The sequence below is a fragment of the Vipera berus genome, assembly GCF_964194415.1.
Source record: "Vipera berus genome assembly, chromosome: 7".
NCBI lineage: Eukaryota > Metazoa > Chordata > Lepidosauria > Squamata > Viperidae > Vipera > Vipera berus.
The window spans coordinates 13,369,285-13,441,373 of NC_138209.1; the positions used below are offsets into that span (position 1 = coordinate 13,369,285).

The following is a 72,089-nucleotide window of genomic DNA, read 5'->3' on the forward strand; positions in this document are numbered from 1 at the left end:
GCTCTCTTTGGATGTGTTCTGTACCAGCCTGCTACCGGCCCTGCAGAAAAGGCAGGGACAACCCCTTTACAAACGGCAAGAGGCTGGAATAAAGCCTGCCAAATTTATTAACATAAAACAGACACCAACCATGAAACAGGAGCTATGAAACAGGAACTATTCAAGCGGTTGCCTTCAGCAAACCAGCCCTCCCACACATTCCCCTTATATAGAGTTCAGGGCGTGGCTTCTCTCTGCCTCCTTCCAAGGAGCCCCATTGCCTTCCTCTGTTTACTCCTAATTGACTGCCTCCTGCGTCGGGCGTCCTTGAACAGGACCAGCTGTGGGTCATCTTCATCCACGCTGTCAGGCTCACACAGCTGGGTCTCCGTGGTGACCAAGTGGGAGGGGCCTGGCTGAGGGCTCTCATCAGCAAGATCTTCAACCCCCTCAGCAAGGTCTTCAACACCCCCCTCCTCCTCTGTGTCGTCCGACCCAACTGCCGACCCCACAGGCTGACCCTGAGTCACAACAGGATGGAAGGGGCATGAGGAGGAAAAAGGAAATAGGAAAACAGCTTCAAACAAAGAAACCTTTAGGAATGCAGATTTTCTGATCTAGTAAGGAAGACTTGGCCAATCTACTTATAAGCGAAATGCCTTCAGCCCCATAGCTGATGGGTTAAAAATTTACATTCCCCCACCCAGCTCCAAGGACAAGACAGGACTTCCCAACCACAATGGAGTCAGGCAACAGTAGTTATTCATTTTCTTTTTAAATTACATATTGTGGTTCTGCTGATGCCATGTAATCTATGCAAAGCTTTCATTGATGGTGAGAGACAAGTGTTTCTTAAAAAAAGGATGAGGAAACAATTACCTTTGATCTTTTTTCCTGTTGGATCTTACCTATCACTTGCAAGGCTGGTGTGTTGTGCAATTAGCTCACGTGGTGTGGCAAGATTTTTTATTTTTTTTATTTTATTTATTTTTATTACATTTATATCCCGCCCTTCTCCGAAGACTCAGGGCGGCTTACAAGCTTAGCAGTAGCCTTCATTCTATGTATATGCCTGCTTGTTAGGGCTTTCACACACACCCCAAGCGGCATTATTACAAAGTCAGCTTATTGCCCCCAACAATCTGGGTCCTCATTTTACCTACCTCAGAAGGATGGAAGGCTGAGTCAACCTTGAGCCTGGTGGGATGCGAACCTGCACTAATTGCAGGCAGCTGGTGTTACTTAAGGAGGCATCAGCCCACTGCTCCACCAAGGCTCTAGATGGTGGGTTTGTTGTCACTGTGAGTTGTGGTGGGGGTGGCGGGGGCACGAAGGGAGGCTCAGCCAATCTCAATGTATACATGGTTACACTTTGACAATAAAGGTTCATTCAAAATCAGTTTGTAAGAGACCACTCATAAATGTTTGCTACTGGGTTGGATTCAGGTTAGATACCAAGACTCCAAAATGTACGGCTACTCTTTTAATTTCTTTTTACATTCCCCTTTCTTTTCCTCTCCTTCTGGTAACTTGGCTTTCTCTGTGTCCTCCTCTTCATACAATAGGATATTATTTTTGTCAGAGAGTTTTTGATATAAAGTTGTTAACTTTTGACCTAAACCACCGTTGTTGTTAAAAGAGAGCCATGTCATTCAGGAATCTGGTAACAGTTTTCCAGATAAAAACACTTTATTAAGAGCTCAGTCATGTTTATGCCTTTTAATAAAATGCATTAGTTTGGAAACGGAGCAGACTCCTTATGGTTTTGCAGATAGGCATTCACGAGGACACCAAATCCTGAAGATGTCATAGAGAATTAAAGGTAGACACCAGATTTCTGGATTATTTTTTGCCAGAAGTTTCATGTAGGTGTTGAAAACCTCTGGAAATAAAAGTTAGCTCTAAGGGGCAGCCTATGATACATTTTGAGGAGTAACTCAAAGCATCTAAAATATACCCAAGGAATAGATATTGTTGGAAGAAAAATCAGGTTCAGTTCCAAGCCAGAAGACAGATGCTGGAAATAAAAGTGGAGGCCAGCTGCTTAGGAAAGGTTTATTGATGAGCAGAACCAACAACAGCATGCAGTTCTGGGACAGCTGACAAATGGAGTTGACAGTGGGTGGGTTTTTATAAACTCTTTGGGCTTCCTGCCCAATGTACTTTGACCTGTGCTTGAGTGTGCCCCTTTGGTATTCTAATTATTGTTGCGTAACTCCCATTGTGGCTGGGAGGTCATGCCCTGTCCTGGGAGTTGGGTGGGGAACATAGATTTTAGGAGTCTTTGTTTTTCTAATCTCATCAGTTCCAACCTTCTATGAGATCTGTGGCTGAAGGTGTCTTGGTTATGAATAGGATGGTCCAGTCTTTCTGAATGGATTACAAAATCTCCATTCCTAAAGATTAGGCTCTACTGTTTCCCTGGTAGTGGAGAGAAATGAATGATTTGATCCTAGGAAAGCCTCCTTTGGGAGGGGGTGCTGACTTCCTACAATATAAAACTATTGTGTACCTCTTATTTCCAAATCTCTCTGGCAATTCAAGAGATATTATGGCCAATGGTAAAGTTGATAAGAAGGCCCCTCTCTCCTCCAAATCAACAGACACATATTCCTCTTAACCCCAGAGAAATATCATCCATCAGGTCAACCAAGGCACTCTCAAGACTGGCCCACCTTGAAAACTATGAAGTTGATCAAGGCAATCGGTTTCCTCCAGGACTGCCTGTCACTGAGAGGCTTCCACTTTTTCGCATTAGCCCAGGCATCCTGGCTGAGGAATTCTGGGAGTTGAAGTCCACAAGTCATGGTTTTCTCCGGAGCTCTGGGAGATGAAGCATTGGAGACGGGGTCTAGAGAGCTGTTGGAGATGAAGCCGGTCTGAACCTGACCGATTGCGGCTAAGAGCCTTTACAAGGTCTTATCTCGCTGCGATGAGGACAGTGAAGTCTAATTACTTCACTGCCCTCATCGCGTCTGCAGATAATCACCCAGCCACCCTGTTTTGGGTTGCTCGCTCCCTCCTTCATTGGGAGGAGAGGGAGGAGCCCTTGCAGGGGCAGGCCGAGGAGTTTAGTCATCATCTTGTGGATAAAATTGCTCAGATTCAGGCCGGCTTGGACTCTGACTGGACAGAGTCTGATGGGGAGGAATTGAGTGGTCTTGAGAGGGTTATCTGGACTGAGTTCGATCCTATGACCCCCGATGAGGTGGACAGGATCATGAGGAGGCTGAGCTCTTCCACCTGTTTATTGGACCCGTGCCCCTCCTGGCTGGTTTATGCAGCCTGGGAGGAGACACGAGGCTGGTTCCAGGCAGTAATAACTGCTTCTTTGAGGGAGGGTGTTTTCCCTGCCGCCTTGAAAAAGGCGGTGGTGAGGCCCCTCCTCAAGAAGCCTGCCCTAGACCCGGCAATTTTGAATAACTATCATCCTGTCTCCAACCTTCGCTTTTTGGTGAAGGTTGTCGAGAGTGTGGTGGCGCATCAGCTCCCTCTGTTCCTGGAGGAAACGGACTATCTCAACCTGTACCAATCGGGTTTCAGGCTCGGGCATAGCACGGAGATGGCATTGGTCACGCTGGTGAATGATCTCTGGTGGGCTCGGGACAGGGGTTGTTCCTGTCCTAGTCCTATTAGCGGCTTTTGATACCATCGACCATGGTATCCTACTGCAGCGCCTCAGGGGGTTGGGAGTGGGGGGCACTGTTTTACAGTGGTTCTCCTCCTACCTCCTGGGCTGCTCGCAGTCGGTGTTGACAGGAGGACAGAGGTCCACCCCGAGATCTCTCGTTTGTGGAGTCCCTCAGGGGTTAGTCCTCTCTCCCCTCCTGTTCAACATCTATATGAAGCCGCTGGGTGAGCTCATTCGTGGTTTCGAGGTGGGGTATCACCAGTACGCTAATGATACCAAACTTTTTCTTTCCACCCCGAACCAACCCAGTGATGCCCTCGCAGTAATGTCCCGTTGCCTGGAGGCGGTCCGGGTTTGGATGGGGAGAAACAGGCTTCGTCTCAATCCTGCCAAGACTGAGTGGCTGTTCATACCGGCATCTCAGACTGACCAGCTTTTTCCATCATTAACAATAGGGGATGAGGTGTTACCCCCCCCCCCCCCGTTGATAGGGCTCGCAACTTGGGCATCCTCCTGGATTCACAGCTCAGTTTTGAAGATCATATAGGAGCCGTTACCAGGGGGGCTTTTGCCCAGATTTGCCTGGTGCGCCAGTTGTGGCCCTATCTGGACCAAGATGCCCAACGCACAGTCACTCATGCGCTTGTGACCTCCTGGTTACATGGAGCTTCCCTTGAGGACCACTTGGAGGCTTCAACTGGTGCAGAATTCAGCCGCGCGAGTTGTGATGGGAGCTTCCCGATACTCCCATGTAACACCTCTTGTCCGCGAGCTGCATTGGCTTCCGGTTGCCCTCCGGGTGAGATTCAAGGTGATGGTAATGACCTATAAAACCCTAAATGGCTTGGGTCCGGACTATCTAAGGGAACACCTGCTGCCGGCATCATCTTCCCATCGTCCTGTGCGCTCCCACAGGGAGGGCCTTCTCAGGGTACCGCCGGTTAATGAATGCCAGCGGGTTATTCCCAGGGGAAGGGCGTTCTCTGTGGTTGTGCCTGCCCTATGGAACCAACTACCCACAGAACTTAGGACTGTCCCCGACCTTCGCTCATTTTTCCGGGACCTAAATACCTGGCTCTTTGAGCTGTTTGGCCCAGACTGTGGGGTTTTTAATTTAATTGGGTTTTAGATTTACTTTTGGGGCTTGAATTTAATTTAATTGTTTTAATTGATTTTAATTTTTTGTATTTCATGGTTTTAACTGCCCTGTAAACCGCCCTGAGTCTTACAGGAATAGGGCGGTATACAAATTCAATAAAATAAATAAATAAATAAAATAAATAAATAAATAAAAGGGCCAGGTTTGAAGGCCCCTACATTAGCCAATTGCAGTTGGTTGGTTATAATTCCTCATCTCTGAGGAATCTCCATTAATAAGGAATTAATAGATTTGCTTCCCCTCCCAAGATAAATAATGGACTTCTGCTCTGCTCTCTTCTACCTTGTTGCAAGCTCGGAAAGAATTTAGGAAAATGAACAGAGGAGACAAATGCTGGGAGTGAAATGCCTGCCACAAACACCGGTTAGTGACCAAGGGAACCGGAAAGACAAGGACTCCTAATATTCCTAAAATACTCCTCTGTTTGGCCACACCCTATTTGTCAAGGCTGTTTAACTGGCTAACCAAAGATAGGAGAATCACACATTTCAGATAAATATATGTAACATAAGGATGTAAAAACAAAAGTCTTGAAATCTTTTAAGAGTAAATTCCCAAGAGGTTAATTAAGGCAGTTACTTTCAAACATCTCCTGAGCTGTGTAGCCTCTTCCCTCATAAATTAAAGTCCTCCTCTACTTCCTCACACTAATTCATCTCATTCCCAGGTACCAAAGGGTTTGTCTACCTTGAAGCTGAGATAAGATTTCATCAGCTAGGAGGGAAAATACTGTCTTTATATTGCTAGATATGAACAAATTGAGATTGTTTGATTCATCAGTTGGGAAGAAGACAGAAGCCTAGAACCAGAGGATTGGGCTCGTCAAATCATAATGGCTGTGTCAAATCTTAAGCAGGGAGAGGGCTGAAGAAGTGAGGGCGACCTCAGGGTGGGACCATACATAGTGCTAAACTAGAACATGATTTGTTTACTTTTGGTTTCAAGTTTTATAAAACAACTGGGATTTGATTCAATAAGCCACTCTTACTACAACCTTACTGTGAAAATAATTATCCAGGGATGTACACGATTCTTTGAGTGGGGAAAGATATGAGTTATTCATGCCAGAACCTGCTGAGTATTGACTATTTACAAATGGTTGGCTTTTTGGTGTTCTCTGAACTTGGTTGTTTTTCTGAACATGCCTCATTGCCAGGCTGAGTAATAAAACTCGTGCACTTGGAACTAAACTTGCTACTAGCGGCGAGTCTGCAATATTTATTTAATTCATTTATCAAATTTAGAGATTGTTCATCTCATTCTCAGATCGACTCTACATATCTATAGGTGTAATTATGTTCCTTAATGATGGGAACAAATTGTGATCTCGACTAATCGTATTAATTATATTACTAATTTCCAGGTGGAGAGTGCAAAAGTTGGGTTGAAACTAAACATTAAGAAAACCAAGATCATGGCATCCGGCCCTCTCAATTCCTGGCAAATAGATGGGGAAGAAATGGAGGTAGTGACAGATTTTAGTTTCCTGGGCTCCAAGATCACCGCAGACGGGGACTGCAGCCAAGAAATTAAAAGACGCTTGCTCCTGGGAAGGAAAGCCATGGCAAATCTAGACAGCACATTAAAAAGCAGAGACATCACCCTGCCAACAAAAGTGCGTATAGTCAAGGCTATGGTCTTCCCAGTTGCAATGTATGGCTGTGAAAGTTGGACCATAAGAAAGGCTGAGCGCCAAAGAATTGAGGCCTTTGAACTATGGTGCTGGAGAAGACTCCTGCAAGTCCCTTGGACTGCAAGGCAATCAAACCAGTCAGTCCTAGAGAGATCAACCCTGACTGCTCTTTAGAAGGCCAGATCCTGAAGTTGAAACTCTACTTTGGCCACCTAATGTGAAGGAAGGACTCACTGGAGAAGAGCCTAATGCTGGGAAACGTTGAGGGCAAGAGAAGAAGGGGACGACAGAGAATGAGGTAGCTGGATGGAATCACTGAAGCAGTAGGTGTGAGCCTAAATGGATTCCAGAAGATGGTAGAGGACAGGAAGGCCTGGAGGAACATTGTCCATGGGGTCACGATGGGTCGGACACGACTTCACAACTAACAACAACAATTTCCATGTGAACCTTTAAAGGCTATCCCAAGTAAAGTGTATTGCAGTAGTCAGTGCTGGTGGTGATAAATGGATGAATTACAGCTGCTCAATCCTCCTGTACTAGGTAAGGCCACAATTGGTGCACCAGCCAAAGCTAGGCAAAGAACCCACCAGCTACAGCCTCCATCTTCTGTTTAAGAAGCTACATGTCCAGAAGGACTCCCAAATCACCAACTTGCTCCTGGATGTATAGTACCTGTCCATCTAGGGGTCATAATGGCACCAAAGGAGAACCTCAGCATATAAACAGCAACTCAGTCTTACTTGGATTCAATTTGCACTGTCCTCTCCCACCTAGACCCTCAAGGCCTCAACATTAGTATAAAAGGACATATTTTCATGATGATGGCACAGCTATCTGGTATTCAGGCCAATATTTGTATGTCTTGCTTCCATATTGTTTCCTGCCTGCCTTTCCAATTTAGCTTTTCTTCAGAGAGTGTTTTCTATTCCTAACAATTCAACATGTTGCTCCCAACCTGAAAGTCACTTCTTCTCAGATACTGGGCCAGTTAATTTCCTTAAACACTCATGAGATCAAATAAGTAAAACAAAAACAAAGCCAGATCACACAGAATGTGGAGATCGATTTTGTCTAAGAAAGTACTTTGAAATCAGTGGGTTTGAAGTTACGTTTATGTCTTCTTTATATGTTAGGAAGAAATAAACTCATCAGAGTGTTATACTAGTACTTGAAAAAGTTATTTTAATATAGATTTGTGAAGAATAGTGGTTGGAATTCCTTTTTGCAGGTTACGTAAGAAGTACAAAACAATATTAGAAATGTGATTTCAATAACCTAAATTTTTATTTATTTATCTATCTATCTACCTATCTATCTATCTATCTATCTATCTATTTATTTATTCGGTTTATATACCGCCCTACTCCCAAAGGACTCAGGGCGGTTTACAAGGCAAAATTTAAAAACAATCCAATATAAAATTAAAATAACATTAAATTAAGTCTAGCCGCAAAAATTAAATCACAATTTAAAAACATTAAACCCCTCAGTCCAGACCAGATAGCTCAAAGAGCCAGGTTTTTAGGTTCCGGCGAAATGAACGAAGGTCGGGGGCAGTCCGGAGTTCCATTGGCAGTTGACTCCACAGGGCAGGCGCGCCCACAGAGAATGCCCTCCCCCTGTGGATCGCCCATCGGCAATCCTTGACCGGCGGTACCCTGAGGAGGCCCTCCCTGTGGGAGCGCACAGATTTGATGCTTTGAGTCATTCTTGTTTCTTCACATCAAAACTGATATCCAAAATCTTTTCGAAAGCCACCAAAGCACGTTCAGGAAGAATTCTGGTGGGGGGAAAAATAGAGGAACATTAAACAAAAATCTCAAAACCTGCTTCAATGCAAAACCTTGATTTCATTGCTTATTTTTTGATATGCCACAAGATGTATTTTAATTCTAATTGTCAGTGCAGAAATTCAGCCCTTAAGCACCCTGCATACATACATTTCCATCCAAGTGTATATTGTAATGGAGAATGGAATAAGAATCTTGTTTTGATTGCAGAGGATCCCATCCATGAGCCTCCTTGCAACTCCCTCAGGTGTCAGAATAGGCAATATTCTGGAATTGTAATTGTTGACGTTATTAATAGTGAGCTATTAATTCACTGAAACTCAAATACTTTCGCTACCTAAAGAGAAGGAAGGACTCAGTGGAGAAGAGCCTAATGCTGGGAAAGGTTGAGGGGAAGAGAAGAAGGGGACGACAGAGAATGAGGTGGCTGGATGGAGTCACTGAAGCAGTAGGCGTGAGCTTAAATGGACTCCAGAAGATGGTAGAGGACAGGAAGGCCTGGAGGAATGTTGTCCATGGGGTCGCGATGGGTCAGACACGACTTCGCAGCTAACAACAACAGCAACAATTAATTCACTTCATTTTAAAAGAAGTGACTGCTGGGTCTTGTGGACTACAGTTATCAGTGACACTGATTCTATCTGCTCGATGACAAACCCATGGCCTTAAAGGTGCATGAACGCCAGTTCCTCTTTTGTAGCTGCCATAATAACTTATTTTTGTTTGTAGAAATATTTTTGGCCTTGGAAGCATTTATACAAAAGAGGGGGTGGTGGTGGAAATTGGGGCTGGGGTGTGTGTGTGAAGGAGAATGGTAGTCCAGAGTCTGGTTCAGAAATCTGCCTACATAGTGCAGAAAAATCAAGTTGGAAGATGGAAAGAAGAATCTTCTGGGCATGGTGGGGGGAAAGTTCAGGGTTTGACCCAGCTACTCTTTCCCATGGCAGCCATTTTGGGAGAGACTCCAAAATATGCCCTCCAGATTCTGTTGGTTTCAAATGGTTAGCAATGTGCATATAAACTAGTGTTTCTCAACCTTGGCAATTTTAAGATAGCTGGATCTCAACTCCCAGAATTCCACAGCCGACATGTTGAAGTTGAAGTCCATATGTCTTAAAGGTGCCAAGGTTGTGAAACTGTTCTATGCTATCTAGACCCACCTTGCCTCTTACCTTGACTGTGGGTTTTTCAGAAACCCCGTGTTTATAAAAAATGGACACAAGCAGGTCGTCTTGATCCCATCTTTCCCCAAAGCAGATAATTCTTTGGTCAAGCCTTTGTGAAACCCTAAAGCGGCAAACTTGCTTGAGCTAAACAGGAGAGGAGAATTAAGGGAGAAAAGAATTTTATTTCTTCCATTAAAAAGAGTTGAAACCAATTAAAAACAGTTAACAACAAAAAGACAGGAAAGAATGCAATCAAACCTATACAGGCCCTTCATGAGCTCCACTTTCCCATAGGATTCCTAGGCCCAAAATGTTGAGGCTTTTCCAGATGAGCAACGGAATTGGGGCCAACCTCACCTCAGGGGAAAGGAGATTCCAAAAAGTGGGTCCCCCACCAATGGTGGCTTCAGGGACCAGCAACGTGCTTCCCTTCCTGCTGGCCCTGATGGTATGGGGGGATGTCATTGGGGTAAGGCAGTCCCTCAAATAACCTGGCCCCATGCAAGGTGGAGCTTTAATGTCCATGGAAGTCTGATATGCAGGGTGTGAATGTATCATCATTCAGTCCTGTAAGCCCCTCAAGAGGCTTATAAACAAGCTTACAAAGGGAAGCAACGTACTATTGACTAGAATTTTATGCAACTCTGGTCTGATAGTTTTCTCTTCTCACAAGCCTTTCTCCTCTCCTCTCAACTTCAGTGATAAAAGAAAATATATGTAGCTTTAGGTTGAACCGTGGAGTCCTTGGTGCTCTCCAAGCTTGGCTATTTTCCTGAAGATGTTTCCTTACCCAGCTAAGTAATATCTTCAGTGCTAGAAGGATGTGGGGTTTAATCTCTGCTTATAATCTACTTTGTTTATAGGTTTATTGTTTACAGGTTTATTTATGTTTTGTAGTTTTATACTTTATAATTCTGTTTATAAGCAATTGTATACAGGTAGTCCTCAACTTACAACCATTACTGAGCTTGGAATTAGTCTTAACTGTGCTGGTTGTTAAATGGGTCATCATGTGATCACATCTGATTTTACAACCTTTTTGTAGCAGTCCTTAAGCAAACACAGAAGACATTAAACAAATCCATTGTTTGCAATAGGTTTTTTTTATAAAACAGGAAATAAATGCTGGGTTTTGGCTGGGTTTTGACTCAGCCTTCCATCCTTCCGAGGTAGGTAAAATGAGGACCCAGATTGTTGGGGGCAATAAGCTGACTTTGTAATAATGCCGCTTGGGGGGGGGGGGCGAAAGCCCTAATAATAAGCAGGCATATACATAGAATGAAGGCTATTGCTAAGCACATTGATTTGTGCTTTAGATTGTAAGCCGCCCCGAGTCTTCGGAGAAGGGCGGGATATAAATGGGATTTTAAAAAAAATGTTGTAAATCACAACATCAAATAACAACAAGATGTCAATATGTGAAAATATGAGCCAATTGCTGAACATCCAAAATGCAACCTCATTACTGCGAAGGGGAGCATCGGGATTTCAAATCTGGGTCATAAGTAGCCTGGGGGAGGTCCCTTCACAGTTCAAACAGTTGCTAAGCAATCAGTTGCAAGCTGAAGACTACCTGCATAAACAGAGAGCAAATTCCACTTCTAGCACTGAAGATGTTACCTAGCTTTCATTATAGAACAGGAACAGAACAGAACAGAACAGAACACAACAGAGTAGAATAGAACAGAATAGAATAGAAAATATGGAATGGAATGGAACAGAATAGAACAGAACAGAACAGAACAGAACAGAACAGAACAGAACAGAATAGAATAGAATAGAATAGAATAGGACCTTGGAGGTCTTCTAGTCCAACCACCTGCTCAGACAGGAAACCCTATACTGTTTCAGACAAATGATTGCCTGGATAATAAAACCTGCAAGAAAACAACCAAGCTCAGAGGGCACCAAGGAGTCTCCAGCCTTCAGTTTCTAAATATGAATGACTCCTAACATTAACAGAAAAAGGCTAGTGAACTATTGTTATGGACACTAAAATGGTCCATAAAGATTATATAGCCAGATGTTACTCATTGTTTTTATTTCCTCCTTTGAAACTGGATGTGGATTTATTTATTTATTTAGCGTATGGCTGGTCACACACAGAATTAAAAGCACTTCATATTTACAAGTTAGAACAGTTAAAACATTTTTTTTTTAAAAAAAGAAGCAATTATAAAACCTAAGAGGAAAACAGAAATAACATTTCAGAGTTTAATGTCGAGTTTGGAGATCCAGTCAGTAGCTGCCGTTGTTACGCAGAGGAAGTCCTTAAAATCTCCTGGGTATCTTCTATTAGTGCATTCCCTCACTATATGTTGGATAGTCTGTCGGGGAGCCCCGCAATCACATTGTGCTGAAGGTGTCTTTCCCCATTTATACAGAGAATTGGCACACACCCCATGAGTCGTTCTAATTCTATTGTATGTCACCCATATGTGTCGGAGTAGATTAAATCCTGGAGGTATACTATTAGGATTAATATGCTCAGAAATATCTTGGGAGGTGTAGCTACTCCATGCTTCCATCCACTTTTGTATAGTGCTCTGAAAGTTACTCGCGTCCGTGGCAAACCTTAAGCCACACGTGCCTCCTGGGTGGTGCTAAATGAGTAACAGACGGACTGGTAGCCAGACATCCATGAGGATCTCCTGGCTTCACACACAACTCCACAGTCCTTTTAAGGACTAAAAAATAGCAGAAATAACAGAAATAACTGGATGGGGAAGCTGATTAAGAAAGAAGCAAAAGTGTGTGTGTGTGGGCGGGGGGGGAAAAAGTAGTCTGGTGCAAACTGAATCGGCTAAAAAATAAAGTTGGAGTTTGGGCAGGTTTCTCACGATGTTGGTTGTAAATTTAAATTGAGAATGATAGATTTTGGGTCTCTGTTGAAATAGTCACCCCATGCATTTGTACATAAACTAAATATTTCAATGAGTCTCCTGAGATTATTTTCAAAAGAAAAGCAAATGCTAGACATTCTCACCAAGTGGGAAAACTAAAATAGGTTCAACAGACATTCTTAATCAAATCCTAATTCAGACATGTCAAACACAAGGCCCACCGGCCGGATGCAGCCTGACATGTGGTTTCATCCGGCCTGGGGGACCTGATCTGAAAAGAGTGAAGGACTGGCCTGCCACACCTCGGCCTGGCACAGGCCGACTGGATGCTAATCTACAACCTGGTTGTGTCCATCAAAGCCAGAATGCACTCAGCCTTAAATCCACGGGGCAGCCCCACTCCATTCCTTGGGTGCGCACGCAAGTAGAGTCTGGCTTCCCTGCTGGCTGACTTCAGCCAGGATGCCAGCACTGGCCATCTCCTGTGCGCACACCCGGGGGGGGGGGAGGACAGAGGCAGTGGAGCAGCTCCTTGCTGGTTGCAGTGGATCTTAGGCTGTGTGTGTTCTGGCTTTGATGTACACAACCAGGTTGTAAATCAGCACCACCTCCTCCCCCCACCAGCACCTCCAGCCTTGCAGCCACGAGGCATCCCTTTCAACGGGACTGCCCCCACCCACCCACATGGTATAGGAATGGCCAGCAGCAGCATATTAGTGCTGGCAATCTCTCCTGCTCTCATCACCCCTTCCTGAGTGTGGAGGGAAGGAAAGAGCTGAGAAGGCAAAAGAAGGAACAGAGGGAGGAAGGAAGGGAGAGTGGGAGGGAGGGAAAAAGGGAGGGTGGAAGGAAGGAACAGGGAGGAACGAATGGAGAGTGGGAGGGAAGAAGGAAGGAACAGAGGAAGGAAGGGAAGAAGGAAGGAATAGAGGGAGGAAGGAATGGAGGGTGGGAAGGACCATGTCCTGGCACTCGCCCTGGTCCCATCCTCCTCTGCTGGAGACCCTCAGATCTGCCCCAGTCCTACCCAGGAATCCCTGAAGCAAGTGATGTCGAGCTGGCCACACCCACCCAGTACGCCATGCACACCCCAGCCACACTCACCCAGTAGGCCACACCCATCCCAGCCACCCCCCCCACCCCCCGAGGGCAACCACAATGCTGATGTGGCCCTCAATGAAATTGAGTTTGACACCCCTGTCCTAATTGATTCTAAAAAATTCCCTACACTGAAATAAACTTTGGGAAGAGCAGGGTGGGCTGTACAGATAGTCCTCAACCTAAGACCACAAGCTTATCTCTACTATCTTTTGATTTCAATAGAAAAAAAACCCTCTCATACATACCAATAAGGCACCAGAAAAGGAACTGGCACAAGCCCACCAGCTGATGCAACAGTGACAATATGACCATGGTTATTTTTCATCATAGCTGGCAGGAAAGCTTTTATTGTCTGCAATTAAGATTCCACATGTGACCAAAAAGAAAAAAGAAAAAATACAACACCCCACATTACCAGATGCTTACGTTTCTGTATTTTTCATTCAGAAACACACACCTTCTTAAATTGAATAATTCAAATGCAAGTTATTTATAATGAAATAATTTCTCCCTCTTCAATAATCACTGGAAGCACTGGTGAACGTAATAGTGTTACTGCATATTTTTCATATGCAGTAATAGGACTGACTAGCACTGACGATATTACCTAGTTTGGGCAATGAAACATCTGCGAGAAAACAACCAAGCTCAGAGAGCATCAAGAACCCCTCATTTCAACCCTGAGCTGCAAATATTCTCCTTTATTAATAATAGGAAATATTTAGCCTCAGTCACATGCTATTTCTTTAAGAATAATTTATCTGGGATGAGGTTTAGTTATATTAGGTCTTCTCCAGTCCAAGTTCAGACTCGGTTTTTTGCACAGATCCTATCTTGCCAACAGCAGTAAAGCCACCATAATAATCTCAAGGTTAGAATAGTAGACTGGGATCTTTGAGACAGCCCTCAATAAGAGACCGGATACAGCAAAGTCTGGTAATACAGATGATGAACAGGCCTTCAAGAGGTATTATAGGGCAGCGATGCTGAAATAGCGGCCCTGATTAAAGCTGCATTCAGGTCTAAATATAAGGTGCCCATTAGGGCAGGAGTGGGCAATTAATGTATTCAAGGGGCCACATGAGAAACTGGGGCTGTTGTGGAGGGCTGAACCAACATGGTTGTGAAGGTACATAGGCATGCAGGCACACACACAGGTAGATTGGAAAAAAAAGCAATTGCCTTCAATATAAAAACAATGCAGTTGTATTGCGTGCATGGCGTACAGTTATTTATATTTGATTTCTAATTTCTGATTGACCTCATGCTGGATGGACAGGGACAGACAAAGGGTTGTATGTGGCCCAGGGGCTGTAAAATGCCCAAGTCTGTGTATAAAGCTTTACATGACTTGAGCCCAAATTATTTGCAGGACTTGTTATGCCTACACGTGCTCCCTCATATGCTTAGATCTTTAAGGAGTCCATTTGTTAATCCCATTATGGACATGCATAACACTACGGGACTTTCATGGAGGAAATTACTGTTAAAAAGGCCTGTTTGTTATAGCAGGATGCAACTAAAGGCAGTTTTTACTGAGACTTTAGAGAATTTTAAAAAAAAAATTCTTGAGAGTTCTGGGAGATAGATTTACCGTAATATTTTTTTATTATATTTGCAAAATATATGTGCAGAATCACTTATGGGAGTGAGCAGTATATACAGTTTTAAAACAAGTAAGTACTGTTACTATTTAGGCTACCATATCTTAATGTAATATTCATAATATAAACGTTCTGATATGCAGGCGTTTTGCATGGGTTGGTTTTGTTTTTTTTTTGAAATGAAGAAATTTGTACCATATGTCTTTCTTAAATTTCTTAAAATTTTTCTAGTTAACCTCACTTTTCTATCATGGCCAAACTAGGAAAACAGTGGTTAATATATCTGAGGAAATGAAAACCAGGAGATTAAAGAACAGTCTCAACTTGGCTTTATATCTTTCTTGCTCCAAAATTGTTAATTGTAGCTTTCGACTTCAGATAAAAATCAAATACTTCCTTATGCTTTTCCTTATTGCTTTGCAAAACAACTATATGCGAATGCTCAGATTTCAATTGTACACTAGCTGATATAGACAGCCCACTCTTAATTAGCTGCAAAGTTCAAGTCAAATAAGGAATTTTCATTTGTCCAAATCTAGGGTTGAACGAAATCCAGGAGATGGAAAGTAATTTTAGAGCTCTTATTGGATTGCATGCGTTGGAAGTTGGCAAAGGCTACTCTCAATCTGACATTATGGAATCTTCTTGAGTCGTTTCTTCCTTTGTGCTTCCTGTTTTCCTTTCCAGGCCATTTATCATACTGGCATATCTCAGTTTTATTGTACAGTTTTCTGCTGTCGTATTTTTGAAGCAGTTAGCAGAAACCAGTGAGTTGCATTCTAACCTTCCCCAATGACATTTTTAGTTAGGATCGTGCTTTAAGGTCCTGTAAACTCAATTAAGCTTAAGCGCTGTATCCCCAATATTAATTGAATAGTTAAAAAATAAATTCTTAGTGATACCTACCCAGTAATGAGCTACACTGTTGATTTCATACATTTTTTGTATATGCGTGTCCTGGGTGGAAAGCAGGTCTCCTGCTACTGCCATACCAGCATTATTAATTAAAATAGTAACATCTCCAACATCTTTTTTAACCTTTAAAGTTAAGAAACAGAAATTATTAAACTTTGCACTGGTTAAACTTAGTTTTCTTCCTATGTTGCTGTATAGATCTTTGTACAGACTGAAAGGCACAGTAAAGACTGAACATTTTAAAAGAAAAATGCACATTTACAAATTCTAGATCAGGCTTGGCGTTCTACAGATGTGCTGTTTTTCAGTCGTTAGCACTAGAATTTTGGGACATATTGGGATAGTCATGTAAGGCTGATTTATAAGGCAAGTGACATAATCAACCCATGTATACATACAATGATTCTATGAAGAGGCTATTTCGGTAAAACTGAAGTGCTTTGTTTTTGTTTTAAAATTATGTTGGCCGCTGCCCAGAGTTGAACGGTAAGGTACACTTCAAATTAACAAGCAAGTATTCACTGGATAGAGGGACGCGGTGGCTCAGTGGGTTAGGACGCTGAGCTTGTAGATCAGAAGGTCGGCAGTTTGGCGGGTCGAATCCCGAGTGCCGCATAACAGTGACCGCCTGTTACTTGACCCAGCTTCTGCCAACCTAGCAGTTTGAAAGCAAGTAAAAATGCAAGTAGAAAAATAGGGACCACTACGGTGGGAAGGTAACAGCGTTCTGTGTGCCTTTGGCGTCTAGTCATGCCAGCAACATGACCACGGAGACGTCCTCGGAGAAGCGCTGGCTCTTCGGCGTTGAAACAGAGATGAGCACCGGCCCCTAGAATCGGAAACGACTAGTACGCATGTGCGGGGGAACCTTTACCTTTTTATTCACTGGATCTCACTGACAAAAATGTGACCCTGAAAAACAAACACTGGAGCATTTCTAGGTGAGTTGGGGGGCAAACAAGATAGACAAACTAGAATTCCTCAAGTTTGGTGCGCAATGAGATGGGTGAAAGAAGCTGGGGCTCTGGCTTCTCAGCCCGATTTTGTTCTACCCGGCGACTCCAAAGGGTCGGAAAGTTGCCCTGGAGGGGCAACGAAGAAAGAGGGATGTTTCAGGAGTCCGGATCACATGGCAATCGGTCTGGGCAGACTGAAGAAACCCTCTGAAAGGACGCAGGAAAGGCTGTTGGGTTCGCCCAGACAGCCCAAGTCGTCACCAGCTGAAAAAAAAGCAAGGCACCATGGTGCTCCGCTAAACAGGTGACTGTCAACAGCGTGCTGAAAGTGGGTGAGCCAGTTTTTTTCCCCTTTTCCTTTTGGAAGTACAATTAAAAATGTTGACCCCCTGATTGGGAAGAGCAAAAAAAAAAAAAAAGGGAAGAACCCCCCAGAAGGACTAAAGGAGAAGGTTAAAGGCGGCAAGCAACTACAAGGGGGAAGGCTTTTTAAGGAATACAAAAGAGCTTTTAAAACTGAACTCAGATTCAAAGAAAGACTATTTGATTTACAAGAGGTGGAAAAATCTTTTTTAGCTATAATTCTAAGACTAAATAAGTACAAACAACTTTAAAAGAAAAACTTTGTAGCAACTTTTTAAAACCAGACATTGATTAAACAGCCTAGTGGTGAAAGAAGACACTATAGCAGTGATGGCGAACCTTTTAGTGCCCAAGAACCGCCCTGCTTCTCACCCTGCCCCCCACCCACAGGGCCACCCGTCACCTCCACGGCCTGCCACAGCAGATCACCCAGGCAGCCCAGCAGCGCCATGGTGGCCATGCCCTCTGCCCACACCCCATAGCGGAGCGCGAGGTCGGAGTCTTATCCCCGCTGCCCGGCTCCTATGTCCTTGGGTGCGCTGCTCTGTGTGGGCCACACCAGGGGCGACTCTCCTGCGAGGGGGCTGCTGGTGAGGAGGGGGCCGTGGGGGGAGGCAGGGCTGGGGCGACGGCAGGAGTGCCCACAGAGAGGGCTCTGAGTGCCACCTCTGGCACGTGTGCTAGAGGTTCGCCACCACTGCACTATAGTAATATTAAACAGTAAAATAATCTTACAGTATGTGACCTTGAACAACACCTGTTATAAACAAAGTGCCTTTGTGTGAGTTTTTAAGTGAGAAGACTCTTCAGAGCTAGACTTGTTGACTCTGGATATAATTAAAACAGAAATTATTTGAAGACAGCGAATGTTTTACATCTGAGACCCAGCTGGAGGAGTTGGATTTGGCCTAAAGAGGTTGGATATTTTTTTTCCTGGCTGGATTTTAAACTAAGATAGCTGGCCCTTTCCCCCCTTTTTTTTCTTGTTGCCTGCTATATTCTGTTTACTCTCCCTGAGATATTGGATTTAGCCTAAAGGAGTTGGCTCCCTCTACATTTTGGATTTTAGCCTAAGATAGCTGGCTGGAAGAATGAGTACATCAAACCTTACCAGAGTTATGAAAAAGAACTCCTCTGTACCCTCTGTCGGAACACCTAGTCCAACAACTCAGACATCTATTAAAACAAGATTGCTGCCTGAGAAAATAAGCACAGCACAATTAGAACAGAAAGAGAAATCTGAGCAAGAGTGAAGGAATGGCCAGAGAACAGAGGATTACGAGATCTACTAGACCAGGGGTGTCAAACTCAATTTCATTGAGGGCCACATCAGCATTGTGGTTGCCCTCAGGGGGCTGGGTGGGTGTGGCCTGGGTGGGCGTGGCCTACTGGGTGGGCATGGCCAGCTCTACATTGTTCGCATCAAGGGTGCCTATGGGGGCCTGGGCAGGAGTGGGACAGATCTGAGGGTCTCTGGCAGGAGGAGGGTCTCTGGGCCAGGGCCAAGGCAGTGGGGGCCATTCCCTCACTGTTTCCAGGATGGCTTCGCGGGCCGCATGAAACCACTTCATGGGCCGGATCTGGCCCCCGGGCCTTGTGTTTGACATGTCTGTACTAGACCTAAATATAAATAACTGAAACGGAGAAAGAAAATGGGATTTTTTCAGAGAAAATAAACGGATTAAGCTCCCCATGAAAAAGAAGGGAAATTTTTAGGAAACTAGAGAAACTACAGAAATTAAATATAGATATAATTTGCTTGCAAGAGACACATATAAAAAAAACATTATAAGCTGTTGGAATACTCCAAAATTGGGAAACTTTATTATGCATCAGCACAACAAAAGAAAAGAGGTGTTGCGGTATATATTAAAGAGACAATAGACTCTAAAATGATTTGTTCAGATGAAGAAGGAAGAATTGTGATGGTAGAAATATACATACATCAAAAACAAATATTGTTAGTAATAATATATGCACCAAACAACAATCAGGAAGAATTTTATCCAAATCTTCATAGAAAAAAAAAACAGAATTGGAGTACCAAAACATTTGTTTAATAGGAGACTTTAATGCGATTGTGGATGGGACAATAGACTATAAAAGCAGTAAAACAGGAAAAACTGGAAAAAGAAAACTACCTAAGGCTTTTTTTAATATGACAGAAGAGATTGGAATGCAAGATGTTTGGAGGGAAATTAATCCAGAAAAATTACAATATACATTTTATTCAAATAGTCATACAGTAAGTTCTGGTCTAGAATCGATATGATTTGGATGACAGGAAATTGAGATAGAACCAGGTACATGGGCAGACCACAACCCTTTAAAAGTGAAGTGGAGAGGAATACAAAAAAAAATTAAGATGGACTCTGAATGAATCTATATTAAAAGAAAGAAAATTTATAGAACTAGCAACAAAAGAAATGGAGCTTTTCTTTAAAGAAAATAAAAAAAGAAGATACAACACTACAAAATGTATGGGACACACAGCTAAAGATTATTTTAGAGTTATAGCTATAACTTACATGGCAAAGAAAAATAAACAGAAAAGAAAGCAGTATGTACTATTAAAAGAGAAAATTGGAAAATTAGAATCAGAACTGCAAATGAATCCGCAAAAGAAGACCTTGAAAAGAGAAATGGAAATAATAAAACATAAATTAAATTTGTTGGACTCAGAAAAAGTGGCACAGCAAATAAAAAGAGCAAAATAAAACTTTTTTGAAAATGCAAATAAACCAGGAAGATGGTTAGCTTATAAACTTAAAAAAACAGAAGAAGAAAATGATAAACAAATTAGTAGATGAAAAAGGTGGTCTACAATTTACAAAAGAAGAAATAAAAAAGATAATTAAAGAATACTACAAGAAACTTTCTGATATAGAAAAAATTCCAAGAGAGAGAATGATTCAATATTTGGAAGGAAATAACCTTCCAAAAATTCCAGAAGCTTATAAGACTATGTTAGAGGAAAAAATAACAATGAGGGAAATAACGGAGGCCATAAGAAGACAAAAAAATGAAAAAACACTGGGGCCAGATGGACTACCAGCGAAGTTACGTATATAAAACCCTACAAGACACACTAAGACAGTGAACCATTAAAATACGTTTGTAATGAACTCTTGTTGGAGGCTAAACTTCCAAATACGTGGATAGAAGCAAACATCACTTTAATACCAAAAGAAGATGCAGATTTGACACAAAGAACTACAGACCGATATCGTTACTGAATGTGGATTATAAAATCTTTACTTCAATAATGGCAGAGAGACTGAAACGATACTTAAATGAATTTATACATTCAGATCAAAATGGTTTTTTACCAAAGAGACAAATTAAAAACAATTTAAGAGTGATAATGGATGTATTAGGATACTATGAATTCCATCCAGGAAAACAAGTGGATGCCCAAAAGGCATTTGATAATGTTTCCTGGCAATTTATGATTCAACAATCACAAATCTGAGGGAACACCTGCTGCCGGCATCAAGTTCCCTTCGTCCTGTGCGCTCCCACAGGGAGGGCCTTCTCAGGGTGCCGCCGGCAAAGGATTGCCGGCGGGCAACACCCAGGGGGAGGGCCTTCTCTGTGAAGAGATGGACAGATTGACTATGAGACTGAAAGAAAAAGAAGAAACGGACTATTATCAAACTTGGGATTTATTTTACCATTGGCTGGAGGAAAGAAGAAAGGATTAGGAATTAAATACCGTATGTATTAGCGTGTAAACTCAGACAGCACGGTGGTTGAAAAATTATGATTGTATGTATGGGAAAAAAATGAATAAAAAACTTATATTAAAAAAGATAAACAAACTAACAAATAAATAAATGTTCCATTTCTTTCTTCAAGAAGCAACGGGTGAGATAACTAGGGGAAAATTTAGCTGCAAAAATATCTACATGATGCGGACTCATCCCACGGCTGACAAGAATATAGAGGTAGTCCTTAACTTACAAGGGCAATTGGAAGTGGAATTTCCATCGCTAAGCCATATGGTTGTAAAGTGCAACCCCATTGCTTAATGAGGGCAGTCTCTGCAGTGCTGGTTGCCTTCGTGATCTGAATCCCATAGTTGTTAAGTGAGGGAACTTTCTTCCTGCCTGCTTCCCACAGCCAAAGTTAGTTGGGAAAACAGCAGGAAGTTGCAACTCCCAGGCCTGCAGACAGTTAAGAAGCTGTTTCCGGGTGACAGAGGGATTGAAGGGGTTCACAGGGGTCCAGAGCAAGAGCTGAGGAAGGTGTGCAAGAGGCACAGGATGGGTTGGGGAAGGTTTATGAAGGTATGTGGGAGTGCACAGTGGCCAGCATTGTGAGTGCAGAGGGCCTGGAGGAGGGTGCATACGTAGGTGCATACCCCAGCAAATAGTGATCTTGCCTGCCAGCTTGCCCACTGACTTTCTGGAGAAGCTGGCGGGGAAGGTTGGAAATGGCAATCACAGGATCATGGGGTGCTTGGCAAGTGGCTATAAGTGCAAACGCCACATGTGTTATAAGCGCATAATGATCCCACGATCAAGGAGTTGCCGGGAGATCAGGAACTCCAAGGACCAGCTGTAACCACCATTTGTTCAGTGCCACAATTTGAAATAGTCACAATAATCATAGCTCATATTTATAATTATTTATATTTATATTCATATTTATTTATAAATAAAAATATTTATTATATTTTTCGTAATATCAATATTTCTGTTTTTTTACCAACTTTTGGAGATTGTTAGTCCTGCTTGAAATTTTAAGAACAGCCTCACAAAAGGATTAAGGGCCTTCAAGCTCCCAATTTCCCCTTAACTTTGTTCTTGTTTGGGACAAAGGGGCGTACTTTGAAAGGCAGTCCTTGGTAGCATCTGTGCATTCGTTTGTCTATGGAGATTCTCAGTCATCCAGGTCATGGTTGTCCCAAAGGTGCTTTTTCAAAAGGGGTTTTTTATATTAATATATGTCAGTATATGAATTGTTACACATCAACAATTAGTAATTATTTGTTCCACAATAACTATATCATACTGAATAGGGAGATATAGTTTCTAAGCTCATTAGAATGTGATAATCTTTTTTTTAAAGCTGGTTTTCCAAAACTTTATAAAAAAACAGGGAAACAACACACTCATTTACTGTACAGAATTCTCACTTTCTCAGCCGTGCTGTAGATTTCCTCTCTCAAACTGCAGTCCACCAAATAAGGATATGCTTCGACTCCCAGCTTTCTGCATTCTTCAGCTGTTTCCTCTATGCCAGGCTACGAACAGTAGAAAGGATAAATATCGTTTACTTCTGCCAACAAAATATTACTGGGGAAAAGGTTACTACAATGTGAGCACGATCATAGTCCCAGAATTTAAAGTTCATGTCTATCCAAACCAATATAGATATTCTGAACGGTCATGGATTGGCTTCTCTAAAAGGATGCTTCCTTCTACGTGGACTGGACTGTTAACTGAATCAATGGTAGAGCCATCTCCATTTTACTCTGTCCCGTGAGTAGTCGGAACTAGTTGGCCACTATGCATGTTCAGTTTTCACCAGGGGATTCATTGTGTCTTGCAAATAGAGACTGTAAGATACAAGGATGATTTAGGATCATGCAGTCTTAGTATAAAGGTAAAGGTCCCCCCGCACATGTGTGCTAGTCCTTTCCGACTATTAGAACTTCATGTGATCTTGAGTCTATCTAGGTTGTCTTATGTCAGAGCACAAAGAATTATGACCACATGTTAAATTGCAGGTAAGCTAATTTATTGGTCTGGCCCATACATAAGAATGTAGTTAACTAAAGATCAGCACTAAATTGGCACTAGATAAGAGTTAACAGAATTCAAGAGGGGTTGGATTTAGACCCTCTGTGGGAAGATAATGACTTCAGGCTGATTCCTCATTATTCTTATTCTTATTAATTATTATTATTATTTATTTATTTATTATTATTATTAGTTTTCTAATATTACAACTACATAATCAAAAAGCAACGTGGCGACTGAGTTGCAATAATGCAATTACATACAAATATGATTGGTATAAATCTCAACCTAATACAGTAAATATTTCCACTCTTCCTTTTAATATACAGTCTCATATTTGAATTAACACAATTTTTATTTTAATAATCACATAAAAGCAACTTTCTTACATTTTATCAATAGTTTTTAGTTTACATATATCTTATTTATGTTAACACTCATTTTTTTAGACAATCGATAACCTAATAACTTTTTCCCAATTTTGATTTACCATTAACATTTAGATTTAATATTTAATATTGTTCATTTCCAAATTATAAATGACCCGAATTCCCTTTATCACAATTCCTCACGGAATCTGATGTTCAGGATACACGTCTTATCTATTTACGTTCTTGCCATTTACATCGACAAATTAATAATACAATATAATATTTTTATTTTCTAATGATTTCCAAATATCTTAAATTAGTAACCAAATTTTTTATTTCAATATTTAATACTTCCTCTCTCCTCCTCTTCATATCTATCTTGTATTTAAGCTAGTAATTTTTGTTCTTAATGCTACATAAAAACACATTTATTACATTCTTCAATTTTCTTTAGCTTATTTCCAAATATCTTAAATGACCAAAATTTCTTGTATTTCAATGTTTAATACTTCCTCTCTCCTCCTTTCTATCTATTATCTTATATTTAAGCTAATAATTTTTATTCTTAATGCTACATAAAAACACATTTATTACACTCTTCAATTTTCTTTAGCTTATATACTGTATATATCTTAATCACCTTTACATGACCACTATTAACCCAATATTCAAATTTAATTATCAATACTTATACTTCTAAATTTTAAATGGCTAAAATTTCCTTTATCTCAGTTCATATTCAAAGTACACATCTTATCTAAGTCTATTCCATTTTAATTCTCATAAGTAGACCAAAATCCCATTCTTCTTAAGTCTTATTTTAGCTTTTTTCTTTGCCAAATCGTCTACCATATCTATGCTTTTGAGTATGTCACTGCTTTAGTCACAGATATCTGGACACACCCGATTCGACCGATCACTGTGATGGAAGACAACGAATCTGTGGTTTATATATCTGAGAATCGCTTTACAGTTTCCAGGTCTAGACACATTGACATCCATTACCAAAATATAAGACAGGTAGTTAAACAAGGTTTTGTTAAATTGTAGTACGTGCCTACACATGATCAGATTGCTGATATGCTGAACAAACCACTTCCTACAGCTCAGCACGAGTATCTGCGTAACAAGATGTGCCTTATCTGAGATTTGCGTCGCTGATAAAAGAAGGGGATGTCACTGCGTTTTTTTTTAGTTTGCCAGCTTTGTTCATTTCTGTCTGTACATTTTCCCCTGCTCTCTGCACCTGTGTTACTATCTTATCATGTAACCATAGTGAATGTCACATGTACAGCCATGTTATGGTTTTACTCTGTTTTGTCCTACTAAGTGCGCATGTCTAGAAAAAGTTTTCTTTTACTTTGTATTCTGTCTGATAAGAGATGTAGTCAGCTAGGAGCTTTTCTTTTGCTTTCCAAGTAAAGTTTTATATACAGTAGAATATGCCTCGGTTTTCTTTATTTTTTACCACGGTTCATCGCCCTCTGATAGGGGAGTAATAATTCTTCCCTGACAGAGTCATCAAACAGATCTCCTTGTATTGTTATATTTTTTATTTGACGTTGAAGATAACATCCAGTCGCCATTTGAGAGGTCTAGCCGTTCTAGGTCATCTCTTTGTTTTTCCATCTCGATGTTGTTGTCTTGCACTGTTTGTCGTCTTTTCCATCTGTTCTTCTTGAACCTCAGGTTCCTTCTGGTTTATATAGAAAATATTTTCTTTTCCCCATATTATCTGTTTCTTTTCTGGATTTTCCTATATTGTGTATAGGAAAGTCTTCTGTCGTAGCATTTAATTGTTCCACCTTTTCTGTTGCGTTCTGTATAGGTAATTCTTTAGTTGTAATTAAAATTTGAGTTTGCAAGTCCAGGCTGCCTTCTTGTTTTTTTTAATAGCCTCTTATTTCTTCACCAGCTATAATGAGAGTTTGGAGAAATTCTTTCAACATGTAAATAATTTGCTCCTGATCTTCCTCCATCAGAAAAGTCTTTCCTGATTTTCTTCCATGAAAGTATGCTAGACTGGACTAGAAGTTTTACAGTCAGGGATTTCAAAAAGAAAGTTTTTCCCCACTGGTTTAGGAGCAGAGCTGGGCTTCTAATGTTCCAAGGTTGCAGATGTCTTATCTATTTTCTGGGCTGTCAGCCAAGTCTCTTTTAGACAATAACAAATTGAAATATCAAGTTTAGTCACAAGATGTCGCTCCTACCATTAGAAGCTGTCCTCTGAGCTCCAAAGTTATTTTAATCTTTTCAGTTTTGCTTTTGTTTTATAAAGAAAAACCCAGATCTTCAGTGAAAATAAAAAGAGAATAAAGAACAGAAAATCTTTTAGTCCACAAATTTTAGGAAATAAAATTCTGATTGGGATCCAATTAATTTTTTCCCAACGTTTTAAAACTCCCCTGAGTAGTAGTCGGTCAGCACATTTTCTAGAGGGAGGGCTGAAATCCCCCTTCCCTCTACACAGGGGGGAAAGTACTTAAGCAGCTTATGCAGGTACAAAAGAGAATTAGGATTTAAGAGAGGTAGATCTCACCCAGTCTCTTCTGTGCTGCTTTGAAATTGCCTGATGGAAAGTGTGGCTGTCTGCAGCCTAGTGACGAGTCATATTAACATGGCCGGTCTTTCGTTCGCTGGTTTGGAGGGTTGTGCCAGCTCTAACGAGAGAGCTACTGCTCTCCCGCGAAGGTCCCTCCTTGCTGGTTGCCCCTACAGGGTGACTTTTGGCCCTTTTCAGGGCCCCCCAGAGATGCGAAACTGGACGAGGAAGACTGAGCTTGTCTTCCAGGCGTCCATGGCGGCTGCATAGCAAACCGGAAGCCCAGGCTGATTCCTCTTTTGACTCAGCCTCTATCTGCTCTCCTCCTATGTCTTATTTCTATTGTGTAAATAGGGATGTCTACAGGAGAAAGAGTAAACAATATTAAGATGACTTTGATTGCACAGTTACAGACATGATCTTGCTACACCTATATGTAAACCACATTTTCCATCTTGTATTTCACGTTTTATACAATTTCAGAGCTACAAAAAACAAACAAACAAACAAGCAACTGACCACAAAATTTGCCTTTAAATGATTTATACAAACAAATGTAATCTTGCGAATAACAATATATATGCACAAACATTCTGTGGTTGTATGAAAAAACTTTCTTTGCTCATTTATTTGGAACTTATTTGCCAAAAGATGCCATTAAAATAATAAAGTTAGCATCTGTATGTAGACAATCATCTTAAAAAAGCTAAACAGGCTTGCAGGGTGGGTGGCTGGGTGCTGCAGCGGTTGGTTGTAAGGATGAATTGGGTATGTGTGTGCTGCAGCACACCTCCCCCCTCCCCCCACTTCTCTCCCTTCCCTAATTTTAAAATGGGGTTATATGTAGCTTTTGAGGAGTCTGTTGTAACTTTGAACACTCGTTAAATGACCAGTCATATCTTAAGGACTATGTATACCTTTTTTAGTGAGAGATTTTATCTCCCGTGTATACATTTACTTGCAGCATTTTCATTGCTGCCTATAGCAGTAGTAACCTAATAACAGAGTTGGAAGGAGCTCAAACAGGAGATCCTATACCATTTTAGACAGAGTAAACTGTCCTGAATACTAGATAAACATAAATATTTATCTCCAGTGGCTGCTTAAGGATGAGCAGGCAGAGATCATGGCACAGGTGGCCAGATTCTGTGCAGCAGCATTGGGGATTCGCCAGAAACATAAATAATCATTGTAGATCTTTTAATAATCTTTTATAATTGATTTTATTACGTGTTTTATCCAGTTTTAGAGTATACTCATGGTATTTTTATTGTCAGGTCAGTATGATTCAGTTTTCTGAAGATAGCTTGTTTTTTATATATTGCCTGTAAAACTAGCCAGACCTTGGTCGCTCATTGATTGCATCATGGATTGTGACGTATTGCTATGTCCTCTTGTGATGGTTCTGTTAAGTTTTGTTTTATTTGCATGTTTATATACTACTTATTAGATAGACATGTTTTATGCTGTTTATTTAAAGCTTTAAATAAAATGCTATTTCTGCAAATTACACATGCTTATTTCTACAAGCTCCTTACCTATTTTTCAAACATAACAGAAAGCATACTGTACTGCCATTGGAACTTGTCCCACAGATATCTTTAATCTTATTTCCAGGAATCTTTGTCAGCCTTTTGTTTGTTTTCCTTTCTGTCCTCTCCCCCTCTCTATCTTGTTAATTTGCTAATTCCAAAGTAAAATAATTGCCGTACCTTGCTTATGTCCCAGAGAACCAATCGGCTTCCATGTTTGGCGAATTCAAAGGCTGTTAATTTTCCGATGCCACTTGCAGCTCCAGTGATAAGGACAATTTCACCTGCCACAGATTTCCTCTTCACAGGAATAAAACATTTCACCAAAGCTTCAATATAGCAATAGGTTGCAAAAACTGAAAACCAGAGGAAATGAAATATGGGATGCATTCTTCCTTTCTTCTACAAATGTCAATTGACAGACTGTCAGGAGGACTTTAAAATAAGTCTTGCAAAACACCCCACCCTATGCAAATCCACTTACAAAATGAAGCAGAAGAAAAGACACACCTGCTCTTTAAAGATTATCACAATCAGCATGTTGTGCTTCCAAACAATCCTTTTTCTTTTCAGCAGTTCTGACATTCAGAGAATTTTACGATAGGATACATGGTAATATTTTTTTTCCATTCCTTCTTCCATTAAAAATACAGAATCGCTGCAGAATAATTTTTAATTAGAAGGAGTAGATGCTGTTGAGTAAAGCTGAACAGTAATATATTTAGGATTAATAATAGAAGCTGCTTTTTCACCCAGGGAATTGTAATAGAAGGAGAAAGGTGTTCTATATGTCCGTCACCCTGAGTTATTTCTAAAAATAATAAAGCTGGGATATAAAAATAAATAAATAAACCAACAGTAGAACCTATTTGCACAAAATGGAGAGATTGCAGCTGTCTGTAAAACAGGATTAATCAAATGGAGAGAAGAAAATGTTAATATCGACAACTAATCATAATGGTGATATAGAGTCACACAGATCATTTTTTTCCTTTTCCTCTCCTTAATACTGGGGTTCCCAACCAGGGGTGTGAGACGATATTCCAGGGGGTGCAAAAACTTGGGTTTTCAAAATTATAGCATATAAGCATAATTTGTTGCTGTTATTTCAAACTTTTGTAAGGGGCACGGGGCAAAGAAAAGGTTGGGAGCCACTGCCTTAATGGCACTTTATCCTTTTTATGAAATCTCTCATGGGACCTTTTCCTGCTACTCAATGAAAATATTCCCTACCCATCCTTAGCTTGGCAAAAAACCTACCTAAGGATAAAACCTGATATTTCCATTATTATTCCCGATCCTGCCTTTATTACCTCTGTTCTTGGACCTTGTCAGACTCCTAACTTCCATCTAGATAACTGTGTGTGTTATGATGGGTTTGGGGGGAGGAGATTTCGGATTCTGGCATCCCTCCATGAGTGCCGATGTTTCGTTTCATTACTAAGACTTTTTAGATAAATAATATGCCTGCAATTTGTTTGAATTGTCTTATTTATCGGAACCATGACAAACAAGTTCAAAATCCACTTTACACTCCTTCAGGCTCTCTTTGGATGGAAGGGGCATGAGGAGGAAAAAGCTAATTTACTATTGGAATAATTTAAAAGTGCCTCAGGAATAAAATTAAAAGAACGTCTTAGAGATGTTCTTTAATTTTAAAATATCTACAGATCCCTCACATCCTGGACCTAAACTGTTTCAAGGCCTAAACTTCAAGACGTGCTATAGGATTGCACGGCAAAACAACTAGACACAAGGACAGTTTTTCCCCCTATGCCATCACTCTGCTAAACAACTAAGTCGTACAACACTATCAAACTAGTAAAGCTGTATTACTATTATTCTCCTCATTTTTCCTATTACCTTTCCTTATCTTCATTGTTGCTTGTATGATTTATGTTGTTTGCTTAGCTAGTATCCTAGGACAATCACTAAGTGTTGTGTCTTATGATTTATGATGAATGTGTTGTATTTTATGATTTATGATGAATGTATTTTTATGTTGATTATGATCATGATTTATCAGTTGTTTGTATGTACGCTCAGAGCTTATGCACCAGAGACAAATTCCTCGTGTGTCCAACCACACTTGGCCAATAAAGAATTCTATTCTATGAAGTGGTCCAAACAAAGATGTCACCAGAGCATATTTGTGTTACTGTGGTAAGAACACATCCCACCCTAGAGAATGAAATATTTAGGGGAATATTAAAAAGGCAGGCTAGAATATTTCTCCAAAGGAGAAAAGTCTTTTTAAAAGCAGAAACCAGCCCCACACTCCCTGCCATAGGAAAACAGCTTCAAACTAAGAAACCTTTAGGAATGCAGATTTTCTGATCTAGTAAGGAAGACTCTATTCCAATCTATTCATAAGCAAAATGCCTTCAGCCCCATAGCTGATGGGATTAAGAATTTACATTCCCCCACCCAGCTCCAAGGACAGGACATGAGCCAGGCAACAATAATTAGGATACCAAAAGGGGACTCAACCATAGGTCAAAGTACATTGCACAGGAAGCCCAAAAAAGGTATAAAAACCCACATACTCTCAACTCCATTTCGTCAGCTGTCCCAGAACTCCATGCTGTTGCTGGTTCTGCTCATCAATAAACTGGAACCTTCTTTCCTAAGCGGCCTCCATTTCTATTTGCAGCATCTTAACCTCCATTTTATTTACTCCCAGCTTGGAACTGGACCTGATGATTTTTCTGCCACCATTACCATTTGGTACAAGTGGAGAATGCACAGAGGCTTTAAATTATTATTATTATTATATTTGTATACCGCCCTTCTCCCGAAGGACTCAGGGCGGTGAACAGGGCACATATAAAAATACAGAATACAAAAATTTAAAAAGAATTAAATAAGAGGCCGAGCTAAAAACAGTAGAATAATATAAAAATCCACAATAAAAACCCCAGCACATCCCCCATCAGGCCAGGCCGGCTTGTTCAAATAGGTAGGTCTTCAGGCCACGTCGGAGGAGCGAAGGTCAGGTGCCATCCGGAGCTCAACCGGCAGCTGATTCCATAAAGCTGATTCCATAAATGTCCTAGGGCAGGGATAGGCAGAATACTGGGAGTTGAAGTCCAAGAGTCATAAAAGAGCCGAGGTTGCCTACCCCTGTCCTAGGGTGTCAAACTGCCGGCCCTTGGGCCGGATGAATCATAGCAAAAACGCACTTACCCCATTGCCGGCAATGTCAAAAAAGTCGTGATATGTCGCGACACGTCACGTAATGTTGCGAGTTAAAACCTCAGATTAAATCCTTCCCAAATTGAGTTGCCATGCTTCATTAAATATCCACAATTTGGAAGCTGCAGTTGGTCCAGAATGAGGCACTTTTCTGCTAGCAGTTTAGCCCTGCCCCTGCAAAATAATCCTGATTCTGAAAAACCCTACCTTGTTACTATGAAGTTTCTGGGTCAAATTCAAAGCTGCAAAGGTCTAATTCCCTCCCTTCTGGTATGATGCAAATATTATTTCACCCTGCCCTAATTTAATTTGTTCTTCAGTAGTTTGATTTGGCTTCGATGCGCGGTTTGATCATGCTGCCCAGTACCTCAGGAATCCAGGCAAGCCTCCTACAGAATTCATGGGGAAATCCCCAAAGGCCCAAATTACAGCAACAGATCAGCCATCTCAGGAATAGAAATTCAGAGTTCGTCAAGTTTCCAGAGGGCCGTCCAAAGGGCTACCACTGGTTTTGGTGGCCAGGCATCCCTACTGGAAAAGCAGAAATTCGTGCACTTTGATTTGAGAGACGAATTGCTCCAAATTGCAATCTTTGATATTGCTGGGGAATTCTGGGAGCTGAAGTCCACACCTCTCGAGAACAAGTTCGAAAAGACATCGGCAAGTTCGGCAAACACTGTCATAGTATAATCAAAACCGAAGAGCATTTTTGAAAAGTTGAAATAAATGAATCAACGGCTATGTCAGGGGTAGGCAACCTCGGCTCTTTTATGACTCATGGACTTCAACTCCCAGAATTCCTGAGCCAGCCAAGCTGGCTCAGGAATTCTGGGAGTTGAAGTCCATGAGTCATAAAAGAGCCGAGGTTGCCTACCCCTGGGCTATGTGAAATCAATTGGAAGAAACGCGAATCGCCTCGGTGGATTTTTTTTTAATGGATTTTTACGATCAGAAAGGCTGGCTTCAGAAATAAAGTCTGAATTTATAAGACGCGGGAATGTCAGAAGGTTTCTATCCCCGTCGGTTGTATAGAAGTATCGTTCTCTTCTCTGCCTTTTTTTTTTTGCATTGAAAATCATTTCAAAACGGCATTTTCTCCGAATAACCTCTTTAGGCGCGGCTCTACATCTTTTCTATCTCTATGGCTGAGGAAGAAAATTCAGACCGCGGCATGAAAAGAGCGGCTCGACAGCAGGCAAATCACGTGAACAGCCCACATCCAATCAGAAATGTACTCCCCGTGACGTAACGCTTTGCGTCGAGGCTCGGAATCATTGAGACGAACCGCTGAGCGGTTATAATTACGATTGCAAGTGGGCGGGACTAAAGAGGGTCGGAGGGTAAGGTTTTTCGTTTTATTGGCAGGAGTTGGTGTCTTTAATTTTTCCGCCTCTTCAAGGCGGAAGTGTAGAGAAGCAGCCATTGGGTAAGAGAAGGGGATAGGCGCTCAATCATTAACCAATCACGAGGCATCGATTTGTTGGAAGGTGGGATCAGGTGACGAGGAAGAGAAAGGAAATTTGACGGTGAGTATGGAGGAAGGAGGGAATGGGTTGGAAAGTAAGTTCATTTTCTCCCTCCTAAGAAAGATTGTAATTACCTTGCTTATGGAATGATAAACACATTATATTTATATATTATGTAATTTCACGTACATAAACACGCACATATATGGATATGTTATGTAATTTCACGTACATATACAGAGAGATGTTTACGTCTATATATTACATAGTGCTAAGCCGTGTCTGCTTGTCGAATAACTCACAGGTTTGCACAATGCAGTCAGCCAAAAAACCGGAACGCATTATGTTGCCCTTTTCGAAGTTATTTAAGGGGATGCATATCTAGTTCCTTTTTCCCCTCTTCAGTTCTTACTTCACAACAACCCTGTTAGGTAGATTATATTGGAGGTAATAGCTCCCTTAAGTTTAACCAGCATGCTTCCTAGCTGGGTGATTTGAACCAGCATAACTGAGTACTCTTAGTTCACATAAGTAAAATATAAACAATAATCTTTTTACCCATAGAGGTGAAGGATGAGGGTATAGAGTCAGAATAAAGCGATAGTCTTGTTTATTTAGGAACATTCAATAGAGAGATGGCAAGGTATAAGAAATGTAAGCAAAGCAAATATAAATAAAATGCAAATGAGATAATGTGTTTCTTGAAAAGGAAGGCTAAAACGGGTTGGAGGTGTAACCCTTTAATTTTGAGGTTTATTAATATTTTATTTTTATTTTTTTTATTTTTAATTCCATTTATATCCCGCCCTTCTCCGAAGACTCAGGGCGGCTTACAAGCTTAGCAGTAGCCTTCATTCTATGTATATGCCTGCTTATTAGGGCTTTCACACACACCCCAAGCGGCATTATTACAAAGTCAGCTTAATTGCCCCCAACAATCTGGGTCCTCATTTTACCTACCTCGGAAGGATGGAAGGCTGAGTCAACCTTGAGCCTGGTGGGATGTGAACCTGCACTAATTGCAGGCAGCTGGTGTTACTTAAGGAGGCATTAGCCCACTGCTCCACCAAGGCTCTTTATAGAATGGAGATCTATAAAACTGACCATATTTCATGTATTATATCTTGTAAAATATCTTCATTTCAACTATACTGTATCAATATTATTTTACCTAGATTCTCCTTAATATTTTAGTGTTTCTTAAGGAGAGGTTGAATGTAAAGAAATACTGTATTGGACTATGGAGAAATACACTATCGAACTATGAAGTTAAAGAATAATACTCCTAATATATTGTTACTAGAAAGTTTTGGAACATATTATTACATTCTCTAGTATCACTATGGTTATCTATTTTTTAAATATATACATTTTACTGAGCTATATTAAATATTGAGGAATCCGCCTTTTTTATCTGCTAAGAATTTTCAAAAAGCAGCTGTGTTGTTTCTTAACTCAATTGAAGTTCAATATTAAAATAGAAATAAACACAGAGTTGTCATTAATACATGAAATTAAGATACGACAATATCTTCAGATATAGAGAACTACAAATTTGGGAAGCAGATTGACAAAAATGGTCAAAGGGGAGAAACTGAATTAGAATCTGCAGCTGAACAGAGTATGCAGCTTGCAATATTTATGTTATAGTCATGTCACTTTATCTTTTAGATAATGAAGTGAATAGAATTAGAATAGAATAGAGCTGGAAGGGACCTTGGAGGTCTTCTAATCCTATACCATTTCAGATAAGTGACTAGTCTTAAAAACCTCCAGTGATGGAGCGCCCACGATTTCTGAAGGAAAGCTGTTCCACTGGTTAATTGTCCCCACTGTTAGGAAGTTTCTCCTTAATTCCAGGTTGCTTCTCTCGTTGCTCAGTTTCCAATCATTGTTTCCTGTCCTGCCCTCTGGTGCTTTGGAGAATAGTTTAACACCCTCTTCTTTGTGGCAGCCCCTGAAATCCTGGAATACTGCTATCATGTCACCCCTGTGCCTTCTTTTCTTTAGACTAGCCAAACCCAAGTCCTGCAGCCATTTTTCATATGTTTTAGTCTTCAGTCCTTTGATCCTTTTAGTTGCTCTTCTCTGAACGTTTTTTCAAACTTTTTGTAGTATGGTGACCAAAATTGGTTGCAATATTCCAGGTATGATCTTACTAGGGTTTTATAAAATGGTACTTGATTCTGTGGATTGTAGGATTGTATTAGCTTTTTGGTGGCTGCTGCACACTGCTTTCTCATAGTCCAGTGATTGTCCACTAGGACTCCAAGGCCCCGTTCACAATTACTGCTTTGAGCCAAGTCTCACCTAATCTGTACTTAAACCTTTGATTTTTCCTGCCTAAATGTAAAACTTTGCTTTTCTCCACATTAAAATTCTTTTTTTTGGATAGGCCCCATTGTTCAAGTTTGTCAAGATCTTTTTGCATCCTGAGCTTGTCTTCTGGGGTGTTGGCTATTCCCGCCAGCTTGGTGTCATCTTCAAATTTGATGAGTTCCCCTTCTATTCCCTCATCTAAGTCATTTATGAAGGTATTGAAGAATACTGGACCTAAGATGGAGCCTTGAAGACAGCATCACACCCACTTTTTCCTGTTTGGTGCCCATGTTTTTCTATAGGCATTTGGTGTTTCTTGCTGAAGAAGCCAGCTTCTTGTGAACTCATTTTATGGAATGGCAAGAGGTTTCCTGGCCCAAACTGTTACCGTAGTTTCTCTTTCTGTAACTCTTTCAATTGTTACTACAAAGTCCTGCCACAATTTCTCTCCAGTATTCCAGACAACAAGGAATCTTGTTTACAGGTATTTATTCTGAGGTCTACTTTATTTTCTATACAAATCTTGTCAGAGAACCATTGCAGTTAAGGTGTTTGACTGGCATTGGAAGCACCCATGTGTTTGATTTTGAGTGAGTTATTCCCTTGAGGCAAACTTATAGTACATAGAAATGTGGGGGAAAATGGGATCATAGTGCCAAGATAAGCCACTATTTCCTTCTAGATAAAAGGTGAAATATAAACCTAATAAAGGTAAAGGTTCCCCCGCACATGCGTGCTAGTCGTTTCCGACTCTAGGGGCCGATGCTCATCTCCGTTTCAAAGCCGAAGAGCCAGCACTTGTCCGAGGACGTCTCCGTGGTCATGTGGCTGGCATGACTAGACGCCAAAGGCACACGGAACGCTGTTACCTTCTCACCATAGTGGTCCCTATTTTTCTACTTGCATTTTTATGTGCTTTCGAACTGCTAGGTTGGCAGAAGCTGGGACGAGTAATAGGCGCTCACTCTGTTGCGTGGCACTTGGGATTCGACCCGCCAAACTGCCGACCTTCTGATCGACAAGCTCAGCATCCTAACCCACTGAGCCACCGCGTCCCATAAACCTAATATCAGCAGACAACCAGATGGATTGCTAAAGTTCAGAAGATTGCCATAGCCCAATATCTTAGGTTTAGAGTTTATGAATAACTAGGATATCTTTACAGAAAATCAGATCATAAATAGGATAGAAGCCTTCATTGGCCAAGTGTGATTGGACACACAAGGAATTTGGCTTCGGTGCATAAGCTCTCACTACATACAAGCAACAAGTGGTAACTCATGATCATTATTATAAAATACAATCATCATAAATCATAAGATACAAACTAAGTGATAGTCCTAGGATACTAAATAAGCAAACAACATAATTCATAATAGGATACTAAATAAAAGCAATCAACATAAATCATGACATACAAACAACAAAGTCACAGTCATAAGAAGCTAAGGAAATAGGTAATAGGAAGGATGAAAAAATGAGAAGGATAATAGGTAATACAGCCCTATTGGTGGTTTGATATCCTAGGGCAGGGCTTTTCAACTTTTTCACCCATTGTACCACTTTTAGGATATGGCAACATCCGAGTACCACCAGTCGCCTAGCAAGGTGTCAAAAACTTGATAAACCCCCTCCCCAAAAAAAAGAAAGAAAAGGAAAAAAGTGATGAAGTACAGGTAGTCCACGACTTACAACAATTCGCTTAGTGACTGTTTGAAGTTACAGTGGCACTGAAAAAAGTGCCCCCCAAGCCACAGCCGAGCAAGACACCTGCCTGCCTGCCCGGCAGCGCTCTTCCTCCTGTCCGAGGTTTTCATTGTTGTGAGCATTTCTGTTGAGGATTGGCAGCGGGGGTGGGGAGGTGTTTGGTTTTTATCTCTCCCCACTCTGCTGGGTGGTTGCAGAAGATTTTGGTCACTCAACATGACCCTGAGACACTGGGACCATCATAAATATGAATCAGTTGCCAAGCATCTGAATGTAAATCACAAGACCCTGGAGATGCTACAACATTCCAGCTGATCAGCACTTCCTCTGGGCTCAGAAGCACCAGGATCAGCGCCGGGCTTCAGCTGGAGCCTGGCGCTGATCCTGGCGCTTCCACTGAGCCCTGACAGCCCCGAAGAAGCGCTGATCCTGGCTCTTCTGCTACCACCAGTTCAGCTCATTCCCCTCCCCTGCTACCACTTTTCTAGGATGGTCGCGTACCACCTGCCAGGTGCCAATGTACCACAAATGGTACCCGTACCACTGGTTGAAAAGCCCTGTCCTAGGCTATAGACAGTGTTGTGGAAATTACATGTTTAGCAAAGTGAAAGCATGGGGGAAAAACTGGTTGTGTCTGGTTGTTTTGTAATGCAATGTCCTATAGTGTCATCTTGAGGGAAGAAGAAATACAGATACACATTAAGTTTATTAAGAATTGTTTGTATTAACGGAAACTAAATTACAATACTTACAAATTCTAGGGATTCTCATGAAACAGAAGAATTGCTTGACAGTGAGATGGGTAGCATCTACATGTAATAATAAATAAAGCAGAAATGCTTTGTCTAGGATGCTAAGCAGCCTTGTACTTTATGCCTCATTCCAAGCCTCTTCAGTGCTCATTTTTTTCATTTTGTAACTCAATTGACATTCAGAATTCCAATTTGGTGTAAATATACACATATACATGTATATGCTTCTTGTTTCTCAGTGCCCTAGCTTGATTAGTGTTAGAGACAATAGCATTCAATCGACTGGTTCTTACCTATAAAGCCCTACATGGCTTAGGTCCGGGATATTTGCAGGACCGTCTACTGCCCAGAACGACTTCCCATCGCCCGGTGCGCTCACACAGGGAGGGCCTCCTCAGGGTGCCGTCAGCTAGACAATGTTGGCTGGTGACCCCCAGGGGGCGGGCCTTCTCTGTGGGAGCGCCTGCCCTGTGGAATCAGCTTCCCCTTGAGCTCCGGATGGCCCCGGATCTCCGGTCCTTTCGTCGCGACCTCAAAACATTTCTTTTCCATCAGGCTTACCTGGACTGACGATAGAGGTTTTTTTAAAAAAAAATGTTTTTAATATTTTATCACTGGGGCTTGTTAGTTTAATCTTTTTTGTAACATTTGTATTATTGTGTTTTATTGTTGTTAGCCGCCCTGAGTTCTTCGGGAGATAGGGCGGCATATAAGTCCCAATAATAAATAAATAAATAATAATGCTAGTAAATTAATTTTGTCATTTGTAAAGCGTTCCACATACCTTTTCCTTTTTTCTGGAAAACTGACACTAGGAAAGGTTGCCATGCCACTCCTATGTTCTCCACCTTCCACTGTATGCATGCAACAATATTGACTTATACAGTGTTCAAATTACAGCTTTGCTAAGTGAGTCAATATCTTGGATAGGGGAAAACTTCTTATATTTCCAGAATTTTATTTTTGTTGCTGTTTTTGTTTACCTAAAACTGGCCACATTATTTAAACCTTATTGAAATCTTAACAAAATGAGATGTATTTTTCTGTATACTTTAAATCAGGGGTGTCAAACTGCCGCCCCGTGGGCCAGACGCGTCATGCAGAAACCGTGCCTACCCCATTGCCGGCAATGGCAAAACCGTCCCGATACATTGTGTGACGTCATGTGACATCGCGAGTTTGACATGTCTGCTTTAAATGCTAGATATCTTCTTTATTCTAAGTGTAATAGATGAACAGGCAAGATTTTCCTAATAGGACATCAGATTCTGTAAAGAACAAAGCATCTTAGATTTACTTTTTTCTCTCTGTCTAAATGTACCTATATTTCTACAGCCCATCTTCTCACCACTGGTTCCACAGAGACACAACTACAATGTCAGATTGTAAGGGGCCAAAAGAAAATCTGCATAGGAAAGCCAGAACATCCCCATATCCAGGATCAAAAGTTGAACGCACACAAGTTCCTGATGATAAAGTGGACTGGTTGATCAACTGGAAAAACTACAGTCCTGTGGACTATACAGCACCAAGTGTTTTGGCAGGACCTAAGTGGGCAGATCCAGAGATTGGGTGAGTTTTGTTACTCAGTAGGATGAACAGAGACCAAATAACTTAATTTAAAGAAAAACTTTTCATTGTATTTCTTTATATAAAAATGGACAGGGTACATATGAAAATTACATAATGAATGAATTTTTCATACTTCAAATCTTTGCACCGAATTATAGGTTACCTTATGTAGTCTTTCTAATTCTATAATTTCTGGATTGCTGAAAATTATTGCAGGATATTTTATTTAACAAGGTGTGTTCTAGATTTTACATGGTAATATGAATTTGCTTCATGTATTTTATACCCCAATTCTATTATACTCAAGGCCACTGATGGATTTATAAGATACATCTGCCTCTAGGTCTTATAAATAATCTACCATTATTGGTGGCACAGTGTAGGATCCAGAAAGAGAAAAAAAACATTTATTCATATATGCATTGATAAGAAAAATATTGGTATTGAGCTAGGCCAGGGGTAGGCAACCTCGGCTCTTTTATGACTCATGGACTTCAACTCCCAGAAATCCTGAGTTGAAGTCCATGAGTCATAAAAGAGCTGAGGTTGCCTACCTCTGAGCTAGGCTTTATTTTCAGTTGCGGTAGTAGATATTTTATTAATGCAGAACAAAGTGCTGTGATCTGTGGTTTAATGAAGAAAAGCAACACATGTTCAGTCTTGTTCTCTCATTGAAAGAGAAGAAGCACTAAATATAGAAACTAAGTCTGCTCCCCCAATTTTGTCGATAGATTGCCATTTTTGAAATTAAGAGTGTTGAATTTTCTTGATGTATGGATGATGATCCCTGAGTTGCAAAATGTTTTCTGAACAAAACATAATGGAATAGAATAACAGAGGTGGAAGGGACCTTGCAGGTCTTCTAGCCCAGGGGTAGGCAACCTTGGCTCTTTTATCACTCGTGGACTTCAACTCCCAGAATTCCTAAGCCAGCATGGCTCAGCTTAGAAACTCTCACTTTCCCCTCAGCATGGCTGGCTCAGGAATTCTGGGAGTTGAAGTCCACGAGTCATAAAAGAGCCAAGGTTGCCTACCCCTGAGTTGAAGTCCACGAGTCATAAAACAGCCAAGGTTGCCTAACCCTGTTCTAGTCCAACCCCCTGCTCAGGCAGGAAACACTATGCCATTTCGGACAAATGGTTGTCCAGTCCCTTCTTAAAAACTTCCAGTGTTGGAGCATTCCCAACTTCGGGAGGCACTGATTAATTGTTCTAACTGTCAGGAAATTTCTTCTTAGTTCTAGGTTGTTTGTCTCCTTGATAACATCCTATTTTAATTAATTTTTATTTTATTAAGCTGATTTACTTTATTGTTATTATTTTATTAAACATTTTTGTGAAGGGGAAAAAGAAGGAAAAAGATAGATGAGAAAAAAGGCAAAAGAAAAAGAAAACACAGGCTGACACAGGAAATAAAGATTTGTCCCATGTTTGGGGCCTAGCAAGGTAATGTAAAAATAGTTAACAAGCATTTGACATATATCTCCCCTTGCTTCTCAGCTAACAAAGCGAGAGAGATCCTGTGGCTTAGAGGTGAAAACAACTGCCTAATGTGCAATCAGCCCAGGTTCGAATCTCAGAAGAGTATGGCTGACTGATGAAAACTAATAAGTTTGAAATGCATATCAGTCTCCCTTAATTCTTTGTTAGCAATTTAAAATTTACACAAATATGAGCTGTCACCGGTGTGACTACTGCCTGTCGATGGCCTTCAGGTTAGGCTGACACAGGAAATAAAGATTTGTCCCATGTTTGGGGCCTAGCAAGGTAATCTAAAAAAAAAATAGTTAACAAGCATTTGACATATATATATATATATATATATATATATATATATATATATATATATATATATATATATATATATATATATATATATATATATATATATATATATATATATATATATATATATATATATATATATATATATATATATATATATATATATATATATATATATATATATATATATACATTGTAAAATACAACATATTTCTTTTGCATTCATTGATTACAGTTTTATTTTTTCTTTTGCATGCAGCCCAGTCTCATATCATTGGCCCTATAAATGCTTTAATAAATAGATTAATACATTTAAAATCCAAGTAATATACATATATTATTAGCAATAATCAGCACAGTGTATTATATAATGTAAAATATTGTAAAGAATTACAGCACTTTCTGAACATTGAAAGATATATCATTGTTGAAAATTAATATACGAAGGATTTATGTTAAGAGAAATATAAATTTTGAATGTAGTACAAGCCCAAGAATGGAAATGTAATCCCAACTTGAATTAAAATTTTGTGTCTCATTTAGATTTGAAATACTACACAGAGTTATTTTGCACATTAAAACATACTCCTACAAGTTAATTATTCATTATTTTTCAGAATGACTTCATCATACTTTATTCTTATTCACAATAAAAATAATAAAGTTCTTGGCAAAGCTAATACTTATTTAATTAATTCCATTCCGAAGTCAACTGACTCCTTAATCATTCTGGACATTTACAGTTATAAAAAGGAACCAACATATATCAAAAGATGCACCTTTGTGTGGATATAAGGTTTAATATCATTTAGTTTGAAAATTGCAGGTTGGAAAGGAAATTCAGGTTTTAAAGTTTTTCCCCCCATTTTATTATAAACAATTTGCCAATATTATCAATATTTGCAACATTGCCATCAAATATGGAAAAAAACAGTAATCTGATCAGATTGTTACATTTCCAACAATTTTTAGAAAAAGAACTGTTTATTTTACCCATCAGCACTGGAGTTATATACCTGTGGTAAATGATTTATAGTAGGTCTAAATTATCAAAGAGGTATGAAAAATTCAACTGACAAAAGGCTTATATGGGAATTGCATGTTTTATAAACAAAACTGTGTTTTGAATTACAGTGTTCGTAGCTTTCATGAGCTCACTTGGTATAATCATTTCATTGTTTTTTTTTCTTTCTCTTCTGAAAAGAGCCAAAATCTTTTTTCCAAGGTTCAATGAGAAGGATGGTCAAGTGGAAAGGAGAAGCCACAGTGGCTTATATAAAGTGGAAAATGGGAGGCCCAGGTATGTGGCACTTTTTAGTGAAGTAGAAAACTTCAAACTGAGCAATGGCTTAGTAGCCATGATTTATAGAATAAACTACAGCTCACTGGCTTCACAAACCACATATTTAAATCAAAAGACCACTACTGCATTCGTCATGTGAAGTTACAGTCAGTAAATCTGCATTTTGGTTTAATGAGGCACAGGCAGTGGTGGGATTCAGCCGGTTTGCACCAGTTCGGCAGAACCGGTAGCTAATTTTTTGTTGCCCAGGCACAGAACGGACTTCCGGAAGTGGCATCCACACTGAGAACCGGTTGTTCACATATTTGAATCCCACCACTGGGCACAGGTAGTCCTTGACTTATGACCTCAGTTGAACCCAAAGTTTCTGTTGCTAAGTGAGACATTTGTTTAGTGAGTTTTGCCCCACTTTGCAACCTTTCTTGCCACTGTTGCTGAGTGAATCACTGCAGTTGTTAAGTTAGGAACACACTTGTTAAGGGAATCTGCATTCCCCATTGATTTTACTTGTCAGGTCGCAAAAGGGGATCCCGTGACCCCGGGACACTGCAACTGTCATAAATATGAGTCGGTTGCCAAGCATCTGAATTTTGATTATGTGACCATGGGGATGCTGCGACAGTCGTAAGTGTGAAAACGGTCATAGGTTACTTTTTTCTGTGCTGTTGTAACTTCAAATTGTCACTAAACAAACTGCTGTAACAGTTTAGGACAGGGGTGTCAAACTGCCGGCCAACGGGCCAGGTGTGTCACGAGGAAACCGCGACCACCCCATTGCCAGCAATGGGGAAAAAGTTCTGATACATCACGTGACATCATGTGACGTCGCAAGTTTGACATGTCTGGTCTAGGACTACCTGTCTAGGAATTTAGCCTTTAGATATGTTTGTGGCTGAAGATGTTCTGTTCCAGCCTACGACCTGTTTGTGTGACAGGGGCAACCCCTTTTTCCTTTTGACAAATTAATAGGCTGGGAAAAACCCAACCCAAATTTAATTACAGTTCCAAAATGATAAAGTCTTTCAAACAAAAAAGCAGCAGAATATTTTCTTCAATAAATGATTCAAAACATCAAACAAGAGTCAACAAACGAGTCAAACAGATTAGCAAGAACAGACCAGGATTCTCTTTGAATGTCTCTGAACGGTTGCCTTCAGCAACCAGCCCCGCCCACACCTTCCCCTTTTATTATCTGTCCCAAGGAGTGGCTTCTCAAAGCCTTCTCCTCCTTTTACTGAGTTGCCTCATAGATTTGCTCTGCTCTGCTCTGCTGGATTGCCTTCTGCTTCTAGCGTCTCTGAACAGATTCAGCTGTAACTCCTCTGAGTCCGACACCTCCTTCTTACACAGCTGAGCCTCATGAGGAACATGACTGGAGGGGCCAGGCTGAGAGTCCTGCAGTGCATCAGAGCCTCCCTCTGACACCGAAGGCTCTCCAAACCCCTCCTCCTCCTCCTCCTCAGATTCCTCAGACTCAGCTGCTGGGAGCACAGGCTGACGCTGAATCACAACAGAAGATCTGTAGCTTGACCTGCAGTCAGTTTCTTTTTTCTGAAACCTAGAGCAATTGAGCCATCAGGGCATGTCAGCACTGTTAATTTGTATTTTCACTGTGCTCTTTTCATGCTGGCTGGAGAATTGTGGGGTTTAAGTCTACACATCTTAAAATTGCCAAGTTTGAAAAACAATTACAGGTAGACCTCTTATTATTTTCAGGAATCCCATAGGCAGGACAGGATTAGTGGGACGAGGTTTGCTGGGGCGTTGGGGACCCAATCATGCTGCTGATCCTCTAATAACAAGGTAAAAAATCCCTATGATACAGTCAATATATGTCCTCAAGGATGTTTCATTTTTCAGCTAATTTGATTGATTGGGGTATTGTTTTAGGAGGTGATCAGGCTGAGCTCGAGGGTGGGGTCAAACACATCATCGGTCACAAGTTCCTGCATGCCCAAGTCCAGCCCACCTTGAATGCCTTCTTAATTCCTGCTCATTTCCCTTGATCGTTAGTAGCTCAGATTTTTGTAGAGAGTTTAAGCTTGCAATAAATCTTTATACTCGTTTGAACTGCCAGAATTTCCTGATTTTCCCGGTCTAACCCACATTTTTCTATCTTATCAAGTAGTAGGTTGTGATCTACTTTATCAAATGCCTTACTGAAGTCCAAATAAATTATATCCACGGCATTCCTCTGGTCCACTAATTTTGTCACTTGCTTAAAGAATGCAATAAGATTTGTCTGGTATGATCTGTTTTTGACAAACCCATGTTGGCTTTTAGTAATGACTTTGTCAGACTACTCATCTACTAGCCTAGTATTGCCTCCTTTTATTTATTTATTTTTATAAGATTTTATTAGTTTTTCCCCATACATACCATAATAATTTTTCAACCAACGTGCTGTCTGAGTTTAAATACACTAATACATATTTAATTCCTAATCCTCTATTCTTTCCTCTAACCATCAGTAAAGTAAGTCCCAAGTTTGATAGTATTCTGTTTCTTCTTTTCCTTTCAATCTCATAGTTAATCTGTCCATCTCTGCGTGTTCCAGTATTTCTTAAATTATTTCTTCATCTGGTGGTATTCCTTCATTTTCCCAATATTGCGCAGATGTTGTTTATCTCTATGTGCTATTGATTTGTCTGAATGCCTGGCATCCGGAACTTCTCTAGTGTTTTTGGACTTGGCTTGGTCTACTCGAGGACGCTCACTTTCCCAACTGAAACTATGGTTAAATCTATCCATGTGTGGTAAATTAAGGAGTTTTCATCATGTCTTCTGACTGCTAGTTGGTGCTCATGGATGCCCTTGGCAAGTCTTTTATCTGATTGTCCTACATAGTGGCTGTTGCAGTTCTTACATTGTATGTTATAGATCAGTGATGGCGAATCTTTTAGAGACCAAGTGCCCAAACTGCAACCCAAAACCCACTTACATATCATCGGGTGCCGGATGGGCGTGGCCCTTTGGGAGGGGGTGGCCAATTGGGTGGGCATGGCCCATTGGGTTGGCATGGCTGCAGTGGTAATGGCATACTGGGTGGGACTAAAAAGTTAAATCAATCAATTCCAACTTTGTGAGAACTTTTTTTCCCCCCGCAAGAAGTTGAAATTGATTGATTGCATCTTTTTTTTGCACATGGCGGCAGAGGCCTAAAGTGAAAAGGTTTTATACAACCCAGCTGAAGGCCTAGAACTGGGGTGATGGCATGCGTGCCCACAGAGAGGGCTCTGCGTGCCACCTGTGGCACCTGTGTGATAGGTTCGCCACCATGGTTATAGATGTTTCCTGTTTTTTCTTCTAGGACTCTTGGTCCATTGATTTACTTAGGATGTTTTGGAGGGCTTTCGTTGGTGTGTGGTACGGTGATCCCAGGTGGTTGTAATAGTCTGTTGGTAGTTTCTGAGATGTTTTGGATGTATAGCAGTGTCATCCTTTTTGCAGCTTGTGTTGGTGTGCTGTGTTGGGTTGAGTGGTCAGGTACTTTTTGGTAAAGTTGGATATCCATTTGTTGGAAGATGTATAGATAATTTGTTTTTTGTTTTTTTTCTGCAGTTCAGGGTTTCTGCAATGTGTTTGTGTTCATCTAAATGATATCTTTACAGAGGTTCTCTTCTGAGAGGTTGGGTTGTTACTTTGGTAGTGTAGCGCTTGATTTGTGTGGGTGGCTTTACGATAAGACTTGTGTTTCTATTTCGCCCTCACTGCCTTTGCTGATCAGGATATCCAAGAAGGATAGCATGTTGTTGTTTTCTTCTTCCCTTGTGAATTTTATTCCTTTGAAGATGTTGTTGGTGGTTTTATGGGTATTCTCTAGTTGGTCCTTTTTTATTATGAAAAGGGTATCTTCATCAGGATCCGTGGTGGCGCACCTATGGCACGTGTGCCACAGGTGGCACGCAGAGCCCTCTCTGTGGGCACGCGCCCTGTCGCCCCAGTCCTAGGCCTTCAGCTGGGTTTTATAAAACCTTTTCGCTTTAGGCCTCCACCGCTGTGTGCAAAAAACCCCAGTTTCAATCAATCAATCAATTTCAACTTCTCGTGGGGAAAAAAAAAGATCTCGCAAAGTTGGAATTGAGTGAATGAACTTTTTAGTCCCACCCACTCTGCCGTTACCACCGCAGCCATGCCCACCCAATGGGATACGCCCACCCAATTGGCCACATCGACCCAAAGGGCCACGCCCATCCGGCACCCGACAATACATAAGTGGGTTTTGGGTTGCAGTTTGGGCACTCAGTCTCTAAAAGATTCGCCATCACTGATCTAGATCATACTTGGGGTTGTATGCATGGGAGTATGATTGATTCTAGGAGTTCTATTACAACTTTCGCTATGAGTCCTGAAGGCAGTGTTCTCATGGGTGTTCCTTTGATTTGTTGATATCGTTATCTAACTGAAAGTACATGGTTAGGCAATAATAGATAAGATCCATGATTCTGATTACAATCTTGGGTATGCTGTGAACCAGTGCCATCATTCGTTTTTTGGCCAATTCTGGGTGTGTGGATGTGAAAAAGGACTGTGAGATCCAATGAGATCATGATTTCATCCTCACCTGTTGTCATGTCTTCGATTCTTTGAAGATGCTATAGCAGGAGTCTCCAACATTGGCAACTTTAAGACTTGAGGAATTCTGGGAGTTGATGTCCATAAGTCTTAAAGTTGCCAAGGTTGGGGACCTCTGCACTATAGTGAGCAGTTGATGGAGCACCCAAAGATGCTTTTTTAAGAGGCAACTGGACTTTCTTGTGTGTTTTTTTGAAGAAGTTTCGCTTCTCATCCAATAAGCTTCTTCAGCTCTGACTGGATGGTGGGGAATGTAAAGATTTATTTTCCATGCAGACAGCTGATCATTTGCATTATTTTAGAGAGTCGTTGAGGCCACTTGGAGGTTTATCTGGGTCCTCAAGATCATCTGAGTAGTGCAAAGGGATGTGTGGAGCCTTCTTGGAACTGCTGAAAGGACTGTGTTGTAGACTGGAGATAGATGATGTTGTATCCCTCCCCCTCTGTTGAGAGAGGGCTGTTCAATTTTTGACATAGACGGCCTTTTTGATGGAGCAGTTGCTTCCCTCTATGACGTGTCCAAATCAATTCTTTAATGATGTTGTAGGTTGGTCCCTGGTAATGATACAACTGGATTGAGGGGTTGTGTGCTTTGGAACATCCGTAGAGGCGGGGGAAGATGGGTCCACTGCTTTTTGTGCTCCACTGTTCCTCTTTGGTGATTTGGCCTTTCTTAGTCAAGAATTCTCTTGATCTGGTTATCTAGCATGTATTGGATTGGTGTTCACTGGGATATAAGTTTCTTTGTCTTCTAGTAGTGCATTCACTTTTGTGTATATATATTGTGACTTGTCTGTGATAACTGTGGCTGGGCCTTTGTCTACTAGTAGGATGGTGATAGTTTGGTCTTTTTTAAAGGTTTTTCAGGGCTGCTGTGTGCTCTACTTTGAGTTGGTTTTGTTTTCTGTCAGATTCAGAGACCAGTCATCGCAGGGTGTCCCAAAATGTCTGTCTGCCTACGCAGAGTTTATTGTATTTATACAGTTTTAACAAGCAGGAAATAACACACAGCAAAAGCATTGTTTATTGGTGTACTCCCTAGTCAATCTTGAACATCCGAACATCCCAGCCAGGGCAGAGTCTCTCATATCTACCTGGTTCCTGGCAGTCCTTGGCAGTGCTAATTGGAATGAGCTCATAGACATGCGGATAACAGGATACTAAGGCAGGCAGTTTTCTGCCCACGGTCCCTTCATATCCTTGACCTCCATCTCTAAATCTCACTCTTTTCTTTTTTGTTAGCCAAGGACTTGTAAAAAGGGTTAATGGATGAGTCATAATCAGGAGAGGAATATCCTTGCAATTGCTTATACAAGGCATATACCTGACCCTGAGGCAGTGTGTGAGGGGGTTTAGGGCAAAAAGCTGTGATACATCTGTTGCAAAAGGAAGGGAGACACTGAACAAAACAGCACCCACCAATCAAAATAGCACAAATAATGACTAAATAGCGTAGGACATTTCCCAATAAACTTGTGGGTAGCCAAGCCCAAAGGCTCTCCCACCAAGATCCTAAAATACCAGTTTTCAAATCAGAGGCCAAATTGTGTAAAATATTGAGCTGGTGCTGGATGGTTCGTGATTCATCTGAAATGTTAAAACAACACATTCCTTCAAAACTTTCACAACCCAAATGCTGATGCAGAAGCAAATAATCAATAGCAGCATGATTTTGTAAAATACCTTTAGGCAAAGCTTGCAGCTTGTGGTTGATTGCTGAAATAGCTATAGAAGTAGCATTAATTGTTTTTGCCAAATTACACGCAACAGTGTTAATGTTTTTTTACTTGAAGATGTACAATTAACTATTTTTGCACATGTTATATTCTCAGGGACTGCTACGTTTGGGGTGTGCAAAGCAATTACATCAGGGGGTAGATCATAGGCAGTCAACCCCCAACTAGATATAGTCTCATAGTTAAAGTTTTTATTCAATAGAAATTTGCTCAAGCCAGTGATGGTTTGAATTGCTGCAGAAGGGGTACAAACAGGGATCAGACATGTAGAAAGCAAATTTGCCATGTCATACTATTTAGATAAACAAAAGACTTCATTTTGTGTGATGTTAGCTAGCTCCTGCAATATCAAATCAATGCCGGCACTACCTCTGGTAGCTGCAGGACTGTTTTCTATTGTTGGTTTGTTGTCTCTGTTTGGACCGGGGTCAGAAACCAACCCGATCGGCTGTTTCCTGACTAGACACTCTCTTGCCCAATGATAACCCTTCTGACATTTTGGGCATTTTGTTTTTGGTCTCATCTTCTGATAGAAAGGACTGCGAGATGCTGCAGACATGCCCCCTCTCCTGGATTTTGACATTCCCTTTTAAAATGACCAGGTTTTCCACAGTTAAAACACTTTCCTTGAGGCTTGCTGCCTTGTGATAAAGCGGCTGCCAAGTCATCGCAGGGTGTCCCAAAATGTCTGCCTGCCTACGCAGAGTTTATTGTATTTATACAGTTTTAACAAGCAGGAAATAACGCACAGCAAAAGCATTGTTTATTGGTGTATTCCCTAGTCAATCTTAAAGAACATCGGAACATCCCAGCCAGGGCAGAGTCTCTCATATCTAGCTGGTTCCTGGCAGTCCTTGGCAGTGCTAATTGGAATGAGCTCATAGACATGCGGATAACAGGATACTAAGGCAGGAAGTTTTCTGCACACGGTCCCTTCATATCCTTGACCTCCGTCTGTACAGTTTTCGTCTTCTTCTAGTCCATTGGTCCCCAACCTTTTGAGCATCAGGGACCGGTTCCGTGGAGAGAGGTTTTTCTGCAGACCGGAGGGGACGTGGTTTCATGTACTGCCTGCATCCCGCGGATGGGGCTTTGCTTGTTTGCATGGACCGTTTCTGGCATGCTGTGGACCGGTGCCAGTCCATGGACCAAGGGTTGGGGGACCCTTGTTCTAGTCTATGGTATGATAGTTTGATGCTTTCTTGGATCTCTACGGGACGTCCTAGAGTTTTAAATGCTCCTTCTAAGGCTTCTACTTGATTAGCATTAGCACGAATACCTACGACAGCATGCCCTTCCCACCAGCATCAGAAAAAATCCCACTAATAAACTGCACAGCTGGATAGAAAATAGCCCATGAAAGTGAGGAGAAAGTGACATTGATCACAAATGTATACCTCGGACTAAAGAAGTACCAGCACACCAGGGCAAACCTCAAGGAACAACTAGATCAGACAAGACCACATAGAAACCACCATCAAGACTACTTCCCAGAGCTGTGCTGGAAGAAAGGAAAACCAAACTACAAGCCACACTACTCAAACTCAAACTAAATCCCAGAATGAAAGAGGCACTTGAGCCCAAATGGGTAGTTAACTTGTCCAGCCACTCACTATTTACTGAAGAACACAGGATTCTACAGAAGGGTCTCAACTATGACACAGACGATGTTAATCTTTCTAGAATTCTTTGCAGTCTTAGAAGGAGCATTTAAAACTACAATACCCACCAGCGATGACAGGGCAAGCCACTAGTAAATATTACGAGAGCAAATCCTACTCTTACTAGCACTGATGATGTTTTCCTAGTTTGGTAATGAAACATCTGGGAGGGGGGGAAAAAAACAAGCTCAAAGATCACCAAGACCCCACTGTTCAATCTTGAGCAGTCTCTTCTATTGGTTTTTTTTTAAAAAAAATCATGATTCTTGTGCTAACATAGGCTTTTAGTTGTACTTGGAATTTTTTTAAAAAATCTTGAAACTGTAACTGCTTTTTATCATGAAAGCATTTCATAATAGTACATGGCTGGCTTAAAGGTTGAACCTTTAATTTTGGGGAGAGAGCCCTGAGGTTGGTGTGGCAAAAGTTGGTACTTTCCAATGACTCTCTGGCTCTCTGCCTAACTAATTTTGCTCTGACTGATGAAGTTTCTTGGATAAGCAACAAAGCGACAAAGTTTGGGCCAGTTGCCATGATTCAACCTTTATAGACACCTTTAGCATGGATGATTGAATCTTCATTGACATCATGCCAGTTCAAATTAGAGTTCTGGATTCTGGATCTAGAGTTCAGTGCAAATATTAATGCCAAGTCATGGTTTAACATTAAGTGAATGACTTTGAACCGTATATTCACTCTCCTTTGGCCCCTCCAATTCTTCCTTTATTTACATGCTCCAGTTGCAGCTTTATGCAATGAATTGGACCTTGTGGTGGTAGAAGACTACGGCAACATGTGTCTCTGGACCTATGTGCTGTCTTTCATTTGTAACATGCTGCATTTCTTCTTGAATTTTGAGGGCTTAATTATCTTCTTGGTGCAACTTTCAGATGGAAGAGAGATGGCAGCGGCAATAAAACAGCTCATCCAGTATCTGGCAAAAACATCTTACAGTTTATTGCAATCAAAAGGAAGGATTGTGGAGAATGGGCTGTTCCTGGGGTGAGAAGAAGAACAATGAGATAATGGTTTTCAGGAAAAAAAATTGCACTCCTAAAATACGTGTGTACAGTATATGTTTTGTGTGTTCCAGTTTTATTTATTAGCTAAGCATGTGAAAGACAGTTTGCAAAATTGTTTGCAAACAAGAGAGTCCTCTCTGTGTAATAATTTGTGAACAAGTGTGTAAGAGCTACATTATATCTCCCACTCTTTTTAATCGCTTTAGTGATATTTGTTTGAAACACTTATAAGCTGCCTTGTGAAATTTCAGTTTGGAAGAGAGGTGTGCAACTGCTTAAAGCAAATAAACAGCTTTCTCTTTCATTCTGTTCATAGAGTAATAATCAGCCTGTAGTTATAAATTTGTTATAAATAACAAATAAATAAAGCACTCTCTTCTACAAATCTGCTAATGGTCCTGCAAGGGAAAGTATATAACTAATCAAAATATTTCCTGAACATAGTCATCCAAGAGGAGCCACAAAGTCTTCAAAATGACACACCATGTATGTCATGATAACATTGTGCAAGTGATGCTAATTATATACCACATTAGCATCTGGTGTTCAGTGTTCAGAACATGTCCCAATTGCTATTATTGATTATGTACCTGAACATTATATAACAGATTATAATCTTCCTTTAGGGAATGGTGGATCCAGGGGAGAAGTTATCTGCTGCTCTAAAGCGAGAATTTAGCGAAGAGGCCCTGAACTCTTTACAGAAAACTAAGGCTGAGAAAGAAGAGATGGAGAAACACCTGAACAGACTCTTCAGTCAGGAACTCTTTGTGGTAAATGATCTTTCTTGTGTTTTTAAACCCTTTAAATATTAAATGGAAAGGTTACTGAGACTCTCCAAGTAAATTGGAACAGTATTAACTTCTCCGATTATAAACACCGAATAGTAGGTAAAATGGCAATGTTTAGCTTCCTCAACACAACAGATTTAGATAGTTAAATTAGCTTGCAAATGGAGACCCTGGTTTACTGTGGTTTTATTCCGGTCAGTGGTGTTATGGACGAGAGCCTGGCATGGTTCAGTTTCCCTTCCCCTCCCCCAGTTATTTAACATTTATATGAAGTTTGGGGCATGGGATCATTTGGTGATTTAACATATAAAGCCATTATGACATGGCACAAGGTTATCTGCGTTTTGTTGGAGTCAGCCCAAGCCCAGCCACTTAAACATTGCCAGAAGAAACTGGCTGTCATCCATTTCCAGGAAATTAGATCAGCAAATCTTGGAAGCCACTTCTTGCTTTAATAGGCCCTCTGCAAGAGCCTCCCACAGGGAGTTCATTGGACTCCAACATTAACCACCATCTGGAAACAGCTGAAAACGGAGATTTTTTGGAAGATATATGGAGGCTGATGCCAAATGCTGTCTATATTGTACTTTTTTCCCATTAGAGATGATTGTATTTTGATTCTTACTCGTCAGCTGCTGAAGTGATGTGGATGGTGGGATATAAATCTGATTAATAAACAAATGCAGCAGCAAATAAAATGTAACACATCGTCCTAAAGGTCCTGTATTTTGCTTTTTTTTTTTTTAGGCTTATAAGGGATATGTGGATGATCCTCGTAATACTGACAATGCTTGGATGGAAACAGAAGCAGTAAACTATCATGATGAATCTGGTGAGAAGAGAAGCCCTATATATATAAGAACATCTTTGATCATAATTCAGTGTTGATTATAAAATCACACAACATCTTTGTACTGACTTAGTCCTGTTTCTCTATTAATGGTAGGCAATTCGGGAAACAATCTTTTGATGTTGTTTTATATTAAATTGAGACCCAAGAATTCTCAGTCTAGTTCTGCATCAAGTTAAGACTTTCTTCCATCTTAGATCTGTACTGGTCATATGGATACAAGCAGTCCTTGACTTACAACCACAACGGAGCCCAAAATTTCCATTGCTAAGCAAGACAGTGACTTTCGTGGGTCTAGAACAGTGATGGCGAACCTTTTAGAGACCAAGTGCCCCAAACCCGCCCCCGCCCTACCACCCATTGCCGCCACAGTCTGCCGCAGCAGATTTTCCCAGGCGGCCCAGCAGCACCATGATGGCTACGCCCTCCGCCTGCGCCCCGCCGCAGCATCTGTGCACGATGGGGCAAGAGGGCAGTCTTGTCCCCACTGCCCGGCTGCCATGTCTTTGGCCGCACTGCTACGCGTGGGCCGCCCCCGGGGGCGACTCTTCTCCGGGAGGCTGCTGGTGAGGGAACCGCGTGGGGAGGCAGGGCTGGGGTAATGGTACGCCTCCCCACCGAGAGGGATCTGAGTGCCCCCCCCTGGCACGTGTGCCATAGGTTCGCTGCCACTGGTCTAGGATAACTCGCCACAGGGCAAGAGAAGAAATGGTAGAATGGAATCGTTAAAGGAGAGGATGCCAGATGTAATGTAAATGACAAAAATTAAAACCCTTTAATTACTTTTAAGTAATGAAATTGAATTGTTGAATTACCCCGCAGCGAATTGACTGTGGCAAATTGTCCCATTCTGAGCTTTTGCCCCATTTTATGACCTTTCTTGCCACAGTTGTTCAGTGAATAACTGCAGTTTTTAAGTTAGTAATATGGTTGTTGAATGAATCTGGCTTTCCCATTGACTTTGCTTGTCAGAAAATCGCACAAGGTGAAAAAACAGTCCTAAGCCACTTTTTTCCAATGCTGTTGTAACTTCGAATGGTGGCTAAGCAAATAGCTGTAAGTCGAGGACTACCTGTAGTGACTATGCTGTATTTTAGATAGGACCCTAATCCAGGTTAGGATGTCAGAGATTGAATTCAGGATCTCTTGTTCCAAAGCATATGCTTTGCTACAGGGTTAATTGCTCTTCCTACTCAGTATGATTTTGGGGGATAATTGACAGGCGATCCATCATCAAAAAAAAATCCTACTAGCTCTGAGACAGAGGTAGGGAACGATGCCCCTTTATGACTTGTGGACTTCAACTCCCAAAATTCCTGAGCCAGCCTGGTTCAGGAATTCTGGGAGTTGAAGTCCACAAGTCATAAAGGGGCCATCGTTCCCCAGCCATGCTCTAAAAGAGTTCAGTCATAACAGAAGATTCAGCAACAATAATGGTTTGGTTCCATGCTTTTTGGTAGAAGCGGATATGGATTGGAAGAAGCAAATGGCTCATTTTGTAGAATTAAAAAAGAGGCAATTCCATAATGTCCCTCTTTGTATTCATAGGTGAAGCAATGGATAATTTGCATCTGGAAGCAGGAGATGACGCTGGGAAAGTGAAATGGGTCGATATCAGTGAAAAACTTACACTATACGCCAGCCACTCTGACTTTGTCAGGCTTGTAGCAGAGAAAAGAGGAGGACACTGGGAGGAAGAGTAACTTTTGTTGCCACGACGGGACTAACATCAAACCATAAATTAAATCCTATCGTTTCAGATGGTAATTTAGCAGGAGAGTGGGAGGAAAATGCTTTGTAGGACGTTGGTGGCGCATGATTTAATGCTCCCGAGATTTCACACATATTCTGACATTCTTGACTTGAAATCATTGGAACTGTTGGTTACGCTACGCCTTTTAAATCACGTAATGCTACTGAAGTATTGGGTGCATCTGTTGTATACCTGTTCTGTACAGAAAATAAATGAGTAAAATTGAAATTTTTTTGTGGTTCTCCGGTAATATTGTAGAATGATATATTTACAGCTGCCAAAAATCTCTGAAGTTCTCAGGCCCTGAAAATGTTTTGCTGATTAGATAGCAACTGACTGATTTTATTTTATTTTATTTTTGAAATTTTTTTTATTAATTTTGTAGGGTTAACAAAGAAGGTAGGGAAAAGGGGACTTGGAGTAGGGTAGAAGAAAGATTAAGGGTAGGGATTGGGATATATACATATATTTGTGAAGCAATATGGTGGTTGGGTGTAGATATCCCAGACTCCCAAAAGACCTTTTTGATTCCTATATTAAAAATTACAAAGTTCTCCCTTCCTGTCTCTAGTGATAACACTTCTGCCTCCCCCCCCATTTGCAAGGTCACATTCCTGCATCACATTCCTGCCTCTGGTGATTCTTCATTTATAACAAGACTTGTTTCATGTAATTGCCCATGCCTCAAGATATGGCTTCCTGTCTCCTGTAACTGTCTCTGCTTCAAGATTATGTCTTTCAAGTCATGCATTCCTGTGACAACCCTTGTCAACTTTGTTAACATTTGTATAAGATAGCTATGCTTTATTGTTTCCTGTGATGACCTTTGCTCTCTTCATTAGCAGATGTATACAATGAGTTATGTTTTCCCTTTGACCTTCCATATTTCCATATGTTGCTCCCTCATGAGTGTGTTTCCCCCTCCCAAATGAAACAGCCTAATAAAAGGAGGGTGTCCGGAGCTGTTCGGGGGGCAAAACATCCACCCCGGGCACTCTGTGCTCTCTCACCTTGAACAAACTCGTGTTGGTGCCTCAGTTTGTCTTAGGACTCTGCTCCTGAGCCATCGCAGTTCCCAAGTGTGACCATTGGAACGTCCGGCACACTGGGTCGGTGGCAAAGGGCAAGATCCTTCCATATTCAAGGTGTTCACCCTTGCGAGGGTCCCTCTAAATTCTCACCCCTGTTACGGGGCTCTAAGAGTTGAGGCCAGAACCCTGACCGGTCGCTCAGCGCAACAGTTGGGTAATCCAAAGTAGCAAATAACAAATTATTTGTAGATAGTTCAGGTTGCATCAATAAAAATTCCCTCTCTGATTCCCTTAATTTTCACATAGTCAAAGTAATTAAGTTAACACAGTTCTAGTTATGAGCTAGTCAATTAACAAAGTTTTCAATATAGTTAGACTAATACATATCAAAATCCTGTTTTTAAGTTTTAGGTAAAGGTAAAGGTTCCCCCACACATGCGTGCTAGTCGTTTCCGTGCTTATCTCCGTTTCAAAGCTGAAGAGCCAGCGCTTGTCCGAGGACGTCTCCATGGTCATGTGGCTGGCATGACTAGACGCCAAAGGCTCACGGAACGCTGTTACCTTCCCACCGTAGTGGTCCCTATTTTTCTACTTGCATTTTTAGGTGCTTTTGAACTGCTAGGTTGGCAGAAGCTGGGACGAGTAACAGGCGCTCACTCTGTTACGCGGCACTTGGGATTCGACCCACTAAACTGCCGACCTGATCGACAGGCTCAGCGTCCTAACCCAATAAAAATACTCTGAGGTAGCCTATAATATGCAGAAAAGAGCTTACTTTTTGGGTAACCTACAATTCCCTATTTCAGGAAAGAATAATTCTCTTGTCTACAAAACGTACATTGTTCATTACATATCATTCTTATGATTTAACAGTAAAGTCTAATTTTCATCTTAACACATCACCAATTTATTAAAGAGAAAAAAGAAAAAAAAATTTGTCTTAACCATTCAACACTTAATAAAATACTATCTTCTATTATAAAATTCTAAATTCTATTGTATAATTCAAAGTTTTATCCTAAAAGTTTAATTTTGTTTTCCTTTAAAAATTTAAAACCTAAATATAAAATCAGCTTATATATATATATATATTAAGATTCCTCTTAGTCCATCAAAAAACATTTTTTTAAGTTCTGTCTTTACAAATCCCCAAAAAAGAGACACGTCTAGGTCTTTAAATCTAACACTCGCCTTCTTTTTGTGCCAATCAGGCTTCCATCTTAATGGTTTTAAGTTCTCCAGTGTTCTCCAGTCTACCTTTCTTCCTCCACCTCTTATTTGAATCCATGGAGACCATCCAAATGACAGTTTTGCCAAGCTAATGTCCCCTTTATAATCCCTGAAGTATTGGTTTAATAGCTCAATTTTTGATGTTTGCTGTGATATGATTGTCATTAATTCAGTCTGGTCTTTACCTTGTTCCGTTTCCATCTGGGTTAGGTAATAAGTAGTAGCTGATGTTATCATTTGATTAGCTGAATCTTCAACATACTGTATTTGGAGGCGTTTGATATCTTCGCTCTTAATGTTGCTTTCTTTGGGTATTGTTTTTTGAGTTGTAAGTTTTGTAGTTAAAGTTGGAGTTTGGACTTTGAAGTTCTCTGTAGGCTGCGTTTGTTGCTCTTTGAAGTTTCCTATTTTAGTATTGATTTCCACTTCTTGTTTTTGGGTTGTCAGCAACTGACTGATTTTATAGTGGACATTAGCATCCTTCAGTTTCTCATCCTTTTTCGTTACCGATGGCAAGAAACTTAGCAGGATAACACTAATTTTTCTTTTCATATAATTCTAGGATAATACAGGTAGTCCTCAATTTATGACCACAGTTGAGTTCAAAACTTATGTGGCTAAGTTAAACATTTGTTGAGTTGTGCCCCATTTTGCGACTTTTCTTGCCACGGTTGTTAAGTGAACCATTGCAATTGTTAAGTTAGTAACATGGTTGTTAAGTGAATCTGGCTTCCCCATTGACTTTGCTTGTCAGAAGATCGCAAAAGCTGATCACATGATCCCGGGACACAGAAACCGTCATAAATATGAATCAGTTGCCAAGCATCTGAATTTTGATCATGTGACCATGGGGATGTGGCCACGGTGTGAAAAACAGTCATAGGCCCCTTTTTTCAGTGCTATTGTAACTTTGAACGGTCATTAAATGAACTGTTGTAAGTTGAGGACTACCTGTACTGTAAGGCAAATAAAGTGGCAGTGATATGCATGCATATCAGAAAACAAGTCCAATTCCACATTTTATTTCTGAGGCAGAATCTCAATTGATTTAATGTTCATTACTCTTGCTGGGGGATTATATAATCACAACTGCTTTCATTTTAACACATTGATCCTACTGTAAGTAAAAAAAAAGATGAACAAGAATGATTAGATTGAGGCAGGCCATAAAGAAAGATACAAAGAATACATAAAAATGCTGCATGTCATAAAAGTGAGGTAGGACATAAATACATAAATAAATAAACCTTTATTGTCAAAGTACAACATGTGTACATTGAGATTAGCTGAGCCTCCCCCCCCCCCGTGCTCTCTCCCCCCAACACACAGTGACAACAAACCCTCCATCCCACCACACTATGTGAACCAACTACACCACACACCGGCCTCCCAAGTCAATTCTGCACAAGATTATGTCCCATTTAAAAGCCTAACAGCCCACGGATAAAAGCTATTTTTCAGCCTGTTGGTACGGCTGGCTATATTCCTGTATCTCCTACCGGATGGTAGGAGAGTAAAGAGATACCGTCCAAGGTGTGAGTCATCCCTGAGAATTTTCCTCACTCTTCCAAGGCAACGAGCCCTGGTGATGTCATCCAGTGGTGTCAGGGAACAGCCCACAATGTCTTGTGCTGTGCTCACTACCCTCTGTAATACTTTCCTATCCGCGGCTGTCAGACCAGCATACCAAACCACAATACCATACGAGAGGACGCTCTCTATAGTAGACCGGTAAAAGAGGGTCATTAGCTGTTGTTCTACCCTGTTCTTCCGCAAGACCCTAAGAAAGTGAAGCCTCTGTTGGGCCTTTCTAGCCACCTGGGTTGTGTTAACTTTCCAGGTCAGATCTTCACAGAGGTAGACTCCCAGAAATTTAAAGGAGGAAACTCTCTCTACACAGTCCTCCCCGATGTAAAGTGAGGCATGAAGAAAATGCGTGTAATAGTTAGAAGAAGGACAAGGAAATGGAGAATGCCAAACCACAAGTTCAACTGTAGGTCACACCTCGTAGGCCAGCACAAAGTTCTAAAGTCCATTTGTAGCTAAACCACAAATGGAAGGCCGGAAACGCCTGTGACCTTTGCTAGAGACAAGGTTGTACGATATTTAGCTATAATTTAGCATTGCAAAGGGGGGGGGGCTAGGGATGAGCTAGAAGGGGGCCTAGAACTTATGTAACCAATCAGAGCTCATAAGTTACATTTCCGTGTTTTGCTACTTGTGGAGACTATATATGTACTTGCTTTTCCGTGAAAAGGTGTTCAAACGTTGACATTGCTTTTTGTTCTGAACCTTTTGCGCGCAAAATAAAAGAAACTTCTTTTGATTCCAAGGTCTGAGTCTCTTGATTCTGCAACAAGATAGGATTGAAGGAAATATTCTATTTAAATTCCAGCACAAGGGCACATAACATTTAACGTGAAGTACTCCTGTGGTTTGCTTAGAAGTTTCCTCAATTTAAAAATTACTCTTTGCACACCCACAGTGCATTCATGTTTCTTCCTTTGAAAGACGCTCTTTTATGTGATCATTGCTGTGAAAAGTTCCCTGATATTCAAGAGCAAAATTGCTTTAGTAATTGAAAGACAGCTTGGAAATCCTAATGGGAATACAGATAGTACTTGACTAACGACCACGATTGAGCTCAAAATTTCTGTTCCTAAGTGAGACATATGTTAAGTGAGTTTTGCCCCATTTGATGACCTTCCATGTCACAGTTGTTAGGTGAATCACCGCAGTTGTTAAGTTAATAACACGGTTGTTAAGTGAATCTGGTTTCCCCATTGATCTTTATTGTCAGAAGGTCGCAGAAGGTGATCATGTGAAACACACACACACACACACACACACACATCGAGACACTGCTACCTTCATAAATGACTCGGTTGCCAAATGTCAGAATTTTGGATCGCGTGACCATGGAGATGCTGCAATGGCCGTAAGTGTGAAAAATAGTCACAAGTCACATTTTTCAGTGCAGTTGTCACTTCAAATGGTCCCTAAACGAACTGTTGTAAGTCGAGGACTACCTGTACTATTCTTTGAACTGCAGTCATTTGTACTGAACTTGTTGGAAACGCTCAACAATTCAGCCACCTGTTTGTAAGCTCCACTGGGTCCAATTTATGAGACATTGTACTATTGTTTTTTTCTCTGTGCTATGAATGAAAGACTTTTATGCCTTGGAAACGTCCCAGAAATGTCACTACAGGAAAGAGTCACAGCAAATCACCGATGCAGGAAAAACTAGGGTGCCATAAGCATTGTTAGTATAAAGTACAACTTAGCTTTTCTTGAGGTAAAAGGTAAAGGTAAAGGTTCCCCCGCACATGCGTGCTAGTCGTTCTGACTCTAGGGGCCGGTGCTCATCTCCGTTTCAAAGCCGAAGAGCCAGCGCTTGTCCGAGGACATCTCCGTGGTCATGTGGCCAGCATGACTAGACGCCAAAGGCGCACGGAACGCTGTTACCTTCCCACCGTAGTTGTCCTTATTTTTCTACTTGCATTTTTACGTGCTTTCGAACTGCTAGGTTGGCAGAAGCTGGGACAAGTAACAGGCGCTCACTGTTACGCGGCACTCGGGATTCAACCCGCCAAACTGCCGACATTCTGATCAACAAGCTCAGCGTCCTAACCCACTGAACCACCGCGTTTCTTGAGGAGTTTGTGTTTAAAGTGCCTGTTTCCATTCCTTATAGACACTTGTTATTTTAACTGCAGTGCTGTTGTCCATAACATGAAATATGGCTTAATTCATTGCTCTGCTCGGCACATTTCCTTCTGCGTGTTAGATCTGCCTTTGGTGGTGCAATAGGCAAAGAGAAGTTTTGAATCCCTGATCTGTCTAATGTACTGGATAAACAGGAAGTGTAGTACAATTTGGACGATTATTCCATTATAAGAAGAATACTCTTTTTGTTCTGGGAATTGATACTTCAGAGGTTCAGATTGACAGGAAGCATTTAATATTCTAAGAATAACTGGATATTCTTGCAGAGACTTGAGGGGATAATTTCTTTACAAAATGGCTATCAACCAGACAACACTTTGTGGCGCCTCAGTTTAACCATTCTTTTCTTGCCACCTTCTCTAACTTTCCTCTCCTAGAGGATGTTTCCTACTATCTACTGTTTATTTTTCCTTTTTTTTCTGAGAAAGTAGGCCATCTTAAGGAAAGTTCCAGGCTCCAGCTATCTTTGATTCTCCCACCCGCTAAGATTTAAGGATGGGAGATCCAGAGGCCATTTCTAGGATTAAAAATAACATGGAAACCAAAGCATTCCAGTTTCTCATTAAAAATATATATATTCATAATGTAAAAAGTCAGCTCAAGACATTGTAGGAGCCCATTGAACAGCTTAAACGTGTGTCTTTTGAGAATAAAAACATTTCTAAATTTGCTCTAGGTTACTGACTTGACATGTGGTTAGGCTTTTGTGAACTGCTACTGATGGTGCAATGAACAGGAGCAGTAAAAATGTGAAAATTAAAAGCTAGCACATTAGGTTTCGCTTCAAAAAGAATAAATGATGTTAATTTCAGTTCCATAAGCATAAATGTATGACACTGGTTTTGTATTATTTACTTAGGCATTTTTTATTAGAGAGGTAATGCATTTGTGCAATAAACCGAACACAATATATTAGCTTGGAAGCTGTGAGACATTTTAATCAAATGAACTCAGATAGATTGGAAAATCAAAGCTTATGGTTTCTTTTAAAAAAGCTTCATAAGTGAGATGAAAGTATTCAGCATTTTGCCAACTTTATCATTGCCTTATTAGATGGTTCTCCATATCACAAAGAACATAACTTCACAATAGAAATGTACATTGTTATCAATGAAATGAAGACAATTTCTTAAGAACATGTAGAGTAAATATGACATTTAGAATGCACTAAAGCTGTGGTAGCAGGAAATTAGAAACAGGTAAGTCTTCTTGGATGATCTCTCTCACATTTTCATCGACACCTTTAGAAATCAAAGCAGATTTTATAGCTGAGCGACTTGAGTTTTACAATGCAGCATCTAAGCAGCAAAGGTTTTGTTCACACGGTTCCAAATTACAAGTAGGGTTTCCCTATGACACATGATATATATCATACATACAACAAGCAATTCTGGAATGATTTTACTTGTAATCTACCCTTCCCTCAGCTGGTGCTTTTCAGGTGGATCGGACTTCGAATTCCAGAATTAAGGGATGGATTATGAGAACTGAAGGCTCAGACATCTAGGTGTAGCTTCACTGCAGGGATAGGTAATGGTGTGAAGGTGGAGAAGCACGGTGGGTTACACACCCAACCATTATATGGCTGGAGTACTACTCATTGTGGAGCATGCACAAGATACGAGATTCAATTTCTGGCAAAATTTCTGCCAGCAAAATATGGAGACTCTGGCCATTCGTAAAGTGTCTTCATATTGCACATTTTCTTGCAGTGGAGAACTGTATTGAAGCAGATTCTTGGGATCTAATGCTATATGCTTTGTTTGGCTTCGCAAACAACAATCATTTTAGGCATGAATATCGGAAACCGGTTATGCACAAACAAGTCTCTGAAAATTCAGATCTCTGAAAAAATCTAAGTATTCTCCTGGTGAAGGTAAAATACTGTGATGATAGATGATAGATTAGAGATAGATAGATAGATAGATAGATAGATAGATAGATAGATAGATAGATAGATAGATAGATAGATGATAGATAGATAGATAGATGATAGATAGATAGATTAGATAGATAGATAGATAGATAGATAGATAGATAGATAGATAGATAGATAGATAGATAGATAGATAGATAGATGGACAGGCAGACAAACAGAGAGAGACAGATAGACTGACAGAGATTTGGTCCTAAAAATGATACCTTCCCCAATTTTAAGTTCTGTGTCAAATCTTGTGGATATTAAACATTTAATAAAACAGTCAAAGAATATAACTGAATACCAAAGAGTATTTGATACATACCAAGAGAATCTATATCTGCAAGGATTCTATTTCTGTTGAAAAAAACGTATTTTTTTATTTCTCATAATAAAGGTCAATATATAGATTAGCTTTCACTGTCTTTAATAGAGGATCTTTGTTTTAGGTTAAAAAAAATCCTATCCTTATGCACCACAATCCTAATAATCTTTTGTCTTTTTTTGAAAACCTGAAACCACAGCTCCCTGTTTGAGATGGTGGGGAGGGGGAGGGGACTGGGAAAGCTTCACCTGGATGCTATGGTCATAGCTGATGAGGTCCAGGAAGATCTTCCAAGCGGTTAGCTTTCCCCAAGCCGGGATACTCTGTGGGACAGTTAGGGTTTCTCATCCAAGCCATTTGGGAAGACACCTGGGTTGGAGAAGGCCGGTTTGCATTTTGCATTTATGGAAAGATGCTATGGAAATGCTACCAAGCAAGTGCTTGGCTTACATGCCTTAATAGTCTACAGGTTTTCATCCCCTCCTGTCTGAGACTTTAGAAATTAAGCTGTGAGTGGGTGTATTATTACAATATTCTACAAGTGCAACAAGAATTAAAAAAGATGCTTGCGAAATTGGGGCATTGCCCCCATTTTCATTTCCCAGTCCTCCCTCCTCCCGCAAGGAATGTTGAAGGAATGAGATTGCCTCTGCTTATCTCAGAGGGTTGGGAAGTCTAACCAAGCACCAGTCGTTGCTCCTAGAAGATCAAGAGTGCACACATCACCATTAAGTCAGAACTAGTTCTAAAATTCTCTTGCTTCACATTTTTTCTTTGGGGGAGGGGATTGGAGGAATACATTGCTAGCTTCTAAGCCCATCCTATGGACAACCATTTGTCTGAAATGGTATAGGGTTTCCTGCCTGAGCAGGGGGTTGGACTAGAAGACCTCCAAGGTCCCTTCCAAGTCTATTCCTATTCTATGTGTCTGGCCATGGTCTAGAAAAGTCTCAGCTGTTGGTACAAGGGCAAAACTGCTGGCCTTCAAGACATCATTTTTCCTGCATGGAAATTGGAAAATGGCGGAAAATGCTGGTGCTAGCATGATATTGTCATTCAGCTAACAGAACTATTTATTCATTCAGTGACTGTTCAAAGTTCCAATGGCACTGGAAAAGTGACTTACAACTGGCCCTTGCACTTTAGGGCCGTCACAACATCCCCACGGTCATGTGATTACAATTTGGGTGCTTGGCAACTAGCATGCGTTTATGAGGGTTGAGATATCCTGGGGGCATGTGATCGCCCTTTGAAACCTTCCTAGTCGGCTTTCAACAAGTACAGTCAATGGGCAAAACTGGATCCACTTAACAGCAATGGCAAAAAAAAAAAATATGGGCAGAACTTAACAATCACCTTGTTTAACAATTGATCCCAATTGTGGGCATAAGTAGAGGACTACCTATACCAGAGGTAGGCAACCTTGGCTCTTTTATGACTCGTGGACTTCAACTCCCAGAATTCCTGAGCCAGCATAGGGGAACCATGGCCGCTTCATGACTTGTGGACTTCAACTCCTGGCTGGCTCAGGAATTTTGGGAGTTGAAGTCCACGAGTCATCAAAGAGCCAAGGTTGTATACCCCTGACCTATACCATAAGATAAAGCTGTATGTGAAAGTATTGGAGAACACTTGCTTCAATAGGAGGATTAGGAGACTGGATGGAATGATTACATGGTGATCCCTTAGGAATCTGCACCGTTTCTAACACTGTTTAAGCTGGATAAGGACAAGAATGTCTGTTTTATGTAAAATAACATAAAATAACGTAAACTACTTACCCCTAGGATAGGTGGAAAGCCCTAGGAACAGAGTAGGTATTAGATTATTGCAGCAAGTATTTTGTAGTAAACTAATTAATATGGTTGACGTGCATTCCATTCCCTTACAAAACACTCTACTGGGAGAGTCTGTTCTCCAACTATGTGCCTTGCATTTCACATGCTTTCTCCCCCTCCTTCTTACAAAAGTCATCCTCCTTTTTAATTAAATACTTTCCTCATCATACCATTGTCTCCTTCTCTATCTGTTTTATACATACAGTATATTAGTAGTAAGGAAAGAATTAGGGTGCCAGACCGTGTTTTGAGGACACAAAAAATAACTTCCAAGCTGCTCTCACAAAACTCTAGGTATGTTTAGGAGAGCAAGAAATGATTTCAAGGCAGTAGTGGGATTCAGCCAGTTCGTACCAGTTCGGTAGAACTGGAAGCTAATTTTTTGTTGCCCAGGCCCAAAATGGACTTCCGGAAGCGGCATCCACACAGAGAATCGATTGTTCACATATTTGAATCCCACCACAGTTTCAAGGTCACTATAAAATGCCATGTGGTCTGGAAAAGATTGCCGTTAATCTGGAAATGAGGCTCTGTAATGTTGGACTAAATGTCTCTTTGGGCGGCTGTAGAACCTAAAACTTATGCACAAGAATTTGCATTTCAGAAGTTGTCCGGTTGTTTTTTTTTAACCCACCTTCCCTTTCCCTTTGTTGGATATCTTTCATTCCTAACTAAAAAATCCGTCCTACTGATTGGACTGATGGATAATATGACATTGTATGAATAGAATCTTGTATCTTAGTAACCTGAGTATGGTGCAATGCAGATCTTACCGCCATTCCAGGAAATCCAGGGTAAAACTAAAAGAGATAGAAGGTCAAAGGAAAATAAGAAACACAAAATCAGTATAGTATTTTGAATTCCCATCACACGGTTTAATTAATAATCTGAAGCCCCTTTCATGTGTAAAGGCTGTGCCCCTACCTCAGCAGCTCTGAGCATGGCAAACCCAACCATTGATGTCTCGGTCTAGGGCAATTATATTGAGAGCTAGAATTTTCCAAAACAAGAGTGCTGCTTATATTCACAATACAGGTAATCCTCGACATATAGCCACAATTGAGCTCAAAATGCCTGTTGCTAAGTGTTGCTAAATGAGTTTTGCCCCATTTTACGATCTTTCTTGTCATGCCGGTTAAGTGAATTCCTGCAACTTTTAAGTTAGTAACGTGGTTGTTAAATGAATCTGGCTTTCCCATTGTCTCCACTTGTTGGAAGATTGCAGAGGGTGATCACATAATACACGAACGGGACACTGTAACCATCATGATGAGTGGTCAAGCATCCGAATTTTGATGGTGTAACCATGGGGATGTTGTAACCGTCGTAGATGTGAAAAAAGATCACTATTTCAGTGCTGTTGTAACTTAGAATGGTCCCTAAATGTTTTAAGTCGAGGTAAAGGTAAAGGTTCCCCCGCACATGCGTGTTAGTCGTTTCCGACTCTAGGGGCCAGTGCTCATCTCCGTTTCAAAGCCGAATAGCCAGCACTTGTCTGAGGACGTCTCTGTGGTCATGTGGCCGGCATGACTAGACTCCAAAGGCGCACGGAACGCTGTTACCTTCCCACCGTAGTGGTCCCTATTTTTCTATTTGCATTTTTATGTGCTTTCGAACTGCTAGGTTGGCAGAAGCTGGGACAAGTAACAGGCGCTCACTCTGTTACGCGGCACTCGGGATTCGACCCACCAAACTGCCGGCCATCTGATCGACAAGCTCAGCGTCCTAACCCACTGAGCCACCACGTCCCTTTTTAAGTCGAGAATTACCTGTAAATTGTTGCCTAGCCTCAAGTCTGAGGAACTCCAAGGAAGATTGTCTGTTAAGTCTTGGGAAAGGTGGTGTAAAGAAGTGCCACATTAAAAGGGCAGAGAATGTCGAGCAGAAGGACAGTCAACAAAAGTGGCTTCATTCTCCTCTTTAGTTCTCTTGGGCACACTTAGCACAAGCCACACTCAAAATGTCTTGGCAGAAAAGCTTCAACAAAGCCCAAACTTGGGGACCAGGATATAGCCCAGCCCACCCCCCCATCCCGTCACTCATGAAAGCTGCTTAGGGTTGTCAGGGAAATCAAGATAGAAATGTAATACAACAACAGCACAAACTAGTCACTGCTTTGAATGGCAAGGCAAGGGTCCTGTAATATATGAGAGAGTTTCAGACAAGCTTAGCCGGTACAGCAAATGTCCCTGGATCTACCCTATACCAATGGATCTCTAGCACAGAAGAATCTCTGAGGACACTTTGGCACATGGGCCAGGAGATACTCTGCTGTGCTCTTCTCTCTCCCCCCCCCCACGCACAGCTGGTCTTTAGCTGCTTGAGCCATCTAGTTTTTTATATATCTACTGTATATCTATATCTCTATATCAGGGGTGTCAAACTCAATTTTATTGAGGGCTGCATCAGCATTGCGGTTGCCCTCAGGGGGCTGGGTGGGTATGGCCAGGGTGGGCATGGCCTACTGGGTGGGCGTGGCTAGAGTGCATATGGCCTACTGGGTGGGCGTGGCCAGCTCTACATTGTTCGCATCAAGGGTGCCTATGGGGGCCCAGGCAGGAGTGGGACAGATCTGAGGGTCTCTGGCAGGAGGAGGGTTTCTGGGCCAGGGCCAAGGCAGTGGGGGCTGTTCCCTCACTGTTGCCAGGATGGCTTCGCGGGCCACATGAAACCACTTCGTGGGCCGGATCCGGCCCCCGGGCCTTGTGTTTGACATGCCTGCTCTATATCTATATTTGTGTGTATCTGTATCTATCTAATCTATATCTATATCTACATCTAAACCTATATCTATATATCTATCTAATCTATATCTATATCTACAGATACAGATACACAGTAGTGTTTTGGCAATTAGATGTCACACTGTTCTTAAAAAGACAAGGTAGTCTGGGACTTTAGAACTCCCAGGCCTTCAGAACTTCACGATTGAAAGACGACTGAATGAAGAGCATTGGTCTTACCTGAGCGGGTGCTGGAACCTAGTGAAAAGCAGGAAAAGAGGGGGGAAATTCCAAATCACATGAAGTAGGACCAGGCATAAGCATTCACATTCAGAATAACAGCGTTGGAAGGGAGGTCTTCTAGTCCAACCCCCCCGCTCAAGCTGGGGACCTTATACCATTTCAGACAAATATATCATTTCACCCTATACAGTACAAGTTCAGACAAATATAACCACTTCACCTCCCACTTGTAGAAACGCTTCATATTGCTTAGCTGCCACATGAATTTTGTGGAGCTCAATAAGCTTTGCAGAAACTTGGCATGTCACCTAATCTGATGGAAGAAATACTTTTCAATTAAGGCACCTCTTCAAATTTAAATTCTAACTACCGGTATGTTACTGAGCTTATTAAAATTAATGGGTGTTGCTAGTTGAGTTAAAGCTAGCCCTCAGCATCTGTTGTCAGTGCCAAATTTCAGCTTGGGAAAATGTAAATAACAACCTCTTCATCTCTGCAGTATACAATCAGTTCCATTATTAACGACCATGGTCTCATTTTTTTTTAACTCCACTTAGCCCTGGTAATTTGCTTTAGCTAATCTGAATCTTATCCTCTGCTCTGTGTCCCTTTTTGGAAAGTCTGAGATGACATATATGGGCGGTAGGATAACCAGCTTTTGAAACCAGTAATTGACTCAGGGCAACTTACAAGGACAAAAAACCCAAAATAAGATTGTTGGAGGCAATATACTGACATTTCTAAACAGCTCAGAGAGTGCTGTAAAGCACTATGGGGTGGTATACACAGTAAATCGATGTGCTATTGCTATAAAAACAATAAAAAGCCATACGCCCCCACCCCTCTGGCGATAACAATCAAATGAGCCATTTGATGGGCTCCATCTCACTCTGGGGTTCTCAGCCCTGTTGGCAAAACCAGGTTTTCAGACCCTTGGGCAACAGTGTCAAAGTGGGGCCAATCTTATCTCTGTGGGGATGATGTTCCAAGGAGGGAGCCACCACGGAGAATGCCCTTCTTCTTGGTCCTGCTAGATGGATCTCCTTAGGAGAGGGGACCCGTAGCATTCCCTGCCTCCCCGCTCTGGTGGGTCGGGTAGTTGTGACCGGGAAAAGACAGTCCTTCAAATAACCTGATCCGAGGCTATGTAGGGCTTTGAAGGTGACAACCAGCACCTTGAATTGGACCTGGAAGCAAATCTCTATAGAGATAGAGAAGGCTCTGTATGAGTTTAGACATATACAATACTGAGTGCTTAACTAGAAGAATTAAATCTTTCCCTCTATAGCCATGAGTTATATGGAATTTTTTTCCCCTTTGTATTTTATATTCTGATAAACTAATAGAATTTTTTTTGATATAAGTTATGTGGAAATTACTCCAGTAAAATTCAACCCGAAGAGGGAAAATTTAACTATTTTCTACCCATCTAGTTTTGGTGAATTATTTTCTCTATTCAGGGAGCCTGGGAACTTCCATTGTACAATGTGGAAGGGTTTTACAACCACTGATTTTCCAGCTTGGCATCCTCTTGAATTGTCGAAACTGCAGTGTTGTACTTTTGACACACTGGGGAAGATCTAAGATGGGGAAGTAAAATGAAGTGTGGAACGTCAACAGCAAGGGTGTCCAACCTTGGCAGCTTTTAGACCTGTGGACTTCAACTCCCAGAATTCCCCTACCAGCATGGCTGGTTTGGGGATTTCTGGAAGTTGAAGTCCACAGGTTTTAATTTTACCAAAGTTGGAGACCCAAGTCTGCAGAATACCCAAACTTTTTCAGGAGAAAACCTAACTTATTCAAACTTATTCAGGTTTTTGTTGTAAATTTGCAGAAATGCTTTTAACTTTTCTACATGCCAGCCTAGATAGAAATAATGCAAAATGAATAATGATAAACTGTCTTACTAGGTATTGAGCTATCGGCATCCCTGCAGCATTTATCTAAAAGAAACAGACACATATCAGTCAGTTTGGTATGCTTCCTACTGCTGTGCCCCTCTGATTTAAGCCATGCTGCCATTTTGTTCTGAATGCTTCATTTTGTTTGCATACATAAATTGTGCCATGCAGGGTAGGCAAGGAACTAGGAAATGGCATTGACTTTTTAGATCCTTTGAGGAGCAATTCCATAAAATTTAACAATAACTTGTGTGTTTAATCAGTCAATTGTTGCAAGTCATGTGATTTTGGGTGGCACAAATTTGAAGCTGGTGAAAGATTCTCATCTGAACCGTTGTCCCTCTTCCTCCTCCACCCCCCCACACCCCATGATTGAATTATCTCATACCGCAGTTGGGTCAAGTGGTATTGGTACAGGAACCTGTAAGATCAAATGAATATAGAAATCAGTCATATAAGATACAAGAGCAGTGGTGGGATTCAGCCAGTTTGCACCAGTTCGGCAACCAAATTTTAATTTTTTGTTTCCCAGGCCCGGAACAGACTTCCAGAAGCGGCATCCACACAGAGAACTGCTTGTTCATATATTTGAATCCCACCACTGCAGAAGAGCATAAAATCAGACTTACAGGCAGTCCTAGACTTACCACAGTTCATTTAGTGACTGTTACAAGGGTAGTGAAAAAGCGAGTTAGGTCCATTTTTCACACTTAGGACCGTGGCAGCATCCCCATGGTCACATGATTTACATTAGGATGCTTGAAAGCTGACTCACAATTATGACGGTTGTCCTGGGCTCCTGTGATTCCCTTTTTCAACCTTCTGACAAGCAAGGTCAATGGGAAACCAGATTCACTGAACAACCATGTTATTAATTTAAGAACTGCAGTGAGTCACTTAACAAAGGTGGTGAGAAAAGTCATAAAATGGGGCAAAACTTAACAAATTTCTCACTTAGCAACAGAAATTCGGGGCTCAATTATAGTCATAAGTTGAGGACTACCTGTATTTTTCTTCATACCCAGTAACATTAATTGGCCTGCTATTCTATTTTCTTGGCAATCGATCCTGTCTCTGTCCACCAGAGTAATGGCAGTTGAATACATGTTGTCAATCACGTTGCTTACAAACGTAACTTAAGGATAGAGTTTAAAAATATCTTTTAATGGACTAAGGGGAATATCTAAACAATATAACTGATTTTATATTTAGGTTTTAGATCTGTAAGGGAAAACAAAATTAAGCTTCTAGAATATAATTCTGAACTATATTATAGAATTTGGAACGATACAACAAAAGATAGTATTTTAACAATTGTTGTACGGTTAAGATGGCATATGGAATATATTAGTTGTAATGATATAGACAGAAATTCATTTTGTATTTAATTTTTAAAAGAAAGTTGTTTATTAGAATCGATATATATTATAGAATTTGGAAAGATATAATATAAGATATTTTGCTATAAGTGGTGAATTGTTAAGATAATAAATAGACGATATTGATAAAAAATAAGAATGTTTTGAAATGAACAATGTAAGTTTTGTAGACAGGATAATTACTCATTATTGAAATAGGGAAATGTGGGTTACCCAAAAAGTAAGCTTTCTTCCATTTATTATAGGCTACTTTAGATTTTTTTATTGCAATTAGCTAAAACCTAAAAACAGGATATTGATATGTACTAGTGAAAATATATTGAAAATTCTTTTAATTGACTAGGTCACAAATAGAAATGTATAATTTGATTCATTTGACTATGTTATTACTAAGGGAAGTGGAGAGGGAATCTTGGTTGATGTAACCTGAGCTATGTACAAATAACTTGTTATTTGATATTGTTTACTTTTGATTACCCAACCACCGTATTGCTTCACAAATATTTGAATGTAAATAGTATAAAATTAATAAAACTTATAATATATATTTAAAAAAGTTGCTTACAAATTGCCAAAACACTCCTTAGCAAAAAAGCTGAGCAATTTCTCTGTCTCTCCCCTCCATCCTCCTTCACAGTACAGATGGAATCTGACTTGGAAAAGTTATTGTGAACTTGCTCATTGTGAGTTTACTTGATATCACAGTGCCATCTAGCAATAGCAATGGTGTACAAATCTTAGCACGCTGATGGAGTGGACCTCAGATCCCAAGTGGGCCATGAATCAGTGGACATCTGCTTTTCTGTAATTAGACCTTCTGAATGACCTGTCCCCGGAGAAGAAACCTTTTCTTATAAATATTGTCAAAGCATCTGGACTGGCAGCTCTTTAGCTGAAAAGGTTTTGACCAGGCCTACAAAAGAAGCAGGCTCTCAAATGCGACGGGGAAGGCTAAAATAGAAAATATGGCAGGCTCTATTTGCATCATGTCTGGAGAATCTCGTCCTTGATCTGCCAAGATCGTCCACAGGCCATCCTGCTGTCACTAGTAGCCTTTGTCATCTATAATGTGTGAAGCATGTTTGAATAGGGAAGTAGATTCTTCTGCTTTGTTAAGTACAACTTATGCCATTGGGATGGAAAGGTGCCATCAGTGTATTCTTTACAGATAGTCACTTCAGTTAAAATCGTGATGATCTTACCGGTATTGGTATAGGAGGTACGTTTGGTACTGGAGGTATATCTGCTTGCTGTTGCCGAGGGACTATGAAGCGAGTCATGCGCTGTGGAAATATAACAGCACCATTTTCATTCTTCTCAGTGAGTTAGGATTCTACAGGATTCTAGAACAGTCTCCTTAACCTTGGCACCTTGAAGATGTGTGGACTTCAACTCCCCAGAATTCCCTATCCAGCAAAGCTGGCTGGGTAATTCTGGGAATTGAGGTCCACACATCTTCAAGTTGCCAAGATTGAGGAACACTAGAGGATTATGTACCAGTTATTTTGGTTGCCTTTACATTTCTGGGCTCATTCTAAACTGGTTTTGACCTTTTAATCTCTGTATAGTTTACTTGAATGGTCACCTCATGACTGTGAATTCATCTGGGTCCTGGCATCACTTCTGAAAACCTATTTCAGATTAATGAGTAGGAGTGATCTTTTGGCAGTAGCTCTGCATCAGGGGTGGGGAACCGTGGCGCTTTTATGACATGTGGACTTCAACTCCCAGAGTTGGCTGGCTCAGGAATTCTGGGGGTTGAGGTCCACAAGTCATAAAGGGATCATAGTTCCCCACCTCTGCTCTACATCTTTGCCAACTCTTCCCCTGATGTTTAAGACAGGTCCCTGAGATAATTTCATTGTTCATTGTTGGTACTTTTTATAATAAACAAACAAACAAACAAGCACAAATACAATAAACACATACATACATCTGTTTGAAGGAGAAA

At 40.8% G+C, this 72,089-nt stretch overlaps 2 protein-coding genes across 5 annotated transcripts; one reads left to right on the forward strand and one right to left on the reverse strand.

Moving 5' to 3' along the window:
* Nucleotides 1–7,567: 7,567 nt before the first annotated feature.
* On the reverse strand, nucleotides 7,568–28,140 carry LOC308671124 (estradiol 17-beta-dehydrogenase 11-like; the record flags this gene model as incomplete). 2 transcript variants are annotated; one of them, XM_081333162.1, is made up of 8 exons in its annotated part: nucleotides 7,568–8,185; nucleotides 8,346–8,462; nucleotides 9,368–9,505; nucleotides 13,551–13,657; nucleotides 15,816–15,947; nucleotides 22,284–22,391; nucleotides 27,516–27,635; nucleotides 27,846–28,140. In XM_081333162.1, 8 exons carry the CDS (start codon nucleotides 27,918–27,920, stop codon nucleotides 8,110–8,112), a joined length of 873 nt encoding a protein of 290 aa, XP_081189288.1. In that variant the 3' UTR covers nucleotides 7,568–8,109. The 2 variants fall into 2 exon arrangements, with proteins under 2 accessions (XP_081189288.1, XP_081189287.1); XM_081333161.1 differs by lacking the exon at nucleotides 27,846–28,140 and having other exon boundaries at nucleotides 27,516–27,725.
* Nucleotides 28,141–32,017: 3,877 nt separating this feature from the next.
* Nucleotides 32,018–54,848, forward strand: NUDT9 (nudix hydrolase 9). Of its 3 annotated transcripts, none has more exons than XM_081332809.1 (9): nucleotides 32,018–32,056; nucleotides 34,392–34,799; nucleotides 38,110–38,346; nucleotides 41,335–41,430; nucleotides 43,150–43,236; nucleotides 50,296–50,407; nucleotides 51,054–51,200; nucleotides 51,966–52,050; nucleotides 53,617–54,848. In XM_081332809.1, the coding sequence occupies exons 2-9, from the start codon at nucleotides 34,672–34,674 to the stop codon at nucleotides 53,769–53,771; spliced, it is 1,047 nt and encodes a 348-aa protein (XP_081188935.1). In that variant the 5' UTR covers nucleotides 32,018–32,056; nucleotides 34,392–34,671; the 3' UTR covers nucleotides 53,772–54,848. The 3 variants fall into 3 exon arrangements, with proteins under 3 accessions (XP_081188935.1, XP_081188937.1, XP_081188936.1); XM_081332810.1 differs by lacking the exon at nucleotides 32,018–32,056 and adding an exon at nucleotides 32,081–32,090; XM_081332811.1 differs by lacking the exon at nucleotides 34,392–34,799 and having other exon boundaries at nucleotides 32,025–32,056.
* Nucleotides 54,849–72,089: the final 17,241 nt, after the last annotated feature.

Excerpts from the sequence above, each read along its gene's own strand:
- NUDT9 (XM_081332809.1), top strand. The coding sequence starts at position 34,672 with ATGGCAAGAGGTTTCCTGGCCCAAACTGTTACCGTAGTTTCTCTTTCT. Across the intron at positions 41,431-43,149 it reads GTGGAAAATGGGAGGCCCAG|GAATCCCATAGGCAGGACAG; the intron begins GTATGTGGCACT and ends TATTATTTTCAG. Across the intron at positions 43,237-50,295 it reads GCTGATCCTCTAATAACAAG|ATGGAAGAGAGATGGCAGCG; the intron begins GTAAAAAATCCC and ends TGCAACTTTCAG.